The sequence below is a fragment of the Ailuropoda melanoleuca genome, chromosome 12 (genome assembly GCF_002007445.2).
Source record: "Ailuropoda melanoleuca isolate Jingjing chromosome 12, ASM200744v2, whole genome shotgun sequence".
NCBI classification, from domain to species: domain Eukaryota; kingdom Metazoa; phylum Chordata; class Mammalia; order Carnivora; family Ursidae; genus Ailuropoda; species Ailuropoda melanoleuca.
Genome location: NC_048229.1, coordinates 64371348 through 64443010, shown reverse-complemented (window position 1 = coordinate 64443010; position 71663 = coordinate 64371348). Strand labels below are relative to the sequence as shown.

Here is a 71663-nt window from a genome sequence, read left to right as displayed (position 1 = left end):
TGCCCAGTGTGAAGCCCAATGCAAGGCTTGAACTCACAACCCTGAGAGCAAGACCTGAGCCACAGAGATCAAGATTCAAATGCTTAACTGACTGAGCCACCCACATGCCCCTACCCATTACATTATTTTGTTTAATAATGTATATGTGATATATTTATTCTTCTAAAAAGATGTCAAATATTATCCTTTTTTTTTTTTTTTTTTTTTGACAGCGAGAGACAGTGAGAGAGCAAACACAAGCAAGGGGAGCGTGAGAGGGAGAAGCAGGCTTCCCGCCAAGCAGGGAGACCGATGCGGAGCTCAATCCCAGGACCCTGGGATCACGACCTGAGCCGAAGGCAGATGCTTAACGGCTGAGCCACCCAGGCACCCCAAATATTATCCCTTTAATATATATATATATTTTTTTATTTGACAGAGAGACAGCCAGTGAGAGAGAGAACACAAGCATGGGAAGTGGGAGAGGAAGAAGCAGGCTCCCAGCGGAGCAGGGGGCCCAATGTGGGGCTCAATCCCAGGACCCTGGGATCATGCCCTGAGCTGAAGGCAGATGCTTAATGACTGAGGCACCCAGACGCCCCAATATTATCCCTTTAAAACAAAGAAAACATAAGGGGTTCTGGGCTGGCTCAGTTGCTGGAGCATGCAACTCTTTTTTTTTCTTTTCTTTAAAGATTTATTTATTTAGGGCACCTGGGTGGCTCAGTCAGTTAAGCGTCTGCCTTCAGCTCAGGTCATGGTCCTAGGGTCCTAGGGGGATGGGGTCCCATGTCTGGCTCCCTGCTCAGTGGGGAGCCTGCTTCTCCCTCTCCTCCCTTGCTCATGCTCTCTCTCACTATCTCTCTCTCTCAAATGAATAAATAAAATAAAAATAAAAATTTATTTAGAGAGAGAGAAATAGAACATGTATGTGCAGGGGGCTGGGCAGAGGGAGACAGAGAGAGAGAATCTCAAGCAGACTCTCCTTTGAGCTCAGAGCCAGATGCATGGCTGGATCCCATGACCTTGAGATCATGACCTGAGCAAAAATCAAGAGTCACACACTTAACCAAATGAGCCACCCAGACGCCCCAAGGGAGCATGTGAGTCTTGATCTCAGGGTTTTAAGTAAGAGCCCCACATTGGGTGTAGAGACTACTTACAAATGAAATCCAATAAATAAATAAATAAGATAAAGAAAAAGCAAAAAGGAAGGGCAAGATAAAATGTTCAAATATAATGAATAAGATATAAACAGATATAGCAAAAATAAAAAAGCATTTGGGGGGCGCCTGTGTGGCTCAGTTGTTAAGTGTCTGCCTTCGGCTCAGGGCGTGGTCCCAGCGTTATGGGATCGAGCCCCACATCAGGCTCCTCTGCTATGAGCCTGCCTCTTCCTCTCCCACTCCCCCTGCTTGTGTTCCCTCTGTCGCTGGCTGTCTCTATCTCTGTCAAATAAATAAAATCTTTAAAAAAAAAAGAAGCATTTGGTCTCTGCCTCCGCAAGTGCAAACTTGTTCTGACTATGCTAAGTGTTTAACCCTTTCTAGATATATCTAAAAGGGATTGAAGGAGAGTGATGGGGTGTTGGCTATGAAAAGGAATGGAGCTCTCATGCACACTACAACCTGGATGAACCTTGGAAACATGATATGCTGAGTGCAAGAAGCCAGACACAAAAGACACATATTGTATGAGTCCATCTTTACGAAAAGTCCAGAACAGATGAATCCATAGAGACAGAGAATAGATCAGCAGTTGCCTAGGGTTGGGCAGGATTGGGGGGTAAAAGGGACACTGGGAGTGACTGTTAATGGGGAGGGGACTTCCTTTACGAAGCGAGGCATATTTCTAAACTTAAACTGTGGTGATGATCACACAACCTTGTAAACACACTAAAACACAATGAATTGAATGCTTTAAATGGGTGAATTGTGTGGTTTGTGAATTTTATCAGAATAAAGCTGTTTTCTTTTTTTTTTTTAAGATTTTATTTATTTATTTATTTGACAGAGATAGAGACAGCCAGCGAGAGAGAGAACACAAGCAGGGGGAGTGGGAGAGGAAGAAGCAGGCTCCCAGCGGAGGAACCTGATGTGGGGCTCGATCCCAGGACTCTGGGATCACGCCCTGAGCCGAAGGCAGACGCTTAACCGCTGTGCCACCCAGGCACCCCAAGCTGTTTTCTTTTTTAAGTGGGGAGGAGAGTTTTGCTAAGACCATGCTTAGCAGAGGGGTGATTTTGGTAGTCCTATACCTCCTACTGTTTTTGTTTGTTTCATAAATGGAAAAATCTAGAAACCTTTCATCCACACACACATACAATTATAATAATAATAATGGCTCTCATTTATATAACAGTGTATTCCAGGGGCTAGTACCAGGCACTTTCAGTGTTACTGACTGATGCACCTCTGTGAGGAAGATACCATCCTATCCCCTCTTGAGGAGACCAAGAGGTGAAATGATTTTTCATGGCTAGCAAGTGGCAAAGCTGTGGCAAACCCACTATATGCCAGGTCCTGGGCTCAGCACCAGCAACACAGAAGTCCATCCTGAAGACCATCACCCCTCCACTGTCCATGAAGAATGACCCAACCAACCCAGTGCTAGAGAGACCATCCCTGTTTGCCAGGGACAGAGGGGGCTCCTGGAGTGTAGGACCCTCAGTGTTTTAGCCAGCCTGAGGGAGTCACCTTACCACAGTAGTGAGCACGGTGATGGTCCACTCCTGTGCATGTGTGTGTTTGCGTGTGCATGTGTGCACATGTGTACTTGTCTACTCATGGGTTCATGAAAGAAAGGGATACGTCCTTGTCCTCCCAGGATCAGCAGCTCTCAGTGAGAGTCTAAGTTTCGTGGGAAGGGAAGGTGAAACTGAGCCAGATGGTGGCGGGTGGAAGGAACCTCCCGCAGGGTTGTAGACCAGCAGAATGATAAAACCTGGGCAAAGAGCAACGTTTCCACATCAGGAAGAAACTCCAGAGTCCAGACTGAGGGTGGGGAGGGGCCCATAATTTTCCAGAGTGACTCTGTAACGTCTCAGGCTGCGTTCACCCACTCATCCATCTGTTCATTCATTTGGTAAACACTCATGGGGCACCTAGCGTGTGCCAAGTGTTTTGCTGCTGACGGGAGGGCCTTCCTGCCCTCAAGGAGCTTTCGCTCTGGTGGAATAAACAGACAAGGGAAACAGGTATTTACAATCTCCGGCAATAAGCAAGAATGACATTACTATTTAACAACTGGTAGAACCTGGGCACCACGCACCTCAAAATAAAGACCAGCCCTTAACCCCAGAGCCGGGTGCCAGGCCCCTACCTTTTGGATTACTGGGTGGCAGGGACACCTGGGGTGTACGGGAAATAGCCCCCAGGTGTGGGGAGCACTTGAGGGACTCGGGGGAAGCAGCTGATGGCCAATGATATGGCAAAATTTCAATAGAGTATCTTAGCAACTAGAATAGCTGTATCAGTTGGAGACTAGTGCTGGTGGTAATGATTCAAGTTTAACAAGTCACGTGATGGGAGGGCACCGGGGCTCAGGGAAGGTTTCCTGGGGGAAGTGACATCTGAGTTAGCCAGAATGCCAGAAGTCACCACCTGGGCAGAAGCCCAGAAAAGAGGGCTCAGGATTTTCGGGTAGTTCAGTCTAGCTGGAGGAGAGAGATGCAGGAGACTGGACACAACAGGCAGGAAAGGAGAGTGCTGGGTGCTCTCACTTCTGGTCAGCAGCTGGGACTGTGTGTCCTCAGAGCAATGAGGAGCCAGTGCAGGATTTTAATTAAAATCAGGGGAAAAACAACAAAACAACTGAACTAGATAAAAGGCAAAGTCCTTTCTTTTTCTTTTTTAAAGATTTTAAGTAAGTTCAAAAAAAAAAAAAAAGATTGTAAGTAATCTCTACACCCAATGCAGAACTCGAACTCACAGCCCTGAGATCAAGAGTCACATGGTCTACTGGTCTACTGACTGAGCCAGACAGGCGCCCCAAGGTATGGTCAGTCTTTTAAATTCAAGCCATTCTAAAATCTGTATGGTGGTATCTCATTCTGGTTTGACTTCGTATTTACTCAATGACTAATGCTGAGCACCCTATATTTTTCCTTTCTTTTTTTTTTAATATATCCTCTTAAAGATTTTATTTATTTATTTGAGAGCAAGAGAGAACATGAGCAGGGGGGTGGGTAGAGGGAGAAGCAGACTTCCTGCTGAGCAGAGAGCCCTGCAGGGTTGGATCCCAGGACCCTGAGATCGTGACCTGAGCTGAGGGCAGATGCTTAACCCACTGAGCCACCCAGGCGCCCTTTCCCCTTCTTTTAAAAAAAAAAGTACACAAGTAATAAATAGACACAGTAGAAAAAAAAATTTAGGGGTGCCTGGGTGGCTCAGTAGGTTGAACATCAGACTCTTGGTTTTGGCTCAGGTCATGATCTCAGGGTCATGAGATCAAGCCCCACGATGGGGAGTCTGCTTGAGCTTCTCTCCCTCTGCCTCTGCCCCTCTCTCCCCACTCCCCACCACTCATGCGCACACGTGTGCTCTCTCTAGAAAATAAATAAATCTTTTTTTAAAAAGTTTTTTGTTTTTTTTTTAAAGATTTTATTTATTTATGTGACAGAGAGACAGCCAGCGAGAGAGGGAACACAGCAGGGGAGTGGGAGAGGAAGAAGCAGGCTCCCAGCGGAGGAGCCCGATGCGGGACTAGATCCCGGAACTCCAGGATCACGCCCTGAGCCGGAGGCAGACGCTTAACGACTGCGCTACCCAGGCGCCCCTAAAAAGTTTTATTTTTTTTAAAGATTTTATTTATTTATTTGACAGAGAGAGACACAGCCAGCGAGAGAGGGAACACAAGCAAGGGGAGTGGGAGAGGAAGAAGCAGGCTCCCAGCAGAGGAGCCTGATGTGGGGCTCAATCCCAGACCGCCGGGATCANTGAGATCAAGCCCCACGAAGGGGAATCTGCTTGAGCTTCTCTCCCTCTGCCTCTGCCCCTCTCTCCCCACTCCCCACCACTCATGCGCACACGTGTGCTCTCTCTAGAAAATAAATAAATCTTTTTTTAAAAAGTTTTTTGTTTTTTTTTTAAAGATTTTATTTATTTATGTGACAGAGAGACAGCCAGCGAGAGAGGGAACACAGCAGGGGAGTGGGAGAGGAAGAAGCAGGCTCCCAGCGGAGGAGCCCGATGCGGGACTAGATCCCGGAACTCCAGGATCACGCCCTGAGCCGGAGGCAGACGCTTAACGACTGCGCTACCCAGGCGCCCCTAAAAAGTTTTATTTTTTTTAAAGATTTTATTTATTTATTTGACAGAGAGAGACACAGCCAGCGAGAGAGGGAACACAAGCAAGGGGAGTGGGAGAGGAAGAAGCAGGCTCCCAGCAGAGGAGCCTGATGTGGGGCTCAATCCCAGACCGCCGGGATCACGCCCTGAGCCGAAGGCAGACACTTAACGACTGAGCCACCCAGGCGCCCCTATTTTATTTTATTTTGAGAGAGAGCGAGAGAGAGAGTGCATGTGAGAGGGGAAGGGGGAGAGGGAGGGGGAGAGGAAGAGAAAGAATCTCAAGCAGACTTCCCCACTGAGCATGGAGCCTGACACAGGGCTCAATATTATTGCCCTGAGATGGTGACCTGAGCTGAAATCAAGAGTCAGACACTTAAATGACCGAGCCATACAGGTGCCCTTGCAGTCCACATTTTTATTTTATTTTATTTTTTAAAGATTTTATTTATTTATTTGACAGAGATAGAGACAGCCAGTGAGAGAGGGAACACAAGCAAGGGGAGTGGGAGAGGAAGAAGCAGGCTCATAGTAGAGGAGCCTGATGTGGGGCTCGATCCCATAACGCCGGGATCACGCCCTGAGCCGAAGGCAGACGCTTAACCGCTGTGCCACCCAGGCGCCCTGCAGTCCACATTTTTAATGCAGGCTTGTTGGGTCCAAGGGACCAGAGTGAGATCCTACAGGACCAGCCAAGAGGGTCCTTGGCTTCGCACAGGATAGAAATCAAACATGAGCTGAGAGGAAGTGAGAAAAGAGTTTATCGAAGACATAAAGAGTATACATATGGATGGAGTGTCCAGGAGACTCAGAAGAGTGAGTCTCCTTTTTCTTTTTTTAAGATTTTAATTATTTATTTGTCAGAGAGAGAAAGAGAGAGAGAGAACACAAGCAGGGGGAGTGGCAGGCAGAGGGAGAAGCAGGATCCCTGCTGAGCAAGGAGCCCTGTGCAGGACTTGATCCCAGAACTCTGGGATCAATACCCAAGCTGAAGACAGATGCTTAACTGACTGAGCCACCCAGGCATCCCAAGAAAAAAAATGTAATGCAGAGATAAACAAAAAGAAAAGAAAAACTAAAATAAAAACCACCTGTTATCCTAGAGTTAACCACAGTTGACATTTGAGTTATAGGCAAGATATACTCAGATAGATAGATATAGATATATGTACTGATATTTAATTATTACTAATTTATATGTATATGATTATATATACCTATATTTGAGTGAGTAATACATGCACCTGGTACAAAGTTTGAGAGGACTGAAAAGGTAAATGTTGAGAAATAAGTCTTTCGCTCATTCAGTTGCGAAAGGTAAGAAATCTAACTAAACAGGGTAGCAGGGAACAGGAATTAATAGCATCCTTTTAATGTGCTGGTAGGAGTGTAAACTGGCACAATTCTAGTAAAACTGAACATTTACAAACTCTACACCCCAGAGAGTCCATTCCTCAGCATTTAACCAGGGAAACCACCAAAAACATGTGCAGCATGAGAACCATACAAGAATATTCATAGATGTATTATCATAAGAGTAAAAATTAAAAAAAAAAAAAACAACCCACAACAACCCAGATGTCCATTGACAGGAGAACGGGTTTTTAAAATGCAATATATTTGTGGCGCCTGGCTGGCTCAGTTGGAAGAGTGTGCAACTCTTAATATGGGGGTTGTGAGTTTGAGCCCCACATTGGGTGTAAAGATTACTCAGAAATAAATTCTTTTAAAAAATATACAAAGGATGAATAGAAAGCAATGAAAAAATGAATGGACTTCAGCTACATACAACAGCATGAATGAATCTTAATAATACCATGTTGAATGGAAAGACTGGTTCCAAAAGATTCCATACAGCATGATACTCTTCTTACAGAGGATAGAAACAACTAAAAGTACACAATATATTGTTTAGACCATATGTGCATATGTGATCAACTATACAAAAAAAGCAAAGAAAGGAAAAACACACGGGGCGCCTGGGTGGCACAGCGGTTAAGCGTCTGCCTTCGGCTCAGGGCGTGATCCCGGCGTTATGGGATCGAGCCCCACATCAGGCTCTTCCGCTATGAGCCTGCTTCTTCCTCTCCCACTCCCCCTGACTGTGTTCCCTCTCTCGGCTGGCTGTCTCTATCTCTGTGGAATAAATAAATAAATTCTTCTAAAAAAAAAAAGGAAAAACACAAATATCAGAAGAGTGGTTTTCACTTAGGGGATGGAGCATTTGGGAGGGAGAAAGATCCCACAGGTAAACATGAGGTATCTTTATGTTCGATTCCTTGGGCTGGATGGAGAATTAAAAACAAATGAACAGGGGCACCTGTCTGGCTCAGTCAATAGACCATGTGACTCTCGATCTTGGGGTCATGAGTTGGGCATAAAGATTACTAAAATGAGGTAAATAATTAAATAAACTTTAGAAAATAATAATAATAATAATTAAAAAGTAACTCTTCCTGGGGTACCTGGCTGACTCCAATCGGTGGGGTGTGTGACTCTTGATCTCGGAGTTGTGAGTTCAAGCCACATGTTGGGTGTAGATATTACTTAAAAAAACAAAGGAAAAAAATCCAAAAAAATTTAAAAAGTACCTCTTCCTCTCTGGTCCCCCAACCACTCTGTTCCCCTCCCCAAAGGCAACTACTGTTACCATTCTCCATGTATGCTTCAGGAATAAACTACCTAATTCTACCTGTTCTAGAGAGTAACCCGTGTTTTTACTCAACAGCTGTTCATGTTCAGACTCCCACATCAATAAACATAGATTCCCAATAGCATTTTCATGGCTGTGTAATTTTCCACTGTTTAGATGCCTATAATTTACTAAACTCATTGCCTTTCCGGTAGACCTGGAGTTTTTTTCCAGGGTTTATTCTTGTAAACAATGTTGTGAGCAACCCCTTTATATATACACCCTTGACGACTTCTATGGTAGGTCTTGAGGATAAATTTCTCCAGGGGAGTTACTGGGTCTAAGAGAATGTGCATATTTCGGGATTTGAGCCACACATTGTGCCCACCAGTGAGGAGAGGGGATTGCCTGTAGAAGGGTTGGCAGCAGGCTTGGTGCTGCGAGGTCTTTTGTTCCTAAAGCTACCCCAGAGGTTATTCATCAGCAAAGCAATGTTCGCCATGCTCAGAACCTCCCTGTGGGGTAGCAGGACATGGGGTGGCTTCTCTGGCAGAAGAAAACAAGTCTTTATTAAAATGCTATTCACCAAGAACGCATTATTAGCAGAGTTCTTGGCCTTGCATTTGGGCAACTCCCTGCAGTCTGGCGTGGGACTATGTCTCCTGGGGGAAGATGAGCAGGAGTCCAGGGTGTGCCGGGCTCCTTAACGTCAACTCCACTTCCGTCCGCTCGCTTATGCAGTTGCTGTCATGCGGTGGGTAACAGCTGGCCCTGGGGCCCGATGGCCTGGATTAAAATCCTTGTTCCTTCACTTCCTGGCTGTGTGACTTTGGGCAAGTTTAGAATCTCTCTGGTTTCAGTTTGCCCTTTTGGAAAATGGAGCTGATGATACCCACCTCAGGGGGTTGTTTTGGCATTTAAATGAGTGGGTACACAGGGATACCTGGCTGGTGCAGTCGGAAGAGCATGTGACTCCTGAGCTCTCTGGGTCCTGAGTTCGAGCCCTATGTTGGGAGTAGAGTTTACTTTAAAAAAAACAGTTTTTTAAATGTGGGAGGATATGTACAGTGCTCAAAACACATGGGCATGCTGAAAGTGCTAATTATTAACTATCACCACCTACTTGGCCTGGGCTAGACCCACAGTCACTGCCCTCGGTGGGGTGGCGGGGGGGGAATCCTCAGAGGAGTGGAGAAGATAGGTAAAGAGGCATTTATAATTCAGGGTGATGAGTGCATTATTGTAGATGTTAAGGAAACGCTCATAGGAGGGAGACTTCAAACCTGAAGACTTCCTGGAAGAAGTGACATTATGGCAGGAACCAAGTCACCTATAGGCTAAAGGAGGGGCAAAGCGGTATTAAGAGTTCAGAGAACAGGGGCGCCTAGGTGGCACAGTCGTTAAACGTCTGCCTTCGGCTCAGGGTGTGATCCCGGCGTTCTGGTATCGAGCACCACATCAGGCTCCTCTGCTAGGAGCCTGCTTCTTCCTCTCCCACTCCCCCTGCTTGTGTTCCCTCTCTCGCTGGCTGTCTCTCTGTGTCAAATAAATACATCTTTTAAAAAAAAAAGAGAGATCAGAGAACAGTTAGTTATACCAGCTATTAACTCCCTTTACTGGAAATGTGAAGATGGGATTCAGAGGTTTTCATTCTTGGATTTTAACTCAGCATTTCTCAGCACCTGCCTGGGTCCCGGGTCCTGTGTGCGGTGCTGCGATATGAGTGTGGCTGGAGGGACACTTGGCTGGCTCAGTCAGTGGAGTGTGTGACTCTTGATCTCAGGGTTGTAAATTTGAGCACCATGTTGGGTGTAGAGATTACTTAAAAAAAATAAAAATCTTTTTTTTAAAGATTATTTATTTATTTATTTGACAGAGAGAGAGAGCACAAGCAGGGGAAGGGGCAGAGGGAGAAGCAGGCTCCCCAATGAGCAAGGAGCCCACGTAGGACTCGATTCCAGGACCCTGAGATCATGACCTGGGCCAAAGGCAGATGCTTAACTGACTGAGCCACCCAGGTGCCCCTCCAAAAATAAAAATCTTAAAAAAAAAAAAAAAAAGAGTAAGGCAGAAGCTCTCAGTGAGCTTAAGACCTAAAGAGGGAGATGGACACAAAACGCCTAAGAGTTAGACTCTCATGAGCTCTAGTAAGAACAAAAAGTCAAGGGAGAAGCTAATTCTGACTCTCCCAGGACAATATGGAAGGCTTTGCAAAGGAATCGTTTAAAAGAGTTATCAGGTTCAGGGAGGGGTGGGGTGAGAAGGAAAGACTACCGATGTAGGGGAACAGCACAAGCAAAGGAGAGGGAATAGGAGAGCCTGTGCTCTGGAAGAGTGAATTGTCCAGTGTGGCCTATGGGGCCTGTACCTGGGGAGAGGTTATGGGTGGGCAGGAATGAAAGCTGGAAGGTCAATTTAGGCCAGGGTTTTTGGAGGGCTTCACATGACAGCCTACTTGGACTTCATCTAGTAGGTCATGGGAACGGAACAGAAGTGCTTAAGCAAAGACGGGGCATGATGAGATCTATGTTCTGGAAAGGTCACTGTGGCACAGATGGGGGAAGGGGTAGTCCTTGGGAGGCAGCACAACTCAAAAGCCACTCTAATTGTCTAAGCAAGAAAACTGGTGGGCACAGAGAGGATGGATAGTGTGTCTGTAAGCAGCCATTTGAAACACTTGCAATTAAAAACCTGAAGTTATTCCCTGGTGGCTCATGAGTCAAGATGTCTAATACCCCTGGAAAAATAAACTTGCTCCTGACCCCAGCCAGCAGGAGCAAGAGCAACCTGATATACTTGTTGGTTAGGATTAGGGGAGCTTTTCCTGTTTAACTGAGGGTCAACTGAATTACTAGGAGAAATACAAAAGAGTGACATCTAAGAATGAAATGACTTGATTTTATTGTTTTTTCCTTAATGGAAACAATACATGAGATCCACATTTAAAATATTTCTCAAGGATCATAAAGTTCATTCCACCAGAAACAGTCTTGACTTCATTTCCATTGAGAAATAGGGACGGAAGGAGAGTAGAACGGAAGGGTGGAGAAGGGTGGAGAACTATGGGGGGGGATGCCGGCCGAGGGCCAACAGCAGAGGGAGCGAGAAATGCCAGGGAAGGGAGGATGATGCATTGGGCCCAGAAGTGGACTGCATAAGGACCTCGGGATTAGGAAGTCCTGAGTTCAAATCTCTGCTGTTTCCTTACCATTCCTATCCCTATTTTCTTTTTATTTCTTATTTATTTTTAAAAAGATTTTATTTTTAAGTAATCTCTGCCTCCTACGTGGGCTTGAATTTACAACCCCAAGATCAAGAGTCACATGCTCCACTGACTGAGCCAGCTGGGTGCTCCTCCCTATTTTCTTACCTGTCAAATAGGGGTCATAATATCGTTATCCTCTGGCACAATGAATGTTATTGGATCTGTGTCTTTAAAGGTTTTATTTATTTATTTGAGAGAGAGCACAAGCAGGGGGAGCCACAGAGGGAGAAGGAGAAGCCGACTCCCTACTGGGCAGAGAGCCCCACGCAGGCTCAAGCCCAGGACCCTGAGATCATGACCTGAGCCGAAGGCAGCCGTTTAACGCACTGAGTCACCCAGGCACCCCGGATCTGTATCTTAAAAAGATTAGATTGCTCTGGCCACCTGCTTGGAGTGGGATAAAAGGAAAAAGAAAGTACATGGCAGATTACCTGGTTTTTCCAAGTTTTCTTAAGCTCTTGAGACAAGAGGATTATTACTATTACTCTGATAGCTTGACTTATTATCATTTCCTTTCAAAGTTCTCATTGGCTACTTGTGATTCAGTTTTTCAGCTGTTCTTGTGAGTCTTGAAACTCTCAAACTTTCATAGACTCACTGATTCCTGAAGTGACGCAGGAGGGAGGGGCTCTCTTAAATTTTTGCCACGGGGGTTGGGCCACTGACATCTTACTTTCCGGTCCCCTATTTTCTCACTGCCCGCCTGTGAGGAAGCACCAGGGTTAGACAGGGTGCCTTGTTTCTCTTACTTCCCCTGCCTCCCAACTGTCTGGAAACTCATGAAATGACACAGTGGGGTCCCTGAAGCTCTCTCCTCCAGGCCCTGTACTCAGGCCTCACCCCTCCGCTTTAAACCACTCCACAGAGATGGGAATTATGAAGTAAACGACTTGAAGAGGCCACCACTTCTCCTTTATTCTTCCTCTCTAACTGGTGGCAACTTCCTTCTTCCATCTCTAGTGAGAAGCAGGATGATGTGGGAAGCTAGCAGCAATGCCCCTCCCTTCCAGGGTCCTTGGGCCCATGTGCAGTCCAGACCTCTCCCCACAGCCTGATTCCAACAGGACTTCACTCACCTCAGCATCTGCATTCACATGTACCACCGGCACCTCAAAATACAGGCAGGTCCAAAACCAAACATCATTGCTCTTCTCCAACCTGTCCTCTTTCTGTTTTCTTCATTTCAGAAAATGGCACCATTATCAAACAGTTGCTCAGGCCAGAAACCTGAACATCTAATCTGTAGTTCCTTTTTTTTTTTTTTTTTTTAGTAAAATCTCCCCCTAATGTGGGGCTTGAACTGCCAACCCCAAGATTGAAAGTCACATGTTCTACAGACTGAGCCAGCGAGGCACCCTTCTAACTCCATCCCTGCACTCACTGATCAACCCACATCTGAGCAGCCATCTAATCCTCCCAAATATCCCTGAAACTACTCACTTCGGTCTACACCTTTGTCCCACTCATCATCACCCCTACTTGGGTGACAGCATCATCTTCTGAGCTCCGAGTAAACTCCCCTTTCCACATGTGGCTTTTTAAAATTTGTTCGTTCGTTCGTTCATTCATTCATTCATTCGTAATCTCTACCCCCAACATAAGGCTGGAACTCGTGACCCCAAAACCAAGAGTTGCATGCTTTTCAGACTAAGCCAGCGAGGCAACCCTCTACATGTGGCTGTTAAGATTAAAAGTTAACAATTAAGTAAGTTTTTTTTTTTTTTTTAAAAGATTTTATTTATTTATTTGACAGAGATAGAGACAGCCAGCGAGAGAGGGAACACAAGCAGGGGGAGTGGGAGAGGAAGAAGCAGGCTCATAGCGGAGGAGCCTGATGTGGGGCTCGATCCCATAACACCAGGATCACGCCCTGAGCCGAAGGCAGACACTTAACCGCGGTGCCACCCAGGCGCCCCAACAATTAAGTAAGTTAAATGAAAAAATTCAGTTCCTCAGTCACACTAGCCACATTTCAAGTGTCAACTGTGGCTGGTGGTTATGGTGTTGGTCAGCACAAATACAGAACATTTCTATCATTACAGAAAATTCCATTGGATGGCTATTCTATTCTATCCTTGAGTTTCTCTCTGTATGTTTAAATTAAAAAAAAAATTCATACAGTCTAATTTTCCTTTTTTTTTTTTTTTACAGAAAAAGTAGCATACTTTTCACATTGCTCTCCAACTTGCTTTTTCACTTGGCAAGATACCTTAGAAATCTTTCCACAACAGTGCATTAAAGAGCTTCCTCCTTCTTTGCTTTCAGTTGCAGAATAGCTATCCCATGCTCTGAATATGGCAGAGTTTATTTAAGCAGCGCCCCCCCCCCTGGGGGGGGCGTAGACAAAGGGTTATTACCAATCTCTTGCTCTTATGGACAGTGGAACAACAACAAGGGTAGTGGCCTTGTCCATCTGGAATTTTGCATATATGGAGGGGTTATATCTAAGACACATGCTAGAGGGATCATTCTAGAGCAACAATTTGGTCATACCCGGGCCCCTGCTGAGCACATGCTGTTCCTCCTGATCTCCTTCCCTAGCCCCTGACAAACTTCTACACAGCCCTCAAGTATCAGCTTGGGTGTTTCCTCTTTTTTTTTTTTTTAATACTTTATTTATTTATTTATTTGCCAAGGAGAAAGAGAGGGAGGGCACACAAGCAGGGGGAGCAGCAGGCAGAGGGAGAAGCAGACTCCCTGCTGAGCAAGGATCCCTATATGAGACTCCATCCCAGGACTCTGGGATCCCCACTTGAGCCAAAGGCAGAAACTTAACCGACTGAGCCACCCAGGTGTCCCATGGCTGTTGCCTCTTCTGGGAAGCCCTCCCTGACTCCACACCAGGTCAGGCTAAGATCAGCCTGCATTGTAATTGCCTGATTCCTCCTGGTCTCTTCTCTCAGTCTAGAGCTTTATGAAGGAGGCCTGGGGTGTGGTTGTCTTGTTTCTCCATATGCCCCAGGGCCTGGCACTCAGTAGAGGCTCAATAAATATTTACTGAATGATGAGGCAGACACCAAGTTTTTGTGGTTGTTCTTTCCAGCACTCCGCAGGCTCCCACGCTAATGGAGCTGGAAAGGAGAACCCCCAGAGAGCAGGTGATTCAAATGGGAGACTGAGGCAACAGAGGTGGCAGCCTTTTGATCAGCATTCTTTTTTTTTTTTTGAAGATTTTATTTATTTATTTGACAGAGATAGAGACAGCCAGAGAGAGAGGGAACACAAGCAGGGAGAGTGGGAGAGGAAGAAGCAGGCTCATAGCAGAGGAGCCTGATGTGGGGCTCGATCCCATAACACCAGGATCACGCTCTGAGCTGAAGGCAGACGCCCAACCGCTGTGCCACCCAGGCGCCCCTTGATCAGCATTCTTGACTCCAACCTCTTCTTTTTTCCCCAGCCCACCCTATAGTTAATAACAAAAACTACAAGGATTAATATTTATTATTCGCTATGTGCTAAGTGCTGTTCCAAGTGTGTTATATCCATTAACTAATTGGTTTGTTGTAGCAACTTTGTGAGGAATGCACTCTCATTATTCCCTTCTTAATGAAGAGAGAAATCAATAACTTGTCATGAACTGCAGAGAGTAACTTGAACCCAGGCAGTGGGGCTTCAGAGCTTGTGCTCAAACACACTCTGCCTATCTGTCAGTTGCTCTTGGGGGCTTCTCCCCTTTTCCAAAGCCCACTGTGGCTCCTTACTGCCTCCATCCCAAAACTGCTTTTGTCGTCTCTTCCCCACCCCTGTTGCCACCCTGGTCCTTATCGTTCCCCCCTTACCCTGCTCCCTGGTCCCAACCCTCTTGGCTTGGCTTATTTTCTCCTTCATTGGGTTCCCTCAAGACCTAAGTCAGACTGGGCTCTCTATCCCTTGCAATAGCTACTGCCTGGGTGTCAGTTTTCTTATCTGTACAACAGGTTGATCGCAAGTGAAAGCATGGGACTCGTCTTTCTTTCAGCCCTTATCTAACTCCTATACATCCTTTAAGGCCAACTCAAAGGGCTTCCTCCTTCAGGAAGACTTCCTGGATTTCTCTAACCCCTAAAGTACCCTCCTACTCTCCCCTGAACTGTAGGCAACTTTTAACACCCAGATTAGAACATAGTTTTTCTTTTACTTTCTGGATGTAAGCTGTCACCCACTCCAAAGAAAGTGAATACTCTTTGAAAGAACATATAAAATATAGAGGATGAATTTCAATTTTATGGCTCCTTTCTTTGAAATACCACCTTCACTGTTGATGGTATCCCTGAGTTCTAACTTTACTGATCTTTACATAATATTGTTTCTTTAAGTGGATTTAGTATTTACAACTTAAGGAAATATATTTTTAATTTTTTTAATTAAAAAATTTTAGGAAATATATTTTAAATGAAAAACATTTAAAAAAAAAAGGAAAACATTAACAATAGTGTAAATGAAAAACCAGCATCATTTGCCACAACTAGAGAATAAAAAAATACAGTGACAGAACAATGTTGTTTAAATGCTAGTCTTTCCTTCTCTGGTTAAGAGAGAGAACTGTAAGTCTTAAGTTGTTAGACTTGCTAAGCACAAAAAGGAGGATTCTCCTAGATGCAAGCAGGAGTGAAAGAAAATTGGAAATGGAATACCATTCTTTCTGTGTGATTTAGGATTATTTAATACTTTAATACCTGCCTCATGTATCACCTAAAATCAGCCCACCTTCCAGGAACCAACAGCTTGGTCAGAACAGACAGAGCCAGCTTCCTCTCCCATCTGTGCCCCTCTCCAGCCTCAATTGCTCCTCTGTAAAATGGGCTGATCATGACCATCCCTGGGACAGCTGTCAGGGTTAAACGAGATGTCGCACATGCTGTTCCTGGATTCTCTCAGCTCTGCTGCCTACCATCTGCACAAGACCACGGGTGACTTACCCTGCTTCCCTGGGCCTCAGTTTCCTCATTTCCAAAAAGGAATGTATAAAACCTGCCGTAGAGAGTTGTAAAGCTCCCTTATTTTACAAATATTTATCGAGGGGTGCCTGGGTGGCTCAGTCGTTAAGCGTCTGCCTTCGGCTCAGGGCGTGATCCCAGAGTCCTGGGATTGAGCCCCACATGGCTCCTCCGCTGGGAGCCTGCTTCTTCCTCTCCCACTCCCCCTGCCTGTGTTCCCTCTCTCGCTGGCTGTCTCTCTCTCCGACAAATAAATAAATAAAATCTTTTTAAAAAATTAAAAAAGTAAAAAAACAAAAGACAAATATTTACCGAGTACCTACTATCTTCTGGTCACTATGCTGTGGGTTGAGTATGCAGCAGTGATGATGAAGAGGGACAAAAATCCTGCTCTTGTGGAGCTCATCTTCAAAGGGTGGGGGGAGAAGAAAAATGAAATAAGACAATAGATAAAATATACAGTACAATTCAGTGGGAAATAATAAATGCTATAGAAAAATAAGGCAGTGTGGGGGCAGGGTTGCCAATTCTAAAGAGGGTAATCCTGGGATAGAATGTCTGACTGGCTGACATTTGGATGACCTCTGTAGGTGAAGGCCCTGAGATTTCTGGGGGACCGGCCTGTCAGGCAGAGGGCACAGCAAATGCAAAGGCCCTGAGGTGGGAGGCACCCTGGGCTATTTCCTTGAGCAGGAGGCTGATGTAATTGCAACAGCAGTGTGAGAGAAGACAAAGAACAGCCGGAGGTGAGGTCCCAGAGGCAAAGGGGTTTGACCCTGAGCACATTTTGTATCTCTGGTTTTGATCTGGATTGAAATTTAGCATATCTCCTGGTACACAGTAGGTGCCTAATTCATAGGAGCACTAATGATAATAATTCCTGGCATCGCTTAGCAGCTTAGCACTATCTTCTCTCACAACGTTTCTGTTGTCAGGCTCCAGGGTGACACACAGCGACACACACACCTGCCTTACCCACCGGCCCTACTTTAGTGGAAGGCAGCGGGGACAGCATGGATGGAACCCAGCCCCAGCATTCCTGACCCGCCCATTCCCTCTTGGATTCCTCGCCAGGCCCACCACACCCCTGCAGCTGGCTGGGCAGTGGGCACAGGAATGCTGAGGCCGCCGTGGGTTGGGCTGAACTTGGAAGCCTAAGGACAAGCCGCAGCCGCAACCGCGGTTCACATTTATGGAGCATGGCCTAAATCCCCGGAAAGCGCTGAGTGCTTCCCAAGTGTTCCCTCCCAGCGCTTTCTTCCCAGCACTCTGAGAGAGGGGTTGTCTTAGGAAACTGAGGCTTGGAGAGGTCACACCCTCAGGTGAGTCACACCCATTCTGCAACCTCTAGGGGCTGCACTCTTCTCCAGGACTCCGCCCCACAGGACTCTGGGGACCCTTTCTGACCAGGCTCCCCTCCTGAGATAGAAGAATCTTGCAGCTCCTGCCAGCCAGCTCTGCAGCTGCCTGCAGGCCTGGACAGGTCCTGGCTGGTGCCTCCTCAGTGGCTGAGGATGGCGCAGAGGGGGAATCAGGTTTCACCAGCTCCGGGATAGAACCCAGGTTGCTGAATCAGGCCTTTTCCCAGGGCTTCTCGGACTCAGCCTCCAGCCCTGCAGTGGAGGCTGCGGCCCAGCACCAGGCCCCCTGGTCCCCCCTCCTTACCCGTCTGACTTCATCTCCCACTGCACTCTTGCTCTTTCTCTGCTCCAACCACAGGGGCCTCCCTGCTGAATCCCACCAAGCACACTCCTGCCTCAGGGCCTTCGTACTTGTTCCTTATATTCAAACATACCTGCATACGTGCTCTCTAGTATCCTCCAGTCTTGACTCAAATGCCACCTTCTCAGTGAGCCCTGCCTCCAGCCCGTCCTTCCTGTCCCCCATCCCAACTTGACCTTCCTCTATAGCTCCACCTTTCACTGTTTCATGTATTTTACTGATTTGTCTTGTTTATGGTCTGTCCCCCATTGAATGTTAGCAGGATCGCCCTTAGACTGGGCAGGAAGGGCCTCTGCACTGTGCTTTAGAAGGCCCTGCTCTGGCCCTCCCGCCCTTCCATGAAGCCAAGTTGTGGCTGTTAGAACCTGGGTCCCCCTCCCTGCCTTCTGGACCATTCCCTGCCCAAATGGTCCCAGGCCTTCCCCAGGGCTGTCCAGAGGGCAGCCAGCATAGCCCAGGTGTATATTCCTAGGCCCAGGGGTTAGAAGGCTGTCTATAGGGATCAGTGGACCAAGCTTTGATGCGTAGGCTGGGGTGTACACACACGAACCTCACGGTGTGGGTAGAAAAGTGGACTGACCATTGCTCCTGGGCTGAGGGCTAACTCTGCCCGTGCAGTCACATTCTGGACCAGTACTCCAGATGTCTGAATATCCAGATTAAAACCTGGCCTTCCAGATCGCTGTGAAGACAGGCTTGTTCCAGTAAGAAGATAGAGTATCTTTTATTTAACAGTTTAGTCAACTCATATGGTATGTGGGCCCTAAACACAATTTTGCCCAGAGCCCCCAATATATTAAGGATGGGACTTTGAATATTTTCTGCATTTCTGTATCTCCAGCACCTAGACCAGTGCCTAGTGCAGAACACATGCTCCGTAAGTAGTTGTTAAATGAACCAAAAAGCCCTGGGGTGATGCCCCCGCATACTCATGGGGGCCCCAGAAGTGGCTGAAGTGCTGTGGCTTTTCTGTGTCAGAGCCTCAGAGTCTCGGAGTCAGGAGGGGCCAACCATGCCTTGCGTGGGGGGCCCTATGCCATATACCTCTCCTACCACCTGCCTGCCCCCACGCCCCCATTATAGCTGCAATCTCTGAGCAGAGAGACCAATGCGGGGCTCAATCCCAGGACCCTGGTATCATGACCTGAGCCAAAGGCAGATGCTTAACTGACTGAGCCACCCAGGCACCCCACGGAGTTTAATTCTTAACAGTAAAAAGCTCATACTTGAGAATCAAAGAGACCTGGACTCCAAAGCTGTCTCTATCACTTCCTGTGTATGGCCTTTATTCTCTTCACCCTCAATCTCCTTTTAAAAAGGGAAGCATGAAACCTCTCTCCCGGGGCTGCTGGTGGGAGAATGTAGGTAACTGACTCCAGGCACATGAAGAGTATGGCCGGTCATCGCCCAATATTGACTGCCGCCGCCGCTGCCACCACATCCACTATTATCACCAGAATGTGTTGCGGGACTGCTCCGCCCCCAGACTCCCTTCCTGTAGACCTTGCCCTGTCTCCTTGCTAGAAGGCGCGCAGGCCCTCCTGCGGCTCTGGTGAAGAGTGCCCTCTTCTGGGAGCATGGGGAAGGGCTTGCGGGGAAATCCCTGCCGCCCTGACCACTGAAGTGGCTTTCTGCAGACAGGAAATGTCTCAGTCCGGGTGAGATGTGCAGTTTCCACTCAATGGAGATAAAGGAGCAGTAACTGACCCTGTCAGTCTGTCAACAATCACCACAGTAGAGATAACACTTAGGCGGCTTTGTATGCCAGGCATCCTTGTAAACACTTTACAGATGTTAACTCACTTACTCTTCCATTTTACAGATGAGAAGAGTGAAGCACAGAGAGGTTGAGATTTGTCTTAAGGCATCATACACTGGAAGTGCTGGGATTTGAACCTGTGTCCCAAACCATGCCTCCTTAGTGGAAAGTGGAAAGTAGTTCTACCTTTAGCCAAAAAGGAGTTGGCTCACCCCAGTGAGTATGGAACTGGACATGGAGGGTATGGGCTGAAAATGGGGCTTTCCATAGGGACTGCCCCCACCCACTCAATGGCAGGTGAGCCACTGAGCTGACCTCAGCGCCCCCTCCTGACTGGCCATCCTCAGCATTTCCCTGCCTGGATCTTCTTACAGCACCCCTGTGTGGGCCTAGGGTTAAGGAAGGTCTGTGCCTAGTACAAGAGACCATGAATTTGAGGCCTCAGCTACTTGCCCACCTTCCAAGGATCAGAGTCATTTCCACCAGGCTCCCTCAAGGGCCAGGACAAAGCTCACCTGGGGAGGTGGGTCCTATCTGCAGCCGGTCTGCTCAGGTCAGCAGCAAGGGAAAATGGAGGAGGCCTGGGCTCTGCCCATCTCAGCCCTGCTGGACGGATCCTGGGGAATGCCTGCTTTTGGAAATGATCTTTTCCTATCTGAAAAATGACAGGGGTAAATTGGTGGCAATTTTCAAAGTGCTCTGCATTTGGGGGTTAAAGAGAAACACTGGGAAGATGAGGCCAAGACGCAGGTCTCTCAGCCACCTGACCCCTTCTTCCAACAATTTCATTTAAAAAACTTTTTTAGGGGATCTGGGGTGGCTCAGTCGTTGGGTGTCTGCCTTCGGAATGGGTCATGAAACTGGGATCCTGGGATCGAGCCCCGTGTTGGGCTGCCTGCTCAGCAGGTAGTCTGCTTCTCCCTCTACCCACACCCCCATCTCCTCTCTCGTTGTCTGTCAAATAAATAAAATCTTTACAGAAATTTTTTTTGAAGTTTATTTTAGTAATCTCTCCACTGGAAGTGGGTGTAGTGATCAAGAGTCACAGGCTCTACCGACTGAGTCAGCCAGGCGCCCCTACAATTTCATTTTTTCACTGGACTAGGGATCTGTGACTTTGACTTTTAAGTATGGGGGGGTCACTTAACAGAATGAGTCCAAGGGGTCCTTTCAGCAGCAAGCTGTCATCCTTGACTGACCCCTCCACCTGGAAGTGGGAAGCCTTGATCCCAAACGGGGCCACGGGGACCCCTCGCACCCATCCCTAATCATCGGAGAACTGGCTTTGAAGCATCTGCAGAGCTGGATACTCCAGAGAATTTGTTTCAACACTGTTAAGGGCAAAAGACTAGAATCATTAATGTCCATGGATGGTGGTGAGCTTAAATAAATGCTAACACATCCTACCTGGCCGTGTCACAGACAGCTACCTCCTAAGCCGTGTTGTGAAAGGGATAATGCAAAGTGTGTGCGAAACGTGGGGAGAGGTTGGAAGGATGCATACCAAATTGTTGCACCACAAAATATGAAGGATCAACATTCCAGGTGTGTAAGGTACGTGAAGGCAAACATTTAGGCGGTCCTCACCGGTATAGCCAGTGACATTGGTTATGGGGTACTAAACCCTGAGTGGTTAGCACTAGTAACTACCATATTGTGAATTCTTATTATAGACCCTAGAGACCGGAGTGCTAAAATTCCATTTTGCAGAGAAGCAGGCCCGGAGTGAGAGGGATATAGAATCCATTCCCATCACAGAGCCCAGGTTTGTTTTTTTTCCGAATCACTCAGAGACTGGTGACTAGTTCCATTGCCAGGGGAATCTAGATCCATCCACAGAGCTCTGGCTCAGCTAGAAGAGGCCACTTTTCCTCCTCAACGCCCTCCAAAAATCCCAGGGGAGGAAGGCCAGCCTGCACAGTGGCTGTTTGGTTTTATTATTAGTCCCAGCAGAAGATAGGGTTTCAGGCTTTATTTAGGCTTTTCAGAGAGGAGTTTAAGATAAGGGGCAGCAGGTGTTTGCTGGCTGAGACACCTAATCCTCTCACCTAATCGGCAAGAGCAGCAGGGCCCTGGTGGAGGGAGATCGGAGGCCATGGAGGAGGCTGCCCCTGGAGGGAGAGGCAGGAGGTGGCCTTGACCTGCAGGCTAAGGCGCTGTGGACCAGGAACAGGTGAGAAGCTTTCTCACCCAACTGAGTTCCCCTTTGATTTCCCATCCAGGGCCTGAGGCTTCAGGACACCCTCAGTCTCTTTCAGAGCCTTGGTCCCAAACTTGACTTGTGTATCAGAATTGCCTTGAAGGCCTGTTAAGGCACATTTCGGGGGGCCCACCTGCAGCGTCTCTGATTCCTGCCCGTCCAGGAACTGCATTTTGAGTACCATGGCTTTGAAGAATTTGTCACTGCTGTGGGACGAAAACTTTTATTTCAAGTTTATTTCAAGTTCAGCAATCCCTTTGGCTTCACTTCACATTCTTTTCTCTTGGTTCATCACAAAGACAATGTTAAACTTCGCTTTAACAAAGGCACACGCGGAACTATTCTTTCCCCGCTGTCTCTTCATCCCCATTCCTGCTTCCCCATATTGTTAGTAACGTTCCAATTTCATGGACATCCTGGGTGACTCCTCTAATTTTCTGTCTGGTTTGTTTTTGACGATGATCAGGTGTCATCTAAAAAAAATACAATGAAGCCATTCTTTAAAGGAGGAAAATCCCCTCAGAGGGCGATTGTGAGGATTTGTTTAAAAGGAAATGATTGAAGTTATTTGGCCCTAAAAAGTATTAAATAAGTGGTAGTTGTTACCAGTGAACACAAATAGCCCTAACAATGTGCCCAGATACGGCATCATTTAATCTCCATAAAAACTCCCCATTTGATACATGAAAAATGTGAGTCAAGTAGAGGTTAAAATTGGCTTGCTAGGAAGTAGCAGAATCCGGCCTCTCCCTGCCTTTCAACACAGAGCCCACCACAAAGAAGAGGAACTCTTCCCATACTACATTACCCAAGAGCAGCCATTGTTCCCAAAAGACATTGCCTGTAGCTCTGGTGGGGCTCAGCCCAGCAGTAAGGGGGTTAATGGTTCTCCCACACAGAAGGGCAGCTCAGAATTTGTAGAGAGACGGTCTCCTGGCTGGCTCAGTCAGAAGAGCACGTGACTGTCAATCTCAGGGCTGTGAGTTCAAGCACCATGTTGGGTGTAGAGATTACTTAAAAAAAAAAAAATTGTAGAGAGGAGGGTAGATTTACCCTCAACAGGCCCACCTGGGCATGTATATGAATCCTGAATTTCCTCTACCATTGGGAGGAAGCTGGGTGAAGCCAGCAGGGTTAACAAGCGCCCACTCCCCTTACACAACTCTGACAATTCTGAAAACCACAGAATTGGACACTGAAGTGCGTGAATGGTGTGGTACATGATCTACAGGGCAATAAAACTACAAGAAAAAGCAGCTCACTCCCCAGGCACCTCTGGGAAAAATTCCTTTAATAAAAAAGTTGTAGTACATTTACACGGATTGTCATCACCCTTTATCTACAGCACTCAATAGGGAAAATAAAAAATAAAGGACAATACAGTCGCGCCCAGTCTAAAAACGCAGGAATTCATTCAATTGGAGGCCTTGTTGCCTGGAGAGGAGAGAGAAGTGCATGAGGGCACGTGAGTCAAGGAGCTCAGGCTTCGGCTTCTGGAGCAATCCAGGGGACCACTGAGGACCTGCCTCTAACTTTTTGAAGACAGTATTAAAAAAAAAAAAAAATTCAGGTTGCAATAAGGGCCTCATTCTAAGGAGAAGGGTCCATTCCAGAGAGAACATCATCACTGGGGGTTGTAGGCGGTGGTCAGAGTTGGTCCAGGCATTTTATGGCAGATGATAGACTCCCAGAAATTTGGCCTCGGAGGCAACCCTGGCCTAGTCTGAGAGGTTTCCAGAGGTGAAATCAAACCACCCATGTCCCTCCACTCTGAAAGGCTTAGAAAACAACCCTTAATGTCAGATTTGGGGGCCTCTCTCCTCCAAGTTGCTAAGGCCACTTCTTGACAAGCTCCCAAGTCCTTGGCTGAGGGGAGGACTCAGGCTCCTTGGAGATGCCACTGAGGCCCAACCTTTAGTCCCTGGTCCTGCTGACAGGTGGCCTAGTCGTCCTGGCCGCCACCATACATATCTGCCAGCTTCTTGAAGCGGCTGCCCCACTCGTTTAGATAGTCATAGTCTTGGTCCTGGTCAGAGGCGGAGGAGGTGAGGGAGCTCAGGGAGGCAGCGTCAGAGCCGCTGCCCTCGTAGTCAAACACCAGCAGGGAGTCATAAGGTGGTGCCGTGGGGTCCGTGTTGGCCGCCTTTAGGTTCTGTGGCAACAAGAGCAGGTGGTTAGGAGCAGCGGTCAGACACTCAGCAGCTGCGAAAGCTCGGGCAAGTGAGTTCACCCTGCTGAGACTGCATCTCCTCATCTGTGAAGACATCTCTTCCTTCCAGTAAGGTTTTGAAAGGTGAAATGAAATAATGCATATACACACTGAGCACTGAGCCCAGCATACGGCAAGTGCTTAGTGGGCCAAGCCAGTGGTCAAGGGCAGGGACTCTGAAATCAGACAGCTTGAGTCAGAACTCGGACTTCACTCCCTAGTTTTGTGACCTCGGGCAAACTCCTTAACCTTTACGTGCTGTTTTTGTCTTGTCTCTAAAATGGGAGACTTGGGGAGCCTGTGTGGCTCAGTCGGTTAGGCGTTTGCCTTTGGCTCAGGTCATGATCCCGGAGTCCCAGGATCGAGCCCCACATCAGGCTCCCTGATCAGCGGGGAGCCTGCTTCTCCCTCTCCCTCTGCCTCTCCCCCTGCTTGTGCTGTCTCTCTGTCAAATAAGTAAATAAAATCTTTAAAAAAAGAAAAAAAACTACTCTGGGTATGTGCTGTGCTCTGGGCATATTTAAAAATAAAATGGGGGGCGCCTGGGTGGCACAGCGGTTAAGCATCTGCCTTCAGCTCAGGGCGTGATCCCGGCGTTATGGGATCGAGCCCCACGTCAGGCTCTTCCACTGGGAGCCTGCTTCTTCCTCTCCCACTCCCCCTGCTTGTGTTCCCTCTCTCACTGGCTGTCTCTATCTCTGTCGAATAAATAAATAAAATCTTTAAAAAAAAATAAAAATAAAAATAAAATGGGAGACTTCATATAGTTTTAGAGGAATAAATTAATACACGTGAATATATGTAAAGTGCTTATTAGAATAGTACTTGGCACATAGTTGAACATTATTTCCTCATTTGTAAAACGAGGATAACAAGAGGATTCCCTCCCCGCACTTGATCTGAGCATTGAATGAGACTGTATTTGCAAACTATCTAAATGTCTGTCCAGAGACATTCTGGAAATGGTCTTCATCTAACTGGAGGGAAAACTCCAGGTATTTAGCTCCAAGGCATTTTCTCAAACCATCTGCTCTGAGCAACTTTCCCCAGATGCTTTTGTTTTTGCACAGTACCCTCATTAGCATGAGCTAAAGAACAGAGTCCACCAGGCTACTTCTAGAAGGCAAGAAAAGTAAGAGAAAAGTTCAAGCCAGGGTGAGGCCTTTTGACTGCCTACCAAGCCCTCTGCCCACCGCTGCTTCCTCGCACCCCCTGAGATCCATCAATCTATCTTTTTCTCCTCCCTCACTTCTTCCTCCCACCTTTCTTTCCTCCCTCTACCCCTAACTCATATTAAGAACCTCCACTTATGGGGCATCTGGCTAGCTCAGTCAGTAGAGCATGCGACTCTTGATCTTAGGGTCTGTGTTCAAGGCCCATGTTGGGTGTAGAGCTTACTTAAGGAAAAGAGAGAGAGAGAGAGAGAGAGAAACCTCCATTTACTGCTAATGAGGTACCAGGCTGTGATAGGCGCCTATCATGTGTCTCCTATGTACCTGGTTCAGGGGTTCTCACAGCCCTGGCTGTGTATCTGATTTTAAGCTTGGGGAGCTTTAAAAAAAAAAATTGGAGCCTAAAAAACAAATGAATCCCTGCATTCCAGGCATTGCTGTTTTTCAAAATCCCTCAGATAAATCAAACATGTGACCAGAGTTAAAAACACTGGAGATACTCAGCTATTATCAACAATAACTATCATTACCTAGTAAATGCTACATGCCAGGCCAGTGGCTCCTAGACTTAAATTACTTGGAAACTTTTTTAAAAAAGATGTTATTTATTTATTTATGTATGTATGTATGTATGTATGTATGTATGTATTTATTTATTTATTTATGCATTTATTTATGAGACAGAGAGAGAGCGCATGCAGAGAGAGAAGCAGACTTCCCGCTGGGCAGGGAGCCCAATGAGGAGCTAGATCCCAGGACCCCGAGATCACGACCTGAGCCAAAGGCAGCCACGCAACTTACTGAGCCACTCAGGCACCCCTACTTGGGAATTTTTAAAAAAAATCCGAAGCCAAGCCACATCCAGCTCAATTATACCACAATCTCTGCAAGGAGTCAGAGACATCAGGCGTTTTTGAAGTTCCCCAGGAGATTCCAATATTTGGGAACCATAGTTCCAGGTGCTTGCTCATCCAATCCTTAAAGCAACCTATAACACGGGCGCCCGGGTGGCTCAGCCGGCTAAGCATCTGACTTTGGCTCAGGTCATGATCTCAGGATCCTGGGAATAGGTTGCTTCGGGCTCGTGCTCAGCGGGGAGTCTGCTTCTCCCTCTGCCTCTACCCCTGCTGGTGCGCTCTCTCTCAAATAAAAACAAAAAAAGAAAATGCAACCTATAACAGAGGGTTGCCAACTCTGCCCCACACTGGGATCATCTGGGACCTTTAAAAATTCACACCCGGGTAGTCTGGCTGCACAGTTTTCTAACAATTGTTATATTTGTTGAATAAATGATTCCTAACCTATTGTTAACCACTCTGCAACTTAGGATTTCATGGAGGAGAAAACAGAAGCCCAGAAATGACTCAAATATGCCAGAGGTCACACAGCTGGTTGGTGAGGGAGGCAAGATTTAAACCCGGAGCCAAGACTCCAAACCCATGCTCTTTCTCCCATGCTGCCAGTGCCTGAATAAAGGGCTGCCCTCAGCTGGCCCCCTAGGCCTCACCTCAATGATGAAGTTCCCGATCTCATCTGGGTTGGCTGGACGTGGACGGTACATGGGTGTGGGGATGAAGGTTGGCGCCACATCGTTGCGGAGAACCACCTCAGGCCGGGCCTCCAGACCCCGGTGGAGTTGGGTGATGTCATAGTCCTTCAAAGACATGAAGAAGAACATGGGATTGAGAAGGCAGCCCCCCACCATTTATGTTTCAGCCCACTCCCCTGCCACATGGGTGTTCTGCTCATGGGTAGGACTTAGAAGACAATCTCTGTCAGACATTTCTGAAAGCCCTTGTTTCCACAGCCCCTCCTCCCAAATTAAGCATAGGCTCAAGGCCATCTTGAATAGGGTCAAAGCGACCACAGCTGTGGACCAGACACCCTCTCAGAAGAGGAGAAATGGTGGTCAGTCCTACATGAAGAGTTATGCGCTAGGCCAGAGTCTGGTCAATGGAGCTAACGTGGTTAGTTGACTGACCCAACCATCTCTGCCAGTGGTCCTAGAGCCATCCATCTTCCAAACCCCAGACTCTCAATGCCTCACCTGGTCCTCCTCACCACCTCCCTCTTCGCCGTAGTAGAAGACATTGTCACGGGTGTCATCTTCTGGTAGCAGAAGGGGCTCCTTCACCTTCCTCTTCTTCCTCACCAACAAGAGAAGCACCAGCAGGAGGACTGGAAGAGGCAGGGAAGGTAAATATCTGCCCCCCCAACCACAGAGCTGGTTGATACCCCCAAACCCTCAGAGCCCTACCTAATTTTAGACCCCTCTCCTTGGTAGCCAGGGCTTAAAATACTTTCAATGGCTCCCTTGCACCTAGGAAAACCCCTAACTTCTTATCAAAGTGTACAGGATTGGCCCCTGCCTGTCTCCACACATATACACCCCTCGTAGGTCTAGTCACATTGGCCTCCTTGGAATGCCACAAATACACCCATCACTTTCCAGCTCCAGGACCTTCACCTGGGCATTCCTTTCTTGGGACACTCTGCACGCACATGCATGGCTCTCACCCTTCAGGACTCAGCCTAACATCACCCCCTCCTAGCAGCAATCTGACCTCACCCCCCCCATAATTCTGTATCATTTGTCAGTCTTCCCTTATCAGTGATACTGGTCCTCAAGGGAATCTCCCAGCAGATGTTACTTTTCAACAAGACTCTTTTTCAGTCCCCAGGTGAGCCCTAAATTAGCCACAGACTAAGTTAAAAGCAAAAAGGCAGTGCAAGTCTATATGGTGTAGTAATCTGAACGTAGGTGCAAATACTATTTTGGTATTTCAAGAGAAGGACTGGCTTTTAGTGCTATGGTTGGAAGGGCTGGCAGGCTATTTGGACATGGGGGTCCTGGCCAGCTAATGCCTGGCTGTTCTCCCTAATGCCAAGACTACCTCCAGTTAATCCCATATAAAGAAGGGACCCCAGAGCCCTCTCTTTGGCTGTTCAGTGTGAGAGGCTATGGCCACTATTTACCTTTATCACTTCTTTGGCCTGTTGACAGAACCAAGGTCAATCTCTGGCCCAACACAACAGACCCAGCCTTCTTGGGGAGTCTATGGGTTCTCAGGATGCACACCCTATGTGGGCTATACTGCCTTCTTTCCATTCTCTTTTCCTCCCCATTGAGTCTGGGGAAAGGCAGAAGGTGACGTGGACTTTTTACCTGCACCAAAGCTTATAGATCAACCCATGGATATCTCCATTTGGACTGCCTGGTAATTCTCTTCCCGTGATCTTTTCCAAACTGGTTAATGGAAACTCCAGTTTCTCCTTGTTCGGGTCTTAGAAACATGGATCGTTCTTTTCCTCATACCGTATATGAATCTGAACTGATTCTGCCTTGAAATAGGACCATTTCTCATCATCTCACCCCTCGATTATGGCAATAGTTCCTAAATGGTCTCCCGTCTCCACCCTCACCCCTGCACAGTCTGTTTAGTAGAAATCCTTTAAAACTCAAGTCAAATCACATCATTGCTTTGCTCTAATCCCTCTGATGACTTCACATTTTATCCAGATCCTTGCAATAGCCTCCAAGGCCCAGCATGATGCTCCGCCACAGCCATCACCTCTGACTCCATCTCCTACTTTTCTCCCCTTTAGCTTTTTCCACTCTAGCCATCTGCTGTTTCCACACACCATGCACAGTGCTGCCTCAGGGCCTTTGCACTTGCTGTTCCTGAAATAGCTGCATGATTTGCTTCCTCACCTCTTTTGGTTCTTTACTCAAATATCCCTTCTCAGCAAAGCCTTTCTTACCCATCCTACTTGAGATAGCAGACCTCCTCCCTCTGCTTGCTTTTTCTCCGTACCAACACTGATTTCTCTGCCAGATCATTTACTGTCTGTTCTCTGTACTGGAACTTAATTTCCATGAGGGCAGAAAGTGGTCTCTTTATACTATAAAGTGCTTCACCCCAGCACCAGAAACAGTGCTGTGTGTGCAGGATGTGGATTAAAGCCTCCCATTATTGAATTCATATCTGACTGAATGTGTTTCTGTGTAAGGACCAATTCAGAGAGTGGAAAAAGCCAATGTGAAAGGTTCCACCTTTAGAGTAAAGACCTTAGTTTGTAACTAAACACGTCTGCCACTAGACCAGGGACTCTCAAACTTTAGCATGCATCAGAACCCCTGGAGGGCTTGTTAAAATACAGATTACTGGGGCGCCTGGGTGGCTCAGTAGTTAAGCGTCTGCCTTCGGCTCAGGGCGTGATCCCAGAGTCCTGGGATCGAGCCCCACATCAGGTTCCTCTGCTGGGAGCCTGTTTCTTCCTCTCCCACTCCCCCTGCCCGTGCTCCCTCTCTCGCTGGCTGTCTGTCTCTGTCAAATAAACACATACAATCTTTTAAAAAAACAAAACAAAACAAAATAAACAAAAAAAACAACACACAGATTACTGCATCTTAGCCCTAAGAACTGGCCTTTTGAACAAGCTCCTGGCACTGCTGATGCTGTTGGTCTGGAGATCACACATTCAGAACTAGTGCTCTAGCCTCTAGACGACATCACAGCAGGGCTGAGTCTGTCTGTTCACCACTGTATCCCCAAAGCCTGGCACATTCCAGAAGCTCCATAAACATCTATCCCCGAATGACACACCTAGAATTAAGAGTATCAGGAACAGATGGGCAACGCTGGGGATGCCTCAGTCCCAGCAGTTCCGGTTAGAACCGGCTCTTCGAACGACCCCATCCTTGGACAGGAGAGAACACGGGTACTCACTCAACAGAGCCAGGACAGCCCCCAGGATTGGGAGGAGGAAGCCCCCCTTCCAGGGATCGGGGCAGGTCTTCATGTGGCCATGGCAGTCACACACGGTGGCCTCGATCACTGTCAGCTGTTCCTTGTTGCCACGGTCAGCCAGAGAAAGGTGCACGTTGTAGGTGTCTTGCTTCAGGAACTTCTTCAGGGACAAGGCCACTGTGTTTCCTGGAAGAGACAGACTAACGTTTACCACAAGAGAGAGGCCACAAGCGGAATGGAGTATATCACTTTGGAGGTTAAGGAGACTGCCTCACAGGGAGAAATACCCCAAAAGCACACTTACACCAAGGGTTTACAGAAATTGGTATTTGGCCAAAGCCAAAGTCACCATCACAGAAAGGATTATAGGGATGGCAAAATAAATTCATCATCTTATTTTCTTTTTCTTTAAAGATTTTATTTTTTGGATAGAGAGAGAGAGAGCACAAGCAGGGGGAGCAGTGGGCAGAGTGAGAGGGAGAAGCAGGCTCCCCGGCTGAGCAGGGAGCCTAATGCAGGACTCGATCCCAGGACCCAGCGATCATGACCTGAGCCGAAAGCAGATGCTTAACTAACTGAGCCACCCAGGTGCCCCATCATCTTATTTTTTAAAAATCAAATCGATAGGGGCACCTGGGTGGAGCAGCAGTTAAGCGTCTGCCTTCGGCTCAGGGGTGATCCCGGCGTTCTGGGATCGAGCCCCACATCAGGCTCCTCTGCTATGAGCCTGCTTCTTCCTCTCCCACTCCCCCCTGCTTGTGTTCCCTCTCTCGCTGGCTGTCTCTATCTCTGTCGAATAAATAAATAAAATCTTTAAAAAAAAATCAAATTGATAGTCACAGTATTTTTAAAATAACAAAGTTTTTAAAAAGTCGTGGTCATGCAGGGCCAATAATTTCTCAGCACCATTAGCTGCCCCACTGGTCTCCTCAAGAAGAACACAATGAAATACATTCTTCCTGAGATAACTAACCCTATCTTTTAATATTCACATTGACCACCTGTTTTCCTATATGAAAGTTCACTACCATTTATTATTACAGCATTTTGCCCCTGCAAAAGTAAATATAATGTTTGTGCCTCAACTGTCTGACAGAATTTCAATATCTGAAACACTGATATTTCTGCAAAAGCATTAATTTTTTTTTAAGGATTTATTTATTTGAAAGATAGAGTGCAAGGGTGCAGGGGGAGAGCAGAGAGGCAGAGAGTCAGAATCAGGCTCCATACAGACCGCAGAGCCCGACACGGGGCTCTATTTCAGGACCCCGAGATCATGACCTGAACCAAAATCAAGGGTCTGACACTCAACCCACTGCGCCATCCAGGCACCCTGAGAGCAGCGATTATTAATAAATCCAAATGCACATGACTTGGTGATATAAGTGACATTGTTAAGCAGATCAGACAGGCTGCCAGCCTGTGCTGTCACAGCATTAGTGACGAACACAGGTTCGGGGGGGCTGGCTGGGAGGCTGTCGTGGACACTGTGCTAACTGGCCTTCAAAGGCCCAGGGTGTGTGGCAATCCTAGAGTGGGGAAGATGGCTATGTTTGTGGGTGAGCAATAGAGGGTCAGGGGCTTCTCTGAAGAAAGGCCTTCAGTTTAAACTCGTTTCTCAAGAAGGAGCTATTAGCCAAGGTAGCAGGACTTCTCATCATGCAGGACTTTTCCAAGCATTAAAGACCCTCACTATTAAATGCCAGCAGTGTCCCCCAGTCATCAGGGCAACCAAAAACCACCCCATGTTTCTAGCTCACCCACCCTAAGGCTTGCTGGCCTTGTTCAGCACTGACCTCAAGCCACTTTTTTTTTTTAATTTTTTTTCTTTAAGATTTTATTTATTTATATGACAGAGAGAGAGACAACCAGTGAGAGAGGGAACACAAGCGGGGCGGGGGGGTGGGATAGGAAGAAGCAGGCTCCCAGCGGGGCAGGAAGCCCAACATGGGGCTCGATCCCAGGACCCTGGGACCAGGCCCTGAGCTTAACAGGTAGACGCTTAACAACTGAGCCACCCAGGGGCCCCTCAAGCCACTTTTTGTTCAAAGGTTCTGTATACTCCCTGGGCTTGTCTTAGTAAGAAAGCCAGAGAGAGACTTCGCCCCGTTCCCATCTGGCAATGGCAGGCAGACAGGGATCTCTGCATGCTGAGTATCTGGTCTACCGTGTCGAGGCCAAGGTGGGGTATTTCACTGAAACATCCCGACCACCATCCTGTCCCCATACCGAAGGGCGGACTTCTCAGGTGATGATGACAATGGTGGTGCTGGTGACTAAGTGGACACTGGGTGCGAGGCTCTACTCTCAACTTCACCGCCACTTTAAGAGGAGGTACTATTAGCTTCATTTTACAAATGCAGAAATTGAAGCTTAGGGAGGCTAAGTAACCAGACCAAGGTCACACAGGGGTAGGGTTTGGATTAACTCCCCTGACAACAAGGACATGATTAGAAAACTAAATTAAAACCAAGAACCAAGGGCACCTAGGTGGCTCAGTCGGTTACACATCTGACTTTGGCTCAGGTCATGATCCCGGGATCGAGCCCCACACTGGGCTCCCCTGCTCAGCAGGGAGTCTGCTTGCTGCTCTCCCTCTGTCCTCCCCACACCCCGCCATTTGTTCTCTCTCTCAAATAAATAAATAAAATCTTAAAAAAAAAAAATAGCCAAGAACCAGGTATCAATACTATCACCAGGTGATGGTGCCATTGGGCCTCGTCCGTAATGCTCACACCTGACAGAGCCAGACCTGTGATTGCTGCCTGGGAAGACTGCTAGCGAAGGTGGTCGCTCACATCTGCTGAGCACTGATGTACCAGACAAGAGGCCTCTCATAGAATCACCCACTTCACCTTCACAGTAACTGGATGCAAGTAGGTACAATTATTGGCACCATTCTGCAGATATGGATAACTGAGGAACAGTGAGGTTCAGTAACTTGTCTGTAATCACAAAGCTAGTAAATGGAGGAACTGGGTCTTGAACGAAGCATTCTGGTTCCAGAGTCCATGCTCTATAAATAGTAACATCAGGGAGGGGAAAAAATGGCTTCTAGGCCACAAGGGGGTGACAGGAGACCAACCTGGGTTCTTCAAAGGAAAGGTGCCAGACATACATACCCAAATCACAAGAATCATAAAATTGAGGCAATGTGCATATCTGGAGCAGGTCTCCTGAGTCCTTTCTGGGCTGGGCTCAGCAGCAGTAATAGGTAGTGGGCACTTGGTTCCTTTGGGGCAGAACCTGCGTGTACTGGTTCCCTATTTCCCTCCTGGGGAACCTTAGCCCCAAGAGAAAGGGGAAGACATTTTAAACCAAAGTGAACACTGTCTCTCCAGGGACCTTACTGGCTCTTGGGGCTGGATCTTTCTCACACACCCCGGGTCCTCACTCACTTGATGCCAGTTAGACCCCTTCCCAGGCCAGTGACAAGTGAAAAGCCGTGAAAGACTGAGAAGCTCTGCGGGGATGGGAACGGTAAAGGACAGGGAGGTGGACGGGAGCAGGTGCGTGGGGGATGGGGACTGTGGCTTCAACTTCTGCTCCATGCTCATGCACTCTGTGCCCTTGGGCACGCTACTTAACCTCTCTGTCCCTCATTGTCAGCTATAAATGGGGATAAAAATACTGACCACAGAGGGTGGTAGAAATAGTAAATAAAGAAAAAGAAGTCACCTTGCATATCATCAGGGTTCAATAAATGGTAGGCAGCAGAGCACCAATGGTAAATCAGAGTGCCTGGATTCAAATTCTGATGGCATCATTTTCTAGCCGTAATGCCTCTGGCAAGATATTTAAGCTTCTGTAAGCCTTGGTTTCCTCATGTGTATAATGGGCGCACACACACGTATACGTGGGTTGCCGTGAGGACTGAGTAACCTAATCTATGAAGTGTCTGAAGTGCTGTGTAACACACAGTAAGCGTGCTCAGGGCATGTGAGCTATTATCACTGTAGGAGTCCTGGCTCTTTCATTATGTGAGATTGAGAAAGTCATACCCTCTCACTCCCTGCCTCAGTTTTTCCAACTGTACAGGAAGGTGGTTGGGCTAGAACATTCTTAAAGGCTTACACTAAGTTAATAAGTAACATTTGCTTGATGTTCTTACCTCAGTGGGAATGTGTACAGGGTCCTGGTATGGGGCACACACCCACCTACCACCACCACTCACTCACCTTTCTCATTGACCTCTGCTGACCAGTAGATATCCGAGTCGTGTGTGAGCTGGGCCTGGAAAGGGGAGGTGTGGGGGGACAGGTCCTTGTCTGTGATGTTCAGCACTTGAGGCACAGGGCTTTGGTTGCAGATGGTGATCTGACGGGGCTCGGGGACCGGGCCATGGTCGTTGATGTCCATAAGTGTTAGCAGGAGAGTCCCAGTGCCAGTGGTGGGAGGGCTCCCTGTTCATAATTACACACAGGAGCCGTTTTTAGCATCTGCCCTTGAGTTGGGTGATGGGTGAATGTTAAGCTTTCTGACCTATGCAGTCAGCCTCAGGGAGGTTCCTGTTTACTGCCCAGCTGTAAGTTTTCAAGCCCCTCCATGTCCTGCCCTAGTCTCATCATAGATCAAACCAGTGATGGCAAATCCATGACAATCATGCCATCATTCTCAGCAGATTTTCCTAACTGATCATAGCAATTACAGCCACTACCAATCTATCCCAAAGGGAAACCTGTTGGCCACACCTCAGGGATGATGCAGTGTTTGCTGATGAGCTTTAGGGATGCCTCCCTTCACAGTCCTGCTGTGACTTCTTGCCAGCTTCCAGACCTCGCTTCAGTGTGTCGAGCAGAGATGTCAAATCACACCCCCCAACTCTGTCATGGTTTGACATCACTAATCAATCATGGCACTTTCCAGGCAGCCCCTTCTAATCCAATCACAAGGGGAAACCAACAGGCCAATCCATGGCTCAGTGAACCACACCCTTGGGCTGAAAGAAATCTTACTCCTAACACGTGGGTCTTAGGGAAACCATAGCCAGCCAATCCCAGTCTTTGAAAGGCTCCTCCGCAAGTCTCCCTTGACCCTCCAGATTGGTTTGCTGAGAACCCTCCCTGACACCATACTCTGTCTGGGGAGGGGATGTGCTATGCCATGGGCTCCAAAGATAACCAAGTGGAGGGGTGGGGAGGAAGCTCTCACCATCATCTGTGGCCAAGACCAAGACTTCGTAGACATTGTTCATCACAAACTGTTCATCCTCACGGTCTAAGACCCCCGTGGCAGTGACCTGTCCACTGTCTGGGTCTATCGCTAGCCACCCTGCTGGGTCCCTCAGCATGTGGTAGCTGGAATAGAAAAGTTGAAGAGTCATACCCAGAATACTTAGAATTCTGGTTGTCATTCAAAGCCTATGCATTCCAACTGGCAGATAGTGTCAAGGGACTCGGGGCTCCTAAGCAGGATCACATGAAAAAAGCACCTCACCCCTAAATGGGAGCCTGAGCAGCAGGTAGACAGCCCAGCAGGGACACATGAAAGAGAGTGGCTATACCTGTTCTCTGGATCTCTGCTCAGAGTCCTCAGCCTTGGGGAGGGTAGGAAGGGAAGGCCCCATGCAGGGGTGATGCTCAAAATATGCAGCAATCCTCATGGTAATTAGAATAAACGCTGACCAAATGAATCCCAATCCAACACTACCAGTGCTTTTGGATGCATGTGAGCCCAGCTCCTGGTTACCTGATCTTCTGACTCCCCCTGTCAGGATCCTGCGCAGTGTAGGTACAGACAGGCTCCCCGATAGAGATGCCCTCCTGGACCTCGAAGACCTTGGAGGGTGGGACGAACACAGGTGCCTCGTTCACATCGTCCACGTGGACCACTACAGTGGCGGTAGAGGTTGGGAGCTTCACCACAAAGGGAGCCTCGTTGGTCACTTCGACGTACAGAACGTGCTGGTTTTTGGCCTCGAAGTCCAAGCCCTGAGAGAGAAGGAGGACCTGAGCCACCAATGTCTGAGGATGCAGTGCTGTGATGTCAGAAAGAAAGGGCCCACAGCACGGGGCTGGAGGCTCCCAGCATCAACAATGCCGTCCTTCCCGGGACACCTAGGGGGTGCAGTCGATTATGCATCTGACTCTTCATTTTGGCTCCAATTGTGATCTAAGGGTTGGGAAATCAAGCCCCACGTGGAGGCCCACTTTGAGCTCTGTGCTGGGTGCTGAGTCAGTTTGAGTTTCTCTTTCCCTCTACCCCTCCCCCCCAACTCTCTCTAAAATAAATCTTTAAAAAAGAAATGCTGTCTTTTCCATAAAGCCTCTTGCACTTTTTTTTTGAGGGGGTGAAGGGAGAGAGGGAGAGAGAAATCTTAGGTACGCTCCATGCTAAGTGCCGAGCCCAACATGGGGCTTGATCTCACAACCCAGAGATCATGACCTGAACTGAAATCAAGAGGTGGATGCTTAACCATCTGAGCCACCCAACTGCCCCATCCTCCTGCCCTTTCTGAGTGGCTGGTAGGGCCTTTTAGAACATCCCTAGACCAGTAAGCCCTACAGCTGGTTCCCAGTGGGGGTGGCCCCCTACAGCGTGTTCTAGAAACTTGTGGAGGCCTTTCTTTCTTTTTTTTTTTTAAGATTTTATTTATTTATTCGACAGAGATAGAGACAGCCAGCGAGAGGGAACAAAAGCAGGGGGAGTGGGAGAGGAAGAAGCAGGCTCATAGCGGAGGAGCCCGATGTGGGGCTCGATCCCAACGCCGGGATCACGCCCTGAGCCAAAGGCAGACGCTTAACTGCTTAACCGCTGTGCCACCCAGGCGCCCCTGTGGAGGCCTTTCTAATTGTCGTAATGATTGGGGATACTGTTGGCATTTATAGGCTGGAGGAGGGACACAAAGAACTTTCCCACAGATCATGTGACTTGCCAATAGCTCCTTGGATGTTCACGTGTTCATGGGTGTGAAAAATCTGTTTATAGTTACTTGTTTTACATATAAACTAAGTGTTTGGTGTTGTTTTTATACTGACTTTTCCAGGAATGTAACTTCTGAGGGGAGCTTGTAATTTGACTTGTCCAGGCCTTCCATAAAAGTTGTGTATTTGCTGTTTTTATAAAGACATCGGTATGACCTGTGGTATGCATGAGCCCCGAGTGACATCAAGTATCCACTACATTTGGACGATTCCACAAGGAGACGTAAGTAACCGACCACTTCCTTATGTTTTCTCATATGCACCCCAAAGCTTACACATAGAAATATCGTATATCGGGGCACCTAGGTGGCTCAGTCGTTAAGCGTCTGCCTTTGGCTCAGGGCGTGATCCCAGGGTTCTGGGGTCAAGCCGCACATTGGGCTCCCTGCTCCGCTGCTTCTTCCTCGCCCCACTCCCCCTGCTTATGTTCCCTCTCTCACTGGCTGTCTCTCTCTCTCTGTCAAATAAATAAATAAAATCTTTAAAAAAAAATATCATATTATCAGTAGTAACTTTCCCTGTAAAATTCTCCTTCATTTTAGTTAGGGCATTCTATTTTTCTAGAAATTTTGTAAGTTAGATAAGTTATATTATAAATGAAATTCATTTCACAATATAAAAAGGGCATTATAAAGTTTTTGTTGCAAGAAGGAGATAGTTGTTAAAGTATTATATAAAACCCCACTTTTCAAACTAGGCCTTTTTTTTTTTTTTTTTGATTTTATTTATTTTGGCAGAGAGAGAGAGCGCGCGCACGAGCGCACAAGCGGGGGTAACGGCAGGTTCCCCGTTGAGCTGGAGCCCAATGCAGGGCTCAATCCCAAGACCCTGGGATCATGACCTGAGCTGAAGGCAGACGTTTCACCTACTGACTGAGCCACCTAGACACCCTAGGCCATTCTTTATAACAAACCAGAAGGATGGATAGATAGATAGATAGACAGATAGATAAATAAATAAATAAAAGATTAGGCCAATCTTCTTAAAGCATCAATTTTATTCAAAGACTTTTTGAGAGGTAAGCATATTTCTCACTATTAAGTAACTTAAAACATTTTACTATGCAAAAACCTAGATCTGTATTATGGATTCAATGCAAAACTAGCAAGAATTCCAATAAAACAGAGACACTGTGTGAAAAGATGAATTGGGGGCAGCCACTGGACATCAGGATCTGGGAGGAAGGCTTCACTAATCTGCTTCCATCAGACCCGTGACTCTCACCTGTACCATCAATTGAGTCCCTTGGTAAGATTTACTTTGAACAAATCCATTCCTTAACACAAGAGGGACAGGAAAGTGTCAGAAGCCTTGGGCCTGGTGAACTCCCTGGTGAATGTTCCAAGTAGGTGTTTCCCAGACAGGTGGTATACTGCCTTGTCCTGGAGGCTGCAGACCTGACTGCCCCAGGGGTGGCCCTTGTCTAAAGCCCAAACGGACTCACCTTTTTGGTCGTCAGGATGCCCTGGTTGCTCTCAGGGTGGGTGGTAATGGTAAAATGGTCCCCGTCATCACCTTCCAAGATGCGGTAGGTGGCGCGCCATGCCGGTGAGTTGGGGGCATCCAGATCAGTCACCGTCAGCCTCTGCACTTCATGGCCCACCGTGTTCTCGGGTACGTGGGCCTCGTACTGTTGGTGTGAGAAACGCAGCATTGTCAGAGCATAGAGACTAACCGCCCACCCTAAGACTGTTCTACTCTTCACCAGCTGTGGATCCTCCCTGTAACTCACGCTTTCTGGGACCACCCAACCCACCCACCAGGGTTTCAGGACATACACAGAGGCAGAATGTCCTCACAGCTGCTGGGACAGACCACAGGGATCGTGGGCCTGCTTGTCCTACACCCAGGGGCAAGATATTCCAGTAATCTCACTGGGTCTGGGTGCCCTGAACCCTGCCACGTGTGACCATCTACCTAGCTGAGATCAGAAAGGTATGAAAAGGGTGGCAAGAAGGACGAGGGCCTGATTGCTATGCAGCATGGATCAGTAACAATTTTGGAAGTTCTGGAACGGTGGCAAACACTGGGAACTCAGCTGCTCAGAACAAATTTTTAATCAAGCCTAAATAATGTTCAGTAGCCAGAGTTATCTAAAGATGGAAGGGGGGTGGGTGTCATCTTGAGTGGCACTGAGTCCTCTGTCACTGGTGGTGTAGACAGCATTCACTGGGTGAAGGACGGTAAGTATAGGTATGAGGCAAATTCTAAGTTTCCTATCAACAAGGATTTTTATTTCTGTCTGTCCTTCTTTCTTTCAATAAACTCTAACCCCCAACGAGGGGCTTGAACTCATGACCCCGAGATCAAGAGTCACATCTTCCACCAACTGAGCCAGCCAGGCGCCCCTCAACAAGGATTTTCATATGGAGCACTTAGGTACCAGGGATTGCGTCAGGAACTGTACAGACATTATTCCATCTAAAACTCAGAGCAATGCAGCAGGTAATATCACTACCTCCATTTCACAGATTAGGAAATGGGGCACAAAGAGGTTAGGTAGTTTGCCTCTGGGCATACAGCTAGTAAGAGGTGGGGCAGGAAGGGAAGCAACGTGAGCTAGTTCCAGAGTTTCATCAGAAAGGAAAACCTGAGTCCTTCATCATCTGCTGAGGGAAGAAGTATCGAAAGGGCACTTACCTTTTGAGGATCAAACACAGGAGCATTGTCATTGGCATCCAGGATTTCCACTATGGCCACTGCTGTGGTGGTAGAACCATCCCCGTCCATATCTGTCGCCTGGATGGTCAGTGTGTACTCGGGGACTCTCTGGGGAGGAAAGGAGAGTTCACACTGAGGGGCCCCTCACAGTATTCCCAGAGGCAGAGCCCTGGGTATATGTAGAGGGAAGGGGAATATCTCTCCCTCTCACAGTGTTCTCTTGAATCCCTGCCCCACTGCTCACCCAGGAAAGAACAGAGGCAAAGGGTGTAGGGGGAGGGGAAATACAGACCCAAACTGTTCTCCTGGGCCAACCGGGGGTGCAGTCTGGGCATTGCCCCCTGACCCTGGGCGGATGCAGAATGGGAGCTTTGAATGGGGATTTGGGCAAAGGTATTAATTAGGAAACAGTAGGCAACTCCAATATCCATGGAGCTAATTCTACTTTGTAGCACACAAGGGACGAATCTGGGCAATGTGCATGCTAAATGAGCCATTCTGAGAGGAAATGAGAAAACCGACAGAAAATATCAAGCGCCTGCATTTTACAGCTGCCTCCTCAGCCTTAACGAGATCATTTGGCACCATGCCAGTGGCTCCAGAGAGCTGTAGGACATCAACACGGGAACACAGCAGCAGCCAGTCCCAGCTGACTTGGATTCTCACAGCTCTGCCTTGGGCTTTGGGGGCATGGACAGGGGCTTCTGCTCTTGAGCGTTCAGTCCCCAACCTGAGCAAGCCTAGGCAGCACCTTCCCTAGGAGCCACTCACCTCCCGGTCCAGGCCACTGGAGATGACGCTGATGGTGCCTGTGCTCCGGTGGACAGTGAACATGAGGTCATGCGGGTCCTTCGGCTCTTGGCTATGGATAGAGTAAGCAACCACTCCATTGTAGGTGTTGACGGCATCGTCCTCATCTGTGGCTGTCACCTGCATCACAGAAGTGCCTACAGGGGAGAAGGAATGAGTGAACATCCTTCCTTCCCAGCTCCAGTTCCAGCCTTGCCCACTTCTGGAACTCTGAAGAGGCTCCACCCTGCTCATTGACTTGCACCCATCTTCCACTTTGTGACAGACTGCTAGTTGGTCCATTTCCATTCTCCGCTTCTTTCTTAGAAACGAAATTCTCAATCATTTTAAGCTGAGCACAGGCCTGCCTGGAACAAAGACTATTTCCCATGCCTTCTTGCAGCTAACTATGGCCTTGAGACTAAATTCTGACAAATGGGATATATAACTTTGGGGGAAGTGCTTTTCTGAGGATGGGGCTTATTCTCCACCCCTCACCCCCTACCCCCATCCAGGTGTAATGGCTGGAGCTCTAGCAGCAACTACATGGTAATCTTGGAAATAAAGCCCAAATAGCAGAGCAATGAGAGAGAAGGGGCCTAGGTCTCCCACACTTTAAAGCACCATTCCAGCCTTGATTGTCCACCTCTAGGCTTCTTGAATATAAGGAGAAAGTAAGGTTCCATCTCATTGAAGGTACTACTGTTCTTTGGGGGATTTCCATATTGGCAACCTAACCAACTCACACTTCTTGAATTCTCCACAACTCAGAGGAAGGAAGAGGAGAACCCCTCCCCACCAGCATGTGTCTTTAGGTCATTATGTGCTATATCTAATCTTCACAATTCTTTACAGGTAACATTGTTCCTCTTCTTTCTTTCTTTCTTAAGATTTTATTTATTCATTTGAAAGAGAGGAAGCAGGGGGAGGGACAAATAGACTCCGTGCTGAGCGCAGAGCCTGATGTGGGGGCCTGATCCCAGGACGCTGAGATCACGACATGAGCCGAAATCAAGGGCTGGACACTCAACCAACTGAGCCACCCAGGTGTCTCCATTGTTCCCATTTTCAGATGTGAAGATTGAGGCTCAGAGGTCAAGAACTTGCCCAGGGTCACAGGTAAAAAGGCAAATCAAGATTCAGATCTAGATCTTTGTAGTTCCAAAGCTAGTGGTTCCCAAACCTGGCTGATCATCTGAGGCTTCTGGGAAATTTTTAAATTTAGAGATTCCAGGCTGTACTCTAGGATCATTTTTTTTTAAATATTTTATTTATTTATTTGACACAGAGAGAGAGACAGCCATTGAGAGAGGGAACACAAACAGGGGGAGAGGGAGAGGAAGCAGGCTCCCAGCAGAGCAGGGAGCCCGATGCGGGGCTAGATCCCAGAACCGAGCCAAAGGCAGATGCTTAATGGCTGAGCCACCCAGGTGCCCCCCTAGGATCATTCTTATTCAAGGATCTTGGGATGGAGTGGGAGAATTTGTATTTTTAAGATGATCCCAGGTGATCTGATGCACAGCTGAGGAAATCAGGTATGGAGGGTTCTTTCAGCCTTTAGGGGGTCTGGTCTGACTTCCAGATGGTTACAGAAGATGACCCAAGGCTAGGTCTGGGCCCAGCAGACCTCCCCAGCTATCCACCCCGCCCCCCAGTCCTCTTACCAGGTAATACCCCTTCCAAGACACTCCCTCTGAAAACATCCTGGGTGAACTTGGGCTTGTGGTCATTCTGGTCTGTGACAATGATGGAGATGTTCATGGGGTCTTCCACTGAGGCACCGTTCTCTGATACAGCATGGCCAAAGAGCTGTGGGTGCACAGGTGTGGGGTCAGCCCAGCCCCACCCTCCCCACAGGGCCCTGCTTCTTTTTTTTTGGCGGGGGGTGGGGGGGCCTGCTTCTTGTTGGATGCTACAGGCTACTTGCCTCATACTTCGCAATCTTCTCCCGGTCCAGTGGCTTATTCAACAACAACCAGCCTGTTTCCTTCTCTATGGTGAAGACACCCTCGGGGGGACTGTCTGCTCCAGGCCCTGTGATGCTGTAGAAAATCTTGGTGCCTCTGTCCTTATTAGATTTGAGCTGGAAGCAAAAGAAAATAGCTGCTAAGTCTCAACTATCTTAGGACGGCAACAAAGGTGGGGAGGGGTGGAGAGGCCCTCCTTTATCAGAAACTGCTCCGTTACAGAGGCTTCCAGGAGCAAGAAACCTCATCAGCAGGCCCTTGGATGAGGGTTCCTGCACCCACCAATGACTCTGCGGAGAAGATGCAGTCATACCTGATTCAGCCTCTGGGGGAAGGGGCCCTTGCCATTCTCAGAGACAGATATTGGTGGAACCACCCATTCTCTCTTGCGTCTTCGCAAGACACGGTTGGCTGGGGAGATCTTCAATGCTTTCCTTTCCTGCAAGGAGAGAAGACCCCTTAAAGACATGTGAACAGCTGGAAGATACCCAACATCCTCTCACTTGCAGAAATTAAGGGTGAGGAGAGAGAACTAAATGGGTTTATTGCAAAAGACAAATTGAAAATAATCCTAAGTGTTCATTTATAGAGAACCAATTAAATACACGTTATAATACTTCCATCTACTCAAACTGCTATACAGCTCTAAAAATGAGAAAGTGCTGGCATGAAAGATCTTTGATAAATGCTATTAAGTGAAAAAGAACAAGTTATACTAAACTATAATATTGTTTAGTATTTTATTTAACAATTTAACATAGTTAATACGTATCATCTTCTGTGTGAAAGGGTAGGAAAATAAGACCAGGTATTCATAGTGGCTCATATATAAACACAGTATGGGGGGGAGATACAAAAGAAACTAATGACAGGGTTATTTGTGAGAAGGGGACAGGCAGTATATTGACCTATTTTTTAAGTGCAGAAGGAAGGTGCAGACATGTGAATAGTATGCTAGCTTTTGCATAAAAGAAGAAAAAGAGTCTATTTGTGTATCTGTATACACATATAAAATATATAACATACATAATGTATTTAATACAAACAAATTTAGAATATAGAAAGAAATTTTGGTAGGAAAAAAACTGGTCACAGTGGTTATCTGTGTCTTGGACAGGGCATTAGGTAGATGCAGAGAAACAAAGGAAGGTTATTCATTGTGTAACTTTTTAATATTTTTAAATTTTTGAACCATGTGGATATATTAGCTCTTCAAAAAACTAAAAGAAAGAGTGCCTAAGTGCCTCAGGTCTGTCTTCCCAGAGGCTTATGGGATTGGCAGCCCTGTGCTGGAATCGCCTTCCCTCGGGGTTTAGCCAGATGATATGGGAAAGAAGGAAAGGGAGGTGGTAAAGGGAATCCCAGGGGAAAGCCACAGGGCGGATGCTCACAGGGCAGTGTTTGCTCAACAGGCCTGACTCTCTGGCGCCCCTAGTGGGAGTTTGCAAACTGCGGGCAACTGAGGGCCAGCACTGCCTCTTCTCAGGTGGTACATGGTTCATAATGGCCACGGAAACCTCGAACTCCTGGCCAGCAGCAAGTTGGGCATGCATGCAGAACAGTTTTCTTCTGCCTTGTGGTTGCCCGGGGTGTTTTACCTGGACTGTTCTATCACTTGGCACAGTGAAATCACCATCAGTGCTAAGCAGGGCTGTTGACTCTTGCCTGGGGCAGTCCACGCAGATCACTGTGGGGAAGGAAGAAAGAGAATATGAGGAAGGAGGGGGCTTCTGGAAGCTACCCCAGGGGAAGCAACACCTGACAACAGTCCTCTGCATCAAGGACTGTTCCAAGCCGGAAGGAGACCTGGCTTTGGTCTCCATTGTGATAAAATAAATATGAATTGCAGATGGGGCTTCCAACTTTGGTCTCAAGAGGGAGGATCACTTTGTGGTTTGTAAGCTAAGCCCCTTTCTTTGCTCATAACACCAAAGAATCAAGATCATAGGCATTCAGCTCATCAGCCCCAGATGGCTCATGAGACACAGCGTTACCCCAAGGACATAGTTGGAGGCAGGAGATTTTCAGCATTTCGGAAGACTATGAGTCTACCTATGTGTAATATGCATCCGGCTACCTGGTTACCCACACAGATCATTCCAGACAACCTCTAGCTGTTTCAGTTTATCGTGCTCCCTCTGAATCCCCCCTGCTTAGCCACCCTTTAAATAAGCACCCTGAGGTGATAACTACCATTCACCAAGCCAGAGGCCAGGCCCATTTCATCCCTACAACTACCTTAACCACCAAGGTAGGTATTAGCTTCTTTTCAAAGATAAGAAAACTGAGATTCAGAAGCCACATCAGCCTGACTCCAAGGTATTCGCTAGAGAGTGTTCTTACCCACCCTTCCTTGTGGCCAAGCATGAAAAGAGGGCACCTGAGGGCACACCTGGGCCCTTCAGCACCATGCTCTGACCCCTTGGTTCCCTGATGCTGGCCCAGACACTAGTGTGCATCATTAAACTAGGCTGCAGCACGACAAGGCCCACGGAGACAGTGCTGTGCCACAGAAATGTCAGCATAAGGCCCCCCAACTGTGCTTTTCTGAAAACTTGTCCTTTAGTCTCAGATGACGAGAATTGGTTTATTTTTCTCCCTCTGCTGCTGCCACTCCTTTCCTCCTCTCTGATGATGATTGTTTAAAAAAAAAAAAATCCTTCCGGGGCGCCTGGGTGACACAGCGGTTAAGCATCTGCCTTCAGCTCAGGGCGTGATCCCGGCGTTATGGGATCGAGCCCCACATCAGGCTCCTCCGCTATGAGCCTGCTTCTTCCTCTCCCACTCCCCCTGCTTGTGTTCCCTCTCTCACTGGCTGTCTCTCTCTGTCAAATAAATAAAATCTTAAAAAAAAAATTAAAAAAAATTAAAAAAAATTTAAAAAAATCCTTCCTTGGGGCACTGGGCTGGCTCAATTGGTAGAGCATACAACTTCTGATCTTGGGGTTGTGAGTTTGAGCCCCATGTTGGATGTAGAGATTACTTAAAAAAAAAATCCTTCCTCCAAATAAGAAAGAATACAGATTACTTAAAAATAAAATCTTTTAAAAAGTCATCTCTACACCCAATGCGGGGCTCAAACTCACAACCCTAAGACCGAGAGTCACATGCTCTACTAACTGAGCCAGGCAGGCATCCCAACAGATGAGTTTTTTTAACTACAAAAGCAATGTGAACATGACAAAGTATTCAAACAGTATGTGAGTGTAATATTAAAAAGAATTCTTTTTCTTTTTTTAAGTAGTCACCACGCCCAGCACAGAGCCCAGTGCAGGGCTTAAACTCATAACCTACTGAGATCATGACCTGAGCCAAAACCAAGAGTTGGACACTTAACCAAATGAGCCACCCAGGTGCCCCTAAAAAAGAAAAAGAATTCTAAATGATAAATATCCAGAATATAAAAACTCCTAAAACTCAACATTAAAAAACAAAGAACCTTAAAAGACATTTGTCCAAAGAAGATACACAAATGGCCAATAAGCATGAAAAGATGCTCAGAATCATTAGTTATTAGGGAAATGCAAATAAAAACCACAGTGTGATACCACTTCACACCCACTAGAAAAACTATTTTAAAAAGGGGGGGGGTGGAGAATAACAAGTGCTGGCAAGATGGGAAGAATTTGGAATCCTCTGGCATTGGGAATGCGAAATGGTGCAGCTGCCATGTGAAAACTTGGTGGCTCCTCAGAAGGTAAACATAGCACTACGGTATGATCCAGCAGTTCTATTCCCAGGTGTACAGCCCAAAGAACTGAAAGCAGGAACACACACACAGACACCTGCACACTAATTTCCATAGTATCATTTTTTGGTAGTTGAAAGGTGCAAACAACCAGTGTCCATTAGGAGATGAACAGATAAACAAAATCTGGTATACCCATGCAAGAGAACACTATTCCAAAAGTAATACAATTCCGACAAATGCTACAATATGGACATCATACGTGAAATAAGCCAGTCACAAAAGGACAAATGCTGTAGGATTTCACATATACGAGGTACTGAGGATAGTTAAGAGAGCAAGTAGACCAGAGGTTACCAGGGGCTGAAGAGAGGGGCAGATGTGGAGTTACTGTCCAATGGGTACAGAGCTTGTTTGGTATGATGAAAAGGTTTTGGAGATGGACTGTGATGCTGGTTGCACAACACTGTGAATGTGCTTTAACACCATTGAATTATTTACTTTAAAATGGTTAAAATGGTCAACTTTATTTTATGCATATTTTACTTCAATAAGAAAAAACAGCAGAAGTCTGATGTGGGAGTGTAAAATGGAACAGTCATTTTGGAAAACTGTTGGGTAGTATTTACCAAAGCTAAATATACACATTCCCCCAAGACCTAGCAATTCTGCTTTGTGGTAGGGACCCCCCCACACACACACACTCACCCAAAGGCATGTGTTATAATGTTCACAGCAGCACTGTTTCTAATAGTAAAAAACTGGAAACAGCCCAAAGGTCCATCAGGGCGGAATGGACAGAAACACCATGGTATATTTACATAATGAAATGAATCAACCACAAGGACAGATGACCACGTGGATGAATCTTACAAACCTACTGCTGAATAACAGAGGCTAGATGTAGGAGAGGACCTAGGTAAGACCACATCGACATGAGGTTCAAGAAGAGGCACAACTAACCTAGGTGAATGAAGTTAAGACACGGGTCATCTTTGCAGAGAGGGGTCAGTGAATGGAAGGGGGATGAAGGGAGGCTTAAAGGCATACAGAGCTGCCTTCAGCTCTGCAGCCAGAGCCACCTCCCTAGAAGCCAAGAGCTCACAGACAGAGGCAGAATCTGGTGGGGGAGGCTGGAATGTGCCCGTGACAAAGAGAAGATACTTAGAAACCAGGCTGCCCCCTTGACGAGGTCCCCATTGAAGAGTGGTGGGCTGTGACATGCTTGGCCAGTAGGATGGGGAAGAGGGATCTAGGCCTGAGTCAACTCCAGAGGGTCCTGGAGGTAGTGAGACTCCCAGGGTGACCCTGCCCTTTGCCTTCTGCACACAGCTCTAGAGACCCATCTTCTGAGAAATCTGGCTTTCCCGAGGACTAAAAGGACCAAGAATGATATATGGCAAAGGTGAAATCACCTTAATAAAGGGCAACAGTTAAATAATCTATGGAACGCTTACTCCCTGGATTATTTATCCAACTATGCAAAATGATATTTATAGTAAAGTTTTTAAGTTATCTAGGGAAGTTCCTATGCTATGAAGTGAAACAAAGTAAGCAGAATGTAGAAAGGCCTATATAATTTATGCAACTATGAACATTTCAAAAGACTAGAAGAAAATGGACCTTTCCAATGACTGGGGTTACTAGCAACTTCTTTTTTAAAATTTCTTGTCAGATTCTTCTCTAAACATGAACTGCATCGTTCTCCCCACCAAATTCATCTGTTGAAGTCCTAACCCCAAGCACTTCCAAATGTGACTGACTGTATGTGGAGACAGAACGTTTAAAGAGGTGACTAAGTTAAAAATGATGTCATTAGGGTGGGGCCCAAGCCAATGTGATAGTGTCCTTACAAGAGGGAATCTGAACACAGTGACAGAGTGAAGAGAGAAGACAGCCATCTACCCGCTAAGGAGAGAGGCCTCAAACAAAACCAACCCTGCTAATGCCTGACTTTTTGTTGCTTAAGCCCCTGAGTCTGGGTCACTTTGTTACAGCAGCCCTAGCCAACTAATCCAACCTGCACCACTCTCAAGAGTCGGGAGTCCCTCCCCTCCTGAGTTCCTATTAACAGCTGACATTTAAATACTTTCTTATTTAATCCTCACCAAGCACCCTATGAAGAAGATTTAAAGTACATTTTCTAGAATGTGAAAACAGAGGTTAAATGAATTCACTGAAGTTGCATAGCTAGGAAACAGAGGAGCTAGAAGCGTTACCCAGACCTTCATGGCCTGAGTCATTTTCTTAACCACTATGGTTATTCTGTCTCTCTGATACACCCAATAGGTTGGGGTTTCTTTTGTTTTGTTTTGTTTAAATCTCTTCCTTACCTCCCATTACCTGTTCTCCTTCTCCATCTATTGCAATAGCAGAGTTTGACTTTTAGATGCCCAGTGAGACAGTATGATATGTGGAGGAAAGCACTAGACTTCGGGAAAATAACAGTATCACTCTCACAGGGTTGATGTGAAGATTAAATGAGAATATAAGTTAAGGTTTGATGAATAAGAATGCATGTTAGGATCTGCCTTTGATGCAGTTAAGGGACAGAGACCCTGGGAAGCATTAACATTAACTTGCTTGGTGATCCTGGGTAAGGCACTTGAATTCTGTGGGTCCCAGAATCAATTGTTTGCTGAATTTTTATGCCTGAGGCCTGCTTTCCCCTGGTTTAAAAGGAGAGATGCATGCTATTAGAGTTAATTCAAAAGTAGTAGGACCAAACACACTTGCTCCTTAATATAATAAGAAAAGCATAAAGGGAATACCTAAAACTCCTTAGGTGACTCAGCATTTCTTAAAGGTGTGTTAAGGATGCATACAAAGTTCTCTCAACGCCATTAGCTGGAAACAACAATATGCTGAGGCAGAAATTGAACCAACTTATTACGAATTTAGGTTTTTTCATTTGGAAGGTGGAAATTAGACTTCACAGAGCCATCTTGAACATCAATTAAGATAAAACCCCAAACCACAAATCTGTGAACCCCAGAAGCTTATGCAGAGTCTTATAACACACCAGGAAGCTAAGGTTCAGAGGTGAGGATAGCCCAAGGTCACACAGCTAGTGAACGGAAAATGGAGATAGAACCCAGGGTATTCAGATTCTAAAGCCAGTTTCTCAATCTAGAGGTTGATTCAAGAGCTAGCTGAGTGCTTCCTAAGTGCCCAACATTCTTCTAGAAACCGGGGATGATGCATCAGGGAACAAGCGTCTATCCTCAAGTACCTTTATTTTATTTTTAAGGATTATTTATTTATTTGAGAGAGAGAGCATGAATAGGGGGTGGGGAGAGGGAGAAGCAGACTCTCCACCAAGCAGGGAGCCCTGTACGGGGCTCGATCCCAGGACCCTAGGATTATGACCCAAGCCGAGGCAGACACTTAACCAACTGAGCCACGCAGGCGCCCCTCTCAAGTACCTTTAAATTTGTATAGGATATTGCCTCCTGTCCAAAATCACCTTTCTACTAAACTATTCAATGATGCATTGATTGTAATAGCAAAACCCCAGACCATCCCAATGTCCATCAATAAGAGATGAACTTTGTATTATGACACCATCTATACAAAAGAACACTACGCAGCCACACAAACACAAAAGCTAATCATGATGAGGAAGCTCCTCGTATTGATATGGAAAGATTTCTAAGACATACAATTAATTTAAACAAGAGATAAAGATCAACATAGTCTATATTAATATGCTAACATTTGTATTTTTAATTGTGTTTGAAAAATCCTCTGGAAGGTGACCCAAAAAGCTGGGCTTACAGGTGGAAAAACCAGCAGGTAGGGAACAGGGATGAGATTTTTTTTTTTTTTTACTGAATACACTTCTAAATTCTGACCTGCATGAATGCATTAGCTATTCAAATACTGATAAAAAATTAACAGTCCCGGGGCACCCGGGTGGCGCAGTCAGTTAAGTGTCTGGCTCTTGGTTTCAGCTCAGGCGGTGATCTCAGGGTTATGTGATCAAGCCCTGTACGGGGCTACACGCTCCACACCGAGTCTGCTTGAGAGTCTCTTTCCCTGTCCCTCTGCCCCTCCCACTTGTGCGCTCTCTCTCTGAAATCAATCAATCAATCAACCTTTAAAAACAATTAACAGTCCCATTTCCCATTCTCAAAACAGCCTTCTTTCTAAGGGAAGGTCTTTAGCTAGCAGAGGGTTGGGTGGCCAGATAAGTCTGTTAGCTGTTTCCCTTAACAAGACACTATGAGGTCTCCATCCTCTCCTATCAGGTTATCCATTTAGAGGCTAATGGATTGACATGTCCCCTATCAGAAGCCTTAATCCCCCAAACTCTGAAAGTTGCCAGGAACCCAGAAACCCTCTCCCTGTTTTCTACAAAATCTGCCCCACCCCGCAAAATGCACAGGACACTTCAGTGTCCTGTTGCTGGCACATTTCCATTATCCTATGGTTCCAAATATTTATAGTTGGCTATCCACCTACTGCTAGAGAGGACAGTGCCAACAATCAAGGAGAAGTCAACAGTCATGCACTCCAAGTGTACGTGCCTCCCACTCAGGCTGCGTGTTCTTGTTGCATCAGAGGGCCCGGCCCCATCAGCCCTAACCTGCAGTCAGTGGATACAGAGCACAACGCAGGGGCATGAGTCAGGCAGGCAGGAACAAGCCTCAACCCACTCTGCCTGAGACACCTAGCTAAGTGTTTTCTTATCCCATTCCTTAGAAAATAACCTGCAAGGTGAATATTACTGCCCCCATTATGACAACTCAGAAAACAAGAGGCTGCCTGGAACTACAGTGCCTCAGGAAAGAGCTGCAGAGAGGTAAGTCCAGTATATGAGGCCGCATAAGTAGGAAGCAGTAGGACCAGATTTCAAATCCTAAAGGCAGGTAAATGATAAAGAGCATGGGATTTACAGTCTCAAAGACCTGGGCTCAAATCCATATTGTGGGAACATATGGAAGCTGTTTCCTCATCTGAAAATGGAAATACTACTACTTAACTCTCAAGATTATTTGGAGCATTAAATAAGATAATGCTTATATGCTCTGAGCACTATTTCTAGCTCACAGCAAGCCCTCAATAAGAAGCACCTCTAGCCTACTCACAACTAATTTAGGTTTCTGATCCTAACTCTGGGCCTCTCCCTACACCAAAGAGAAACCATCTCTCAAAGTGGGTAAGGGGTTAGTGACAGCCAAATGCTTTACCTGAGGGATGAAGCACCAAAGCAAGAAGGAGATACATAGGACCGAAGAGCCTGATAGGGAGCTGGCTCAGTCTGCATTAGGAGAGGACTGTTTGGTAGGGGTGCTCTATGGTTTACGGGGGGAGGCAGAGGATAGCCACCTTACAGACAAGCAAAACTTCCCTGGGAAACTTGCTGAGGCACCTGTAGGAACATGAGCAATTTCTTCTGTAAGCCATGAGTCACAGAGAGGCTGGCAAATGGTAAGCCCTGGGGCAGATCATTACAACTTCCTCCTAGATGTTTCCTGGCACCACTGGCTTGGATTACTGGTTTCAAAATGAATTGATCTGAAACCAGGTCTCATCACCACTCACCCCCTTCTACCCCACCTAACAGCTAGTGAAGTAAGCCCATTCCTGACTGTAGCCTAGCTCCACAAGGCCACACATCTTGGCCAAGACATGAGAGCATGAATGGGCTTGTGTCAAACTTTTTCCGAGGGCAAGTTGGTGAGCACTGATGAGCACATGGGGCAATAGTTCAGACCTTAAGACTGGAAATGACACCTAAACAGAGTTCTTCCGCATCCACCTGGGACCTTAAAATCATTTAACCACCTTAGACTCAAGAAATTCTGAATCACAAAGCCAATGAACCTGATGGAGAGTTAAGTATTTCTAATATAAATTGATAGCTTTCAGCATTGAGCCTAAGTACACAATTCCTAGAATATTGTTGGGGAAGGGAGTTAGTAACTTGAGGCTGCTTCTAGAGAAATAATAATCAGAGCTCTGTGTATCTGCACTACATAAAAAGACATCCAATGGAACCAGGAGTCCCTGGCTTGTGCTCAAAGCTCCTCTCTAAAGACCCATCCTGCCAAGCCTGGCCTTAGATCCTGAACTGGCACCACTATAAAAGTTGGGTGAGAAGAGTCAAGTCCCTGGGGTACGAGAGCTGTTGAAAAAAAGAAAGCTTTTTAAGTAGACTTATAAGAACTGACGGATACTGGGCTGAGAACACATTCCAGTCCTGCTTTTAAGGTTGGAATTGCCTAGACGCCTCCCCACCGGCAAGGGAACACCCTTGAAGGTCAGGATCTTGTCTTCTCAGCCATGACATGGAGGTGCTATATAGTCTCAATGTCCAACTTTACTCGATGTTCTGAGAAAATAAAACCACCCATCTCTCTGGGAATAAGATGTTCTTCAAGAGATCAGTTTGGCCAACTGGCCTGCTGATCTTTGGGCATTTAAACTAGAAGGGAAGAGTATTATCAGTTTTAAAGTACTGTAGCCAAAAGGAAGCTTGTGGGGGATGGAAGAGAGATAATCAAGTCTGCATTCTGGCTTAGGGATACATCTAGCTCACAAAGCAAACAAATGTGTGCTCATAAGTATCACTGCCTTCTGTTAAGGGGCTGGGATAACAAGTTGCATGGGGTAAGTATACAGAACTGCCTTAAGAGAAGATTCTGGCATTTTCCTGAGTAAAGCTACACTTAGGAAAATAGTTCACTAAAATACCAATTAAAAGAACGAGTGTTGGTGCTGCTATAAACTGTTAGGGGGTGAGGGAGTGTAAATTGGCACCTTCCTGACAATCAAGAAGCCTTAAACAAGCCCTTTGACCCAGGAATTGTGCCAGAAAATCATCCCAGACAGGACAAAACCATAACCGGAAGGATATTCATAACTGTTGCTGAAACTGAAAAAAAAAAAAAAAGTCAGTCACAACAACTTAACTTTCAACAGAATAATTATGTGTGCTACTGTCACTCAATGTCTCATCTACAGCATTAAATATCATAAAGGAAAACCTACAGGGGCACCTGGCTGGCTCAGTCAGAAGAGCATGCAACTCTTGATCTCAGGGTCCTGAGTTGGAGCTCCACGTTGTGTGTAGAGATTACTGAAATGCATAAATAAATACTTTAAAAAAAAAGAAGAAAAAGAAAAAGAGAACCTATCAAGGAAAAACCCTGCTCTGCTGAGGAGGAAAAAAAAAGGCAGGTCACAAAACAGCCATTTATTTATTTATAAAAGTTTATTTATTTTTAGTAATCTTTAATTCCCAACAAGCGGCTGAACTCACAACCCCAAGATCAAGAGTTCCATGCTCTTCTGACTGAGCCAGGCAGGCGACCCACAAAGTAGTCATTTATAGATATAAAATATTAATATTTTTATACTTGTAAAGGAGCAGGGGGAGGGGGTTTGAAAAGACAAAGACAGAAAGGGAACAGGGCTGAGCCTCGGCACCAGGAAGGTGCCCTAGGTTTCCCTAGCACCAGTGATCCCAGAAGAAAAGGAAACCCAAGACGGTGGACAGTGAGCAAGACCTAGGCTAAGGCGCTCAGCTGGATGAGGGAGTGGGCGCGAAGGATGCTGGGCTAGGGGGAGGGGTGGGCTGGGGTATGCGGAGTCCACAAGGCATGCTGGGAAGCCAAGGGTTTCACTAACCCCGCAGGCGGTTGGTGCCTTTCCGGGAGATCAGGCGCTTGAGGCGGCTCCACAGCGGTCCTCAGAGGACCCAGACTCTGTTTTCCAAAAGCTGAGGGTGGAGCTAGTGAACTCACTGCCATGGAGGTGTTCATGATGATTCATCAACACGAGGTCACCATCTTCAGCCCCGCCGAGGAGTTAAGCACTATGGTGGAGCGCTTGGTGGAGGACATTCTCAAGTGGCCGCCGGTGCAGCAGTGGCTTTACACAGACAACCAGCTCCTGGACGACAGCATGACCCTGGCAGAGTGTCGCTATTCCTGCCAGATGGACCCCCTCAAAGCACCGGTCAACTCTGGACCTGGATCTTCCAGCAGAGGGGGCCTACCAGGCTTCAGAGGCCCTCAGCATGGAGCCCTTCTACCCACCGAGGTAGAAGATGAAGCTGGATTGTTAGGGGAGCAGGACTGGAAGGCGAGCGGGAGGGCAGTGAAGCCCTGGAACTCCAGCCCTCCCCCTCAGATTAGACATCAACGAACACTTGGTGAGGGAAATGGCCCTGGCAGATCTACTGAAAATGTTCATTTGAAACAACAGATGTTCTTTATGGATGGTGGGCTTCCATTTTGCTTATCTTCCAGTTTTTCCGTAAATTATATATTTGATTTGCCATCAGAATTATATGTTATGATTCCCTCCCCCCCACCACTAGTAAAGTTATGTAACCCCATGTTATTGAGGAGAAAGCAATTCTTTCTGGGGAATTTCTTTCTGCTTCTCTGTTGAAAACTCTTTTCAAAGAGCTGCATTACTCAGGTTCCTCCTTACCCTTGGGAGCAGGTCCTCCCTTATAATCCTCAGAGAAAAACCCAAGCTGGGCAATACTCCACAGCACCCTGGGAGTTTGGAATAGGGCTGACTCAAAGTTCAGCATGCGGTATGCTGCCTGGCTTACAGATTCCAGGACCATACCAGAACAGAAATCCTAGTGATCACCCTGGGATATCTGGGATAGCAATTAAGGGTCTGGTGGGTAAAAGCATTGGTTCCCAAACATAGCTCAGTGATTCACCTGGAGAACTTTTTTTATCTGTTTATGCAGTATTTACCCCTGGATTTTTTTTTTTTTAAAGATTTATTTGACAGAGAGACAGTGCGAATGAGCGTGCACAAGTAAGGGAAGCGGCAGGCAGAGGGAGAAGGAGAAGCGGGGGAGGGGGAGAGGGAGAAGCAGGCTCCCCATGGAGCAGGGAGCCCAACGTGGGGCTCAATCCCAGGACCCTGGGATCATGACCTGAGCCAAAGGCAGATGCTTAACCAACTGAGCCACCCAGGCACCCTTCCCCCTGGATGTTTTAAAGGTTATCTTGAAATCAGAATGTCAAAAAGCAAATCCATGATCTTTAACTCTTAGCCCAAATATGGCCCTTTTTCATGGTCTCTCAGAGGATGACATATCATGTACTCAGCTACTCAAACCCAAAATCTGGGTCCCAGAAGCAGCTCCAAGTCTGGGTCTAGAGTACCTGGACTCTAATTTTGGCTCCATCACCACCTTTGGGCAAGTTTGTTTTCTCACCTATAAAATGGAATGATGTTAATATCTAACTCAGTTAATACTTTGCACAGTGCCTGGCATACGGCACCGTCTTCGATGACCATTTTTTCCTTCAGACTCCCCGGTCAATGATCAACATTCATGCCTCTTCATCTCTACCCACATTGCTTTATTTATTTATTTATTTTTAAGATTTTATTTATTTATTCGACAGAGATAGAGACAGCCAGAGAGAGAGGGAACACAAGCAGGGGGAGTGGGAGAGGAAGAAGCAGGCTCATAGCAGAAGAGCCTGATGTGGGGCTTGATCCCATAATGCCGGGATCACGTCCTGAGCCGAAGGCAGACGCTTAACCGCTGTGCCACCCAGGCGCCCCCCCCACCCACATTGCTTTAATACATACTGCATCATATTTAGCTTCAATGAGTACAAAAATCTCCATTTAAAAAAAAGGATCTTTTAAAATGCAACAGATCATACATTTGAAAAAATGAAATGAAATCACTTTCTTGTTGGAAACTCATCAATGGTGTGCCATTATTCTGAGGATAAAAAAAAAATCTTTAATATGCTCAATTCCCTGTCTCTGCTGTCTAGCCACATTAGTGCTCTTCTTAAATGCAGCATAACCCCTTACCACAGGACCCATACACATGCTGCCCCCCCCGCCAGAACAGTGTGTCTCTACACTCCCGCTCCAGTCTACCCAGTTAACTCGTAACATCTTTCACATCCCAAAGCAAGTTACTTTCTCAGAGAACCTCTATGTAACTTTCTGCCACATAATTTATTACAACTGTAATTATATGTTTACTTGTTATTATCTAATTGTCTACTTCCTTATTACTCTCAATAATGCCCAAAGGCAAAGACTATGTTGGAATTTGTTTATCACTGTATCTCAACACTTACCTCAGTGCCTGATACAAAGTAGGTGTTCGATAATGTTGAGCGAAACATGAAAGTCCTTTGACCCACCAATTTTGCTTCTAGGAATGCATTCTAAAGAAATATGTATACAAACTATTACAGTTATAACAATTCTGCTACTTCACCACCGCTAAAACCTAAACATTTATTCACTAAATGCTTTTTCATATACTAATTCATTAAATCCATACCAAAGCCTTATAAGAACCCCATAATTATCCCTATTTTACAGATAAGGAAACTGAGGCATTGAGGTTAAGCAATTTACCCAAGTTTCCACAACTAGTTAAATAGACAGATTTAACCCAGGTGTTGTGGAACTCCAGCTCAGGCACTCTACACACTATAACATATTTTATGCAAATTTCAATTATAGAAATTTGAAATGGTGCCATAAATATTCAAGTCCCATTTTGTATGCAAAGTTTGAAGAAATGCAAACCTCCCAAATTAAATAGTGTAAAGTCACATAATTTCACAGCTGGAGATACTAGTGAATTGTAGGCACCCCCCTAGCTTCCCTACCCCACACACATACACTTCATATACATTCACATGAGAACGTAAGTCTTCAATCATGGGAGTTATGAATTATTTGAGGTTTTCAAGAATGTATCTTTTAAATCATGCAACTGCCTTCTACAAGACTGTTTATTACAGCAATCTTTGGGTTTAAGAAAAAGCCCATAAGTACCTCTTGGGGAGAAAATAAGATCATAAATGAATATCCTCTTTAAGAATGGAAACCGGGATGCCTGGGTGGCTCAGTCAGTTAAGTGTCTGCCTTCGGCTCAGGTCATAATCCCAGGGTTCTGGGATGGAGCCCCACATCAGGCTCCTTGCTCAGTAAGGAGCCTGCTTCCCCCTCTGCCTGCTGCTCTCCCTGCTTGTGCTGAGTCTCTATCTCTCTCTCACAATAAAATCTTAAAAAAAAAAAAAAAGAATGGAAATCAACTTTTCTTCAGCAAAATGCTTGCTAACTAGATTTTGACATCTAAAGAAAATTTAGAAAATTTTCATTTTTGCTTTCACTGAACATCACATTTTCAAACTCTCAACACTCAAGAAAAATAATGCAAGTGCTGAGATTTTACAGTTTACTTCTGAGGTAAGCAGCTTATATTTTGTAAAGTTTTGATGACTTCAAATACTTCTGAAACATTCAGATAATTGTCATCAAACAATGGTTAGTGTGAAAACTAATGGGTTTTTATTAAGATTTATTTATTTATTTGAGGGAGAGGAAGAGGTGAGAAACAGATTCCCTGCTGAGCCTGGAGTCCATGTGGGGCTCGTTTTCACGACCCTGACATCATGACATGAGCTGAAACCAAGAGTCTGGCGTTTATCCAACTGAGCCACCCAGGTGCCCAAAAGTAATGGTCTTTAAATGACACAGTAACCTTAATAAGTTTACTGCAAAGCCTGTCGTCTTAAAGGTATTATTTGAACAGAAAAGCTTAATTTATGTGAATGGAGTTAAATGAACAATTCACGTGATCATCCTTCTACAGCAGTTTTTCCTAATAAGGTGATTACTGATAGTCAGGTTTCTGAAAATCCAAACACTTTACAATTTTTTATGTTAACTCCTCCTTACTTCCACATCTGTAAAAGATAAAAACAAGGGTTTAGCTAAATAAATCATGGTATATCCACCACATAGAAGACTACGGAGCTGTTAAAAACAAGATAGATGTATATTTAACAATAAGGAGAAAGAGGCCTGTGATTCAGTAAGTTAAAAAAGCAAGTTACAATGTTTATATGCTTGATATAGTCCAATTCTTGTTTTAAAAATCCCTGAACGCACACATAAGTTTCTTTAAAGAAAAAGGTCCACAAGGATTGACATTAAACCACTGGATGTGCTTATCTTTAGGCAGGAGAACTGAGGAAGAGAAGAACTTTCCTGTGTTTATTTCTGATCTGCTTCTATTGAGAGGCAGTGGAGTTCAGTGGTTAAAGCTTGGGCTGCTTACATTTGAATCCAAGCTCTGCTGTTTATCAGTTGTGTGATCTTGGGCAAATTACTTAACCTCTCTGGTCTCAGTTTCCTCATCTGTAAAATGGGGATAATAATACTACCTACTCCAAGGGGTGTTACGGTGATTAAACATGCTAATACGTATAAAATGCTACGAGCTGTATCTGTCACATACTAAGTGTTATATATTTTATTGAAAAACATGGTCTTTACAGTGAACATATATCCATGGATTAATGTAAAATTCCAACCAACCAGCCCAACCCTACATAAACAATATCAATAGTACATATGGAGGGGGATGTGATGAAAACAAAAAGCCCCCCTAGGCAATTCCGATACTCAGCCAAGCTTGCAAACTACTGATTCAGTGTCAAGACAGGTAAACCAGTTGGAGTGTGGTTGAGTCGCCGCTGGGGAATGCAGAAGCATTTTGGAAGCGGAAAAAGACCATAAAAGACAAGAAAATTGCAGGTCAAGCAGCCCTGGTGGGAAGCCCCAGCTGAGGCAGACTCCACAAGGAGAGGGCAGGGTGTGGGCCTGGCATCTTGTTCTGGCTTGTGTATGAGGAGACCACAAGTGGCTGTCTTTTCTCTCTGCCTGAAGCTACAAGATGGGACTTGTTGTGAGAAGGCAGCCAGTCTTAAGCAAGACACCCAGCAGAGGAGCAGAACGCTCCAGTCCTGCCCTGTTAGTAACCAAACAGTAGTCCACCTCCTTGTAGCTCCAGGGACATGAAGGCACTTCTCACACACAGGACAGTTGGAGCCTCAACGCTGAGAACCCTATCTTCCCCTGCCCAGATGTCCACCATCAGGCCTCTGCCCACGTTTGACAAGACTGAAGAACTGAATGCACTTGAGCTGGCAGGGTTTGGGGAGACAGTGAGGAATATGCTACGTTTCCCGAATTAGGGGGAAGAATCTTCTCAGAAAAATACATATGCACTCCTGTACACAGTGAATTCCAGGGGAACAAAGACTTTCTAAAGCTGATGTGAGACCCTGAGGTCAGAATGCTGGGCCAGGGGCACCTGAGTGGCACAGTGGTTAGGCATCTGCCTTCGGCTCAGGGCGTGATCCCGGCGTTATGGGATCGAGCCCCACATCAGGCTCCTCTACTATGAGCCTGCTTCTTCCTCTCACTCCCCCTGCTTGTGTTCCCTCTCTCGCTGGCTGTCTCTATCTCTGTTGAATAAATAAAAATTTTAAAAAAAAAAAAAAAAAAAAGAATGCTGGGCCAGATCAACCTACTTCTCTCCTCCAACACAGGTTTAAGGGTTCTTGGTAAGAGAGCTGTAACACTGAACTCATCTTACGTGCTCTTAAACAAAAATGCAGGGCCCTGAGACTGAGAGGGAAAAGGAAAGCCTGGGATTGTGGCTCCTTGGCCCCATCTCCCCATCCAGCCCTTGAGATGCCTTGGGGTCCGGTGGAGAACAGATCTCCCCTCCCTGGGGTTCTGTGTAGCCTCGGAGGCTCTCATGAACGGGAAGAAGCCACCAACTCGCCCACCTCCTGGCTGTGGGGCCCTGGCTCTGAGGCCTTCTCCTCAGATGTCAGACAGCAAAAGAGTAAGAGTTGTGAGTTCAAAAATGGGGAATGGGGAAAAAGTAAGGTGTCTGTCTGCTCTGATAAGGCATTTTGATTTGCAGAGAGAGCAGAAGCATCCCAGCACCCCGGAAGTTCAGCAGGATCACGGCTACCATAGCTAGGAGGGGATTCTGTCAGCTTGAGGAATTTGCAGACCACAGATGCTCTAGTGACCCAGAACCGGAAGGGTGCCCAGATTTGGCTGGGGCAAGGGGAGAGAGGCAGAGTGTATCAAGCTCCTCCCCTCAGAACAAGGTGGGGGGAGTCCTTGAGGGCAGTAGTGGGGTGGGGGTTGGGGGGCAGGAAGGTGGGGGTGGGCATGAGGAGAGGTAGAAGATAACCAGCCAGATGCAGATTCTCTGCTGAGAACTATCCGTGAGAGTGCTATCTGGCCTGGTATCTGAACCAGCCATATCCCCTCACATCCTAAAGAGGAGGCCAGGGGTCCTGGATAGAAATGCCCCCTCCCCCCAACTCCTGGTGATTAACAGAGGCCTGTGCAGGGAACAGGAATTCAAAGCCCTTGGGTCAGAAGTTAACTATTTCCAATCTTCCTCTAGCTTGGCTGTGGCCAGAAGGGCTCACACCTCTTCCCCTCTCGCACACTTAGGAGTGTGGTTAGTATCTCACGCTAAGGGAGACCAATCTGGGTTCAAATCCTAACTCCACAATTTACTAGCTGGGTGATCTTGGATAGGTTACAAAGTTACAAGCCTAGGTTTCCTATCCAGTTAAATGAAACCAATTCAGTGCCTCCCCTCCCACCACCCCCAATGGGGGAATTTTTAGGAGGATTAAAAGGGCTTATTACATGAAGTATATAGTGTAGTCTCTAGCACTCAGTAAGCTCTCAGTAAATGGTATTTAGGTTGCTTTTTGTTTTTTTGTTTGGAAGCCCTTCCTTGATGGGTAGCAGCCTGGCAATGACAAGTAACTAAATGAAATGAGGGGGAAAATTTGACTGAGACAACATCCTTGGGTCTGGGGAAACCTGGGAAGGGGAGGCAAGAAGGGATGCTGGAGGTGGGGCCAAGGGTACTGGTTCCAGAGGAGCCTTCAGAGACGCTGGCCTCCAGCAGGGCATAATTGGGACTTCAGCCACATCTGTCTTTCCCAAACACCTGACTGCCTCTCTGATGAGGTGGGACAAATTCCAAGCTGGACTGGACCCTGCCTACATCTCCTTTTGCCTCTTCCCACCTTACACTCCATGGTGCAGCCCCCACAATGTTCCCTTGCCAGGAACACTCCCTGCTACTTCTCCTGCCCCAACTCCCCTGCATAATTCTTCCCCACACTTCAGCTTGGACACCACTTCCTTCAGGTCCACCTGAGAACATGTCAGCAGCTCTTCCTATGTGCCTCCATATTTTTTCTTCCCTACCTCCTGCTCCATCATATGTATATACAACATGTTATATATTTTACATATAAAACATAATATACTGTATATATACCACATAGTATATATGTAACATATACTATATTATATATATACATATATAAAAACTTATTTTGTCTGTCTTCCTCCACCAGCAGGTGAATGGCCCATGCAGCCTGGGTTTTGGGCATGTTTTGCTCACTAACATAACCGCAGCACTTAGAACAATAGTATCCAGCACTTGGTAGGTGCTCAGTATCTGTGGAATGTCAGATTCGTCATTAAAATGGCCTGGTGGCTGGATCTGCTTCCTCCTCTAACTGGGGAGTTCACAGACATTAATGAGCCATGAGTCTTTGTCATCTCTGAACATCTAACACCCAGTAGGTACTCACATTTGTTGGCTGAATGACCAGTCAACTTGTCCTTGGGTCTCAGACACCTCATTGCCTCCGTAATGAGGGAGGAGCTGCACTCGACCACCCTATCCACTTGAGGAGGCTCCTTCCCACTCATACGCTGTCCTGGATAAAAATCACCCGTGAAGAAGACCTCACCTAAGAAATTCAGGACCATTTCTAGGTTCCCTTTCTATTTTGGGGGAAAATAACAAGCATTGGCTTAAGAACAATTAAAGGGAAGGGTTTCTCCCCCAACACAAAGGATGTGACCAAAGACAAAATAAAGACTTGCTGTCTCTTAGGATAGGGCCAAGTGAAAAATCAAGAATCCAGAAGGGATGGGTCTGGTGAGGGCACTGTTGGAGGAGTGGGATGGCAGAATCCAGACGAGACTCGGCTACTTCAAGACCAAGAAAAGCTGACTTCTCAGTACACAGCTACAGTACTGAGATCCTCAGGTAATCCTCAGCTAACCCAGCAATTATGCTCCTAGGTATGTACCTAACGGAGAGTATACACCAAGACATCGCATCGAAAGACCGGAACGATAATGTTCACAGCAGCACTAGTCATAATAGCCAAAAACTTGAAACTCCTCAAACACCTATCAACAACAGAAGCGCCAATCATCACATAATGGAATGCTATATGACACTGATAGTCACCTACAAGTACCTCCAGAAATACGGAAGAATCTCACAAGGTACAGTGACCCAAGAGGATAAATGATTCTTTTACATAAAATTCAAACGTGGCCAAATTAATCTATGGTATTAGAAGTCCAGATAGTGCTTTTCTTGGTGGGGAGGATAAAGAATTGGGAAGGAAGGGGCATCTGAGGTGCTGGTAATGCTGTTTCTTTAAGTAGGCTCCACACCCAGCATGGAGCCCAATGTGGGGCTTGAACTCATGACCCTGAGATCAAGACCTGAACTGAGATCAAGAGTCGGATGCTTAACCGACTAAGCCAAGTAGGCGCCCTGGTAATGCTGTTTCTTGATCTAGGTATAGGTACACGGGTGTTTCAAATCTGTGACAACCATTGAGCTGTACACTTACCATTTGGGCACTTTCCTCCGCATGTTATTCTTCAGTAACAGTGGTTCTCTGAATGGAAGAGTTCAGCCTCAGAACTAAAGCCTCAACTGATTTGGGCAGGGGAGGCCCTCCTCTCCTTCCTTCTCCTCTACCATCCTCCAAATTCCAGCCCTAGAAACTCACTGCTCATCGTAAGCAATGCCTTCCTTACCTACAGCAGGGAGGTGAGGGCACCCTGCAATGGGTAACCTAGGAACAGAGTGCCATGTGAGGAGGTGGGGAGACTAGAGATTTGGGACCTGCTCCCTAGGCACAAGCTAACGGTGATGTGCAAAAGGCTTAAGCAACCAACCCTAGTCCGCTGCTGAGCCAGGAAGGCAGCCAGCCATGCTCAAAGCCCCAATTCCCAAATATTCATTACCGAAGCAGATTTACTGGGCACTGAGGAATCCCCCTGGATTTAAAATCCTGGCCTTGGGGTAACTGGGAGGCTCAGTCAGTAGAGCATGTGACTCTTGATCTTGAGGTCAAGTTCAAGCCCCATTTTGGGTGTAGAGATTACTTTAAAAAATAATTAAAATTAAGAAAAATAAAGTAAAATCCTGGCCTTACTGCTGACTGCCCCAGTGACCTCACACCAAGCTGCTTACCCCCTTTTACAGCAAAGGAGTTACCACCACCTGCTTCGCAAGGTGATCATAACCATAAAAAAATATTAGACAATAAGCTCCCCAAGGGCAGGAACTTGGTTTTGTCCATTGCTTTAGTTGCAGTTCTAGAACATTGCCTGACACATGCAGATGCTAAATATACGTTTACTGAAAGAATAAAATATCAACAGAGGGCATGGCTCAGAATGGAGGCTCCAAAACAAAAGGCAATATTTACACAAGCTGAAATAGGCAAAATCATCTTGAAGTTAATTCATGCTCAGTCAGATTCATTACTGAACTTTGAAGTTTCCTACCAAAGCTAATGTGGGTTAGCTTTAATCTTACTCCAACACTGACTAAGGGTGAGTTGAACCTGCTAAGGGGCTATAATGAAGTACTGGATTTCTTTTACTGTAATGAGGCTGCCTCTCTCAACTGTCCACCATTAAGGATGTATGACGACAGTTAGGTCAATCACTTTTTATCACTATGCTAATACCATGCAAATTCCTTCCTCCCACCTCTTCTCTGTCTTTGCTTCCAGACCACACTGGAAGACAGCCCCCCAAACTATGCGGTTGGGGTGTGTGGGGGGGAACATTCCAGCTCTGCCTCCCTCCAGATTAACCTCTTGCCCTTGGCTGAGGCAAGCCCAGCATCACTTGACCCAAGCCCCATCACTAGGACACCAAGAGACTGTATCTAAGCCAGTTTCCCTACAGGAATGTTTCTGGAAAACCTTAGGATAAGAATGAACAAATGACTAATTGCTCTTAGGACGGGGTTGTTCTTGGTGTCTGTAGGATCTGGCGCTCCAACACTTCACTTCCTTTCCTCCACCTCCCACTTTTGGTAGTAAAAAATGCCACGGAACTTAGGAGTCACAAACTTCCATTCAAGTCCCAGCTGGTCACTGTAGTAATGCTTCTGGTGAAGCCACAACCACACAGCTTTCATGTGTAAAACAGGCAGACCTTCACAAGATTGTCATGATTCATGCAAATACCTTCTGGGCATCCTGTGAAGTATTGGTCCCGGGACTAACCCTAAAGGTAAAAGTCATGTTTGTGACCCTCAAGGAAGCTCCTGAGAGGTTCAGCCTAGCAAACTGCATCCATTAAGCTGTTTCTGTGTCTCCACCTTTGAAACCTCCAGCAGGGCTGGGTTACAGGCTTTCTGAAGTACCAACTCGGAGATTAAGAGCTCAAGCTGTTTAATAGTTACCTTACCAGCTTCAAGAGAGTGTCAGGAGGACAAAGCAAGCTCAGAGTTGTGGAAGTGCTTTGAAGAGTAAAGTGTACATGCAAACAAGGTATTAATTATATCAGATAATTTCTCTGAGCTCAACTTCATAGACACCTGTGATATTCATAACCCAGGGGCGAACAACAGGGGCAATTGTTCCTTAGCAATAAGAAAACTTGTCTGCTTGGCCAAACTTGAGAGTTCGTATGTACCCTCAGGATAACCCTTTCAACAAGGCTGGATCCATCCTGTGCACTGAGGACAGAGAACTGGGATGGAGGCGGGAAGGTAGAAAGAGGTCAGCAGCTGAGGACTTAGGAGAGAAATATCAGTATTTTTTGTTAGGGTGTCTGAATTTATTGGAACCAACTGGACCCAGAAACTTGCTTTTACTTAAAAAAGGCAGCAGCCTATTTCACAGGAAAACTACTCTAAGAACCAGTCGTGTTTCACGGAGGCTCAAGGTTAGCTAAGCACATTAACCCACCCTTTGTTTTATAACCCAGGTGTGCTCCTGGCACCAAACCACCATTTTCACAACCACAAACCAGACATCCAAGAAAGGAGAATTTTCTCAAAAGAGAAATGCCTTACGTCACCAGGAAACACTCGCCAACCGGACCATGAAATCAAAAACCTGAGCACTGCTTCCCCCCCCACAACCTCAAGCTTAGTGAAGTGACAGTTAATCTGATATTTCTTGATTCAGTAAGAAAGATAAGGCACAGTCAACACTCAAAAGCCATGAGATTGTAGTTGACAACGAGGGGGAGGAGTACAGATTTGGCAGAGGTCTGGTTAGCAATAAAGCTTCCTCAGGGAGCCGGAATTGGATTTGGGGCCCTGCCCAAGTTAACATTTTTACAGGTTGGCTGAGTTGCAGTTTGTTAGCCAGTCAGTAATAAACCCATGTGCAAGAATTTAAAGTTTATGAGGCATGGCCTCTTAATGCCTCTGCTTGGCTCCCTACAGCCAAGAGTTTAAGGAGCCTGGCCTAGCCTGGGTGTTAATTGTTTTGTCAATCTGCAGGGTTGTTTGGGGAAAGAAGGGGGGGGGAAAGGCTCCCACAGACTCCAGACCCCAGTCCTCTTTTGGAGAAACAAAGGAAAGCCATTCTGTCCCCTAGGCATTGACACCTCTACGTTCAAACTGGTAATTTGTACCTGGGGTGAGGGGTATGCTGATGAAGGTATTAGAAAAATGCTAGGCAGCAAAGGTTCTTGTTTTGAAAGCCACACATCCTAAGGAGGGGGATCTATACAAGTTCTTAAACAATTTCACAGGTTAGGAATCCTCTGGAATCCCCACCCAAGGATCCAGGTTACACCTCTGTTTAAGAACTTGGATTTGATCAGTGGAGAACCCCCCCTCCACTGTCCTGTCCTGGATGGAGGAAAAGAAGCCCCCATCAGCCCGCAGCTGTCCAGGTCTCATAACACACTGGTTCTCCGCGCCAAAGTGACTGCCTGCTCTCAAGTTTTTGAACTTGTTGGCGAGAGGGGGGAGACTAGTAAATTGGGTGATCAAAAATGTGCTTTGATCTCCCATCCACCGCGCCCTCAGCTCACGACCTTCCGGCTTGGTACCCCCCACTCCCCCAACATTCCAGTCCCAAGATGGGGGGGCACGGGTGTCCCAGTGCGTGATGGCTCCAGCCCAGGTGTGCCAGACCCGGTTTCCACGCAGGCTGCAGGGGCGCAGGCCCTCCGGGAAGGGCAGGGTTAAGAGTGCATTCCAGCTGCCGGGGAAGAAGGGGGACGGGGGAGGGGAGCGCGAAGAAGAGAAACAGACCCGGTCTGTCTGTCGGAGACACAAAGCACGGTACACAAAGGGGGCCCGAAAGGGGCGAAGGGGGCTGCCCGGGGCACGGCTCATCCCCACACCTGCGCGGGGGTTGGGGGAGGAATGTGGACGACGCATTCCTTTGCTGGGGCCAGTGGGGGAGCTTCCCACGTCCGGGCTGGGTGAGGAGCTCAGCCGCCCCGCACCCCGAAGGCGGTCTAGGTACGCCGCCGCAGCCGGGCAAGGAGGAGTTGGAGGTCAGAGGGCGCTATGCTCTCCATCCTTCTCTGTCCGCCATCCACCCCCACACTAGCCCCCGAGATGCTTTCTGCGCCTTCTCCATGCCCCAGACCGAGCAGCGGCGCCAGAATTCTCCTGCCCCGGCCTGGGCACCCCTCGCGCGGACCACACTGGAGCGGCCCACGTGCGGCCCCCGGGCCCGCGGTTCCACCGGGGTCCCTCCAGGAAAGTCTTACCTTTCCTCTGCGCCTGGCCCGGCTCCAGGTCCGCGCGTCCCGCTTCCAACGTCACTTCAGCTTTCCTGAAGCCCGGCCGGCACGGCTCGGAGGCCACGCAAGGCAGCCAGCAAACCTGCGCCTGAGGGAAAAGGGGGAGGGTGGGTCACAGGCGTTCCCGGTTCTGCATACCCATCCTGATATTCCTCACGGGGCTTGCCAGGCCACCTTGGTCCCAAGGAGCCCAGCAACTCTGTCTCCTCGACGCCACCGCCGCGTGCGGATCCGCCCAGCTGGAACGGCCCGGCAAGGGCAAGGCAGTGGAGTACCTGAAGGAGGAGGACGAGGAGGAGGGATGCGAGAAGCCCATTAGGGAGCTCCATAGCTGGAGACGGAAGGACGAAGAAGCTGGAGCCTCCGCGGGACAGTGCTACGCTAAGCTTTCCCGGTCCCTTTGAGTGCCACAGCCCGCGGGAGCTAGCGGAAGGGGGACCAGGTGAGAGCAGGTGGGTGCTGATTGGTCCGGCGCCGCAGGTCCCGCCCCCTCGCAGGTGGGGCCGTGGCTGGCGTAGAGGAGACGCCCACGATATACTCCTGTAGTCGTTTTATTGCGGCAAATCCGAAATGGCCACGGGCTTTTCCGCAGCTGCCGCCGGCAGGGACCCAGGCTCTATCTCACAGGTTCTGGGTACGAGGGGAAAAAAACAAAACAAAAAACCACCCCGCTCCTCAGTCTCTACAGCACTCGAAGAAAAATGTTTTTGAGCCTTGCGGTGGGAAGTGGGAAAAATGTGGAGACGCATCTGAACCCGACTGGAAACAGAGGAGCCCCATTCATACTCCCCCAAGGCACTCTGTTATACAAAGCTTTGATGGAGGCCGGGTGTGTCCTCCCCACACCCGGCTACAGCGCGGGCTGCCCCCTGCCTCTTTCTCCACCTCCCATGCCAGCTGGCTTTGAGGACACAGGAGTAAGGTTTAAAACTGGCAGTGAGGTGCAGTGAGGCCGCGTTACACACTATGCTGCAACTTGCGGAAAACTCCTTAGTTCCATTGCACAGCCCAACAAATGGAGGCTAGGAGAGAAGGCCCCAGTTTCGAGGCTGTCGTGGCGCCCAAGAGGACGAGGTAGATGGGCGGTTATTAGCCCCATCATCAACAGGGACCCCCCCTCCCCTATTAAATACAAATGACACTTTCTCAACTTTACGTAAAATGTTAATACTTAAAAAAAATAGACATTTTTTAAACGCGGCTGTTTTTATTGGTCTGAAATACTGAATATAATCTAAATGAAAACTGCGCACTAGCAAGCGGCCTTCCAGTGAGCCTCCCACACGAACAGCTCTCCTACCACCACCACCCCCAACCCCACTTCTTGAAAGAAACGCGGAGGAGCTGGGATTGGTCCCTCTACTTTAGACCTGAAGTGTTCCTCTTCACGACACACAAGTGGGCCTCAGACACAGAAACTGTCCGGAGACTCCACCCTGCACGCCCCGGCCCCACCAAGCTGAGCTTTCCCAATGTCGTTGTTCCCTGAGGCCTCTCCACTTTGCCTAGCTGCCCTGAGAACCCAGGCTGACACCTCCTCATTCCTCCCCTTCCTCCTCCCCAGCTCAGATTCAGGGGTTTGAGGAGGAGACTGGAGTCTGTAATTATAGATTCTTTGGCCCTCAAGGGCCAACCTGGTGGCCTGCCTGTCTTTCCAACCACTAGGCCTGTGGCTAAGAGGAAAACAGTTTGTGCTGCGACCCTAGCAGGTCTCTCTCTGGCTAAGCATTGGCTCTGGGGCCACCATACAGCCTGCGTTCAAACTTGTGTTCCACCATGATTAGTACCACGGCCTCAGGCAAGTGAAATAACCTCTTTGAGGCTCAGTTCTGTATACATTAAATGGGTCTATTATGATATCTGCCCTCTAAAGTACTAGGATTAAATGAATTAATGCGTATAAACGAGGATTAAATTAATTAATTAATACATTTCAAACGCTAACTCAGTACCTGGCACAGAGCAACTGCCCAAACGTTGCCTGGTATTATTGCTTTAGGATCTGGCTCATTTGTCCTCCGCCTCGTGAGTGGTTTCTGTCCTTAGCACCCTCACATTCCCCTAAGAAATGTAACCCTACAATTTCACGGCTGATGGTAAAAGCAAGCAATTGGCATCTGGTATTACGGGAGAGCTCGGTTATCCGGCTTTTGGTCCCAGCGGCTGGGTGTTGGGCGTGGACAATGCGCGGGAAAAGCCAGAGGCTGCTCGCTAAGCTCCACGACTAGCTAGGCTCGGTCTCCCGCAGGGGTCACTTTCCGTGCCCGAGGGAAGGGTAGCTAAGCGTGCAGGGGCGCATCGCGGCAGGAAGGCCCCAGATGGTACCCAGTGGCTCCGCCTCGCCTCGCCTCGCAGGTTCCGCTGAGCCCGCGCCGAACCAGATGAAGCCATTAAGTGGACCGTTAAACACAGACGAGCCTCGAGATACAAGCCCTAATTAAGTAAACACCCGGCTGGAGGGCCGCTGAACGCGCTCATTTCCGCCTCCTTCTAGGGCACTCAGCATTCCGGGCCGGGAGAGGAGAGGAAGGGAGAAATTGAGAGTTAGCTCTTCTGCCTTCAGTTTGGACCACGCTGCTGTCTTCTCCGTAGCTCCCCCTTGTCGTTCGTTCATTCATTCATTCAACAAATACTCGCTGGTAGCCTGCTATGTGCCAAACACTGGAGATACAACAGTGAACAAAACAAGCAACTCTGCACCTTGGACCTTCCGTTCCTGACTCTGTGTGTGTGTGTGTGTGTGTGTGTGTGTGTGTGTGTGTGTGTACCGCGCGAGGAGGGGGAGGGTGCGGGTTGAGGAAAATAATCAAATAAGTAAATATATGTTAGATAATCCGTCCTGTGTAGATGAACAAAGACGAAACGGGAAGTGCCAATTCATGAGACAGAAAGTAGGGGCGCCTGGTGGGCTCAGTTGGTGGAGCCTGTGACTCTTTTTTTTTATTTTTTTTTTAAGATTTTATTTATTCATTTGAGAGAGAGCACAAGCAGAAGGAGAGGCAGAGGGGCCCGACTCGGGTCTGGATCCCAGGACTCTGAGATCATAACCTGAGCTGAAAGCAGATGCTTAACCTTTTGAGCCACCCAGGTGCCCCAACCTTGTGACTCTTGATCTCAGGGTTGTGGGTTCAAGGCCCACAATGGGCAAAGAGACTACTTAAAAAAACAAAAAACACATGAGACAGAAGGCAGGGTTAGAAATTGAACATAACGTGGGGCGCCTGGGTGGCTCAGTCGTTAAGCATCTGCCTTCGGCTCAGAGTGTGATCCCAGGGTCCTGGAACAGAGCCCCGCATCAGGCTCCTCTGCTGGGAGCCTGCTTCTTCCTCTCCCACTCCCGCTGCTTGTGTTCCCTCTCTCGCTGGCTGTCTCTCTCTATCAAATAAATAAAATCTTAAAAAAAAAAAAAAGAAATTGAACATAACGTGAGCCAGAAGATGTTTCGATCAGGGTCCAGCAAGACACAGAATCCAGGTTGGAGGGTTCAAGTCTTACTGAGGGGCCTAGAGGAATGGGCAGGGTTCAGAGAATCAAAAGGGATATTGAGGCTCCAGGGACCAACAGCAACAGAGAGGGGCAAGGGAAGGAAATAATGTCACTGAGACTTGGGAGCTGGGGGGAGCTGGAGAATGGAGGAAGGATTACCCCTCCCAAATGCTGCTGCTATCCAGCCACCTGGCTAAGCAGGTAGGATGTAGGAAAACTCCAACATCTTTCTCCTTTTGCCATTCATCTCCTGGCAGCACCTCCCCGGGCCAAACCCACCCAGAAGCCTGAGGGCAGGAAAGTCCAGGTGGTATGGTCTCTAGGGGTCATTCTCTCCAGTCACAGGGCAGGATGGGGCAAGCAGAAAATAGTTGAGGGGTGGGTGAGCAATGGGGAAAGCCAAGAGGCCTCACTGAGAAATGGACATTTGAACAGTACCTGAAGGAAGTGAAGAAGCAAGTTACAGTAAGAATATCTGAAGAAAGAGTATTCCAGGCCAACAAATCCAAGCAAAGGCCCTGAGGCAGTAGATTACTTGGGATGGGGGGGGCAGAATGTCTGGAGTAGAGTGACAAGTAGGAAATGAGTCAGAGTTAGGAGGGTGGGGAACAAATCTTGCAGAGCATCATAGGCCATTGTAAGAACTTACTGAGTGGGAGGGGAGGAAGACCCTGGAGGCTGTGAGCAGAGGCGTGGGCTTGAGACCACAGGGAATGAGGGTAGAAGCTGGGAGGTCAGTTGGGATCCTACTGCAACCATCCAGGCAGAAACCAAAACAGCTTGGTTTAGGGTGGACATTGTAGAAGGGATAAGAAATTATCAGATTAAAAAACACCCAGAAAATAACAAGTGTTGGCTAGGATGCTGAAAAATTGTGATGCTTGTGCACTGTGGGTGGGAATGGAAAATGGTACAGCCACTATGGAAAACAGCATGGCAGTTACTAAAAAAATTAAAAATAGAATTTCCATATGATCTAGCAATTCCACTTTGGGTTACATACTCAAAAGAATTGAGAGCAGGGACTCAAAGAGATATTTGAACATCCATGTTCATAGCATTATTTGCAATAGACAAGAGGCAGGAGCAATCCAACCATCCATCCACAGATGAATAAATAACAAAATGTTCACTAAGTAGAGAGTTTCAGTTTTGTATGATGAAAAGAGTTCTGTGGATGGATGGTGCTGATAGCTGCACAACAACGTGAATGTACTTAATGCTGCTGAACTGTATGTTATATGAATTTTGCCATGATTTTTTAAAAGTTACTAAAAAAGCAATTAGATACTGGGTATATTTTATTTTATTTTTTAAAGATTTTATTTATTCATTTGTCAGAGAGTACAAGCACAAGCAGGGGGAGCAGCAGGGAGAGGGAGAAGCCATCTCCCTGCTGAGCAAGGAGCCCGATGCGTGACTCGATCCCAGGAGCCTGGGATCATGACCTGAGCTGAAGGCAGATGCTTAACCAACTGAGCCACCCAGGTGTCCCGTAGATACAGAATATATTTTAAAGCTATTTCCAGGGTGACTGGCTGGCTCAGTCAGTAGAACATGCG

At 47.1% G+C, this 71663-nt stretch overlaps 1 protein-coding gene across 1 annotated transcript; it reads right to left on the bottom strand.

Moving 5' to 3' along the window:
• Positions 1-23035: 23035 nt before the first annotated feature.
• Positions 23036-67393, bottom strand: CDH3 (cadherin 3). The gene is made up of 16 exons (XM_019803773.2): positions 66891-67393; positions 66583-66703; positions 43832-43920; positions 42547-42672; positions 42194-42349; positions 41931-42075; positions 40249-40424; positions 39457-39585; positions 38261-38446; positions 35582-35823; positions 35045-35190; positions 34072-34296; positions 29873-30079; positions 27190-27320; positions 26650-26796; positions 23036-23913 (listed from the first exon to the last, which is right to left on the bottom strand). Exons 1-16 carry the CDS (start codon positions 66942-66944, stop codon positions 23704-23706), a joined length of 2490 nt encoding a protein of 829 aa, XP_019659332.1. The 5' UTR covers positions 66945-67393; the 3' UTR covers positions 23036-23703.
• Between the last annotated feature and the right edge of the window lie 4270 nt (positions 67394-71663).

Bases quoted from the DNA above. Each gene is read 5' to 3' on its own strand.
- CDH3 (XM_019803773.2), bottom strand. From the start codon at position 66,944: ATGGAGCTCCCTAATGGGCTTCTCGCATCCCTCCTCCTCGTCCTCCTC. The intron at 39,586-40,248 runs GTGAGTGGCTCC...TTTCCTCCCCAG, and splicing joins CCAGTGGCCTGGACCGGGAG to AGAGTCCCCGAGTACACACT. The intron at 27,321-29,872 runs GTGAGTACCCGT...TGCCTCTTCCAG, and splicing joins GGCTGTCCTGGCTCTGTTGA to TCCTCCTGCTGGTGCTTCTC.